Source organism: Bubalus kerabau, chromosome 6 (genome assembly GCF_029407905.1).
Source record: "Bubalus kerabau isolate K-KA32 ecotype Philippines breed swamp buffalo chromosome 6, PCC_UOA_SB_1v2, whole genome shotgun sequence".
NCBI classification, from domain to species: Eukaryota; Metazoa; Chordata; class Mammalia; order Artiodactyla; family Bovidae; genus Bubalus; species Bubalus kerabau.
In genome coordinates, this window is record NC_073629.1 from 57,145,314 (window position 1) to 57,217,402 (window position 72,089).

Genomic DNA, 72,089 nt, shown 5'->3' on the forward strand with positions numbered 1-72,089 from the left:
ATATATCTGTTATTAACAAATTCCTATTTAACAGATGGGCAAAATGAGGTAGTGAGATTAAATGATTAGCCTATGGCTAATATTTGATTGAAAAGACAAATTTAATTATAGGTTCCATTTGATTTCCCTTCATGACTAGAATTAAACTCTAAGTGTTTCCTGCCTCCCGGTTTGGTGCTTATTTCACATGACAGTGTGCAATACATGCTTTATTACACGCTTTAAAATAAAAGGGGAGGGCTAGCAGGCGTGAGTATGTTCATCCTGTCCTAAAAATCACAGAGCACAGAATCCTAGGTAAATATTCCATCATCATTTTCAAAGCATTCCCCTTAAGACAACAGTGAGTACTCTCTCTCCAGAGGTTGGTGCAGAAACCTAAGCTAAAAGATACATAGATACACAAGATACCCAAGGATACTTAAGGAAGCAAAAAGAAAACCCAGAATTACAGAGCCTTAGAATAAAATTGGAAGGCACACAGTTGTATATGTCTTTAGGAATACGGGGAAACCAAAGAATCTTTTCTAGGGGGAGTTACGGGTTTGGGGGGGAATTGGTAAGGGTAGTTTTATATTAACAGAATGTTTAGCAGCAACCCTGAGCAAGTTGGTAGTGTTTTGGAAAATATTTTTTTTTTTAACTTAGTCACCCAATTCTCACCAGGCCCAACCAACCAACTGCCTAACCCCGTTTTGTTTTGAAAAATAATGTCACAAATCTGTCCAGAGCTGGATAAAATGCACAGTAATGAGTTCATTAGCATGCCATCTGCATACAAAACAAGGAGTTTCCAGGGGCAGAATCCTTTGGTGGGCCTGTTAGAAATCAAATTCTGGGCTAAAAAAAAAATAAAGCACAATTTAGGCAGAAAAATATTACAGCTACACCTTCACTTGGCCCACTGCAAAGACAGTCTGGCTTCTGAGCGCGCCAAAGTCAGCCAGAATCTTTTTCCCCCACTTCTTTTTAATTTTAAAACATGTTTTACTACTTAGAGGGTAAAAAACAATTGCTTACAGCATGAGGCAACGGATGGAGTTTTGTGAATTACACTCATCCCCAGGAAGAAAGACCTAGTTAAAAGCCTCAGTGTCAGAAATCCACTTAGGATTGCCTGTCCTTTGAAAATCAAGCCTGTTTATCCGCCTGATTCACTCAGTAACAAATCAGAAAACTCAAACCTGTCCCCTCCATCTCTTCCGGCCCCCTGCTGCTCCCACTCCACTCTCAGAGAAGGGAAGGATTAGGTTTCCAGAGGCTGTAGCTTTAACAAACCAGAAACAGTGTTTCTTGCCCCAGTGGTACCCCAAATTTCATCAAGAACATTGGAATCTGCCTTTCTTCTGTTGCAATTTTCATTTCACCTCAGCTCTCCCTGACACACCTGTGAAAGTGTCACCAAATGTTGCATCATATCAACTTTTAAAAACTGCCAACGCTGCTAATGTCTGAAACCTCCTGATGTCACAGCCTTGCATGGGCCTGCAGCCCACAAAAGCGTGGCTGGAGTTTCAGGATGCACAGTGACAGCATCTTGTGTGGCTGAGGGCAGAGCCTCCTGAGGACAGTGGTGAAATCAGACAAAGAAAGCCACATCCACGGGGTATCTGGAGAAGGCATTTGAGAAGCCCCTACAGTCTTCTTCCCAATCTGCAGTGAGAGACTCCATCCAGCCCATTAATCCTCTCTCAAAGAGCAATTTATTTAGGTAATTGTTCCTTCCATCCTCCCTACTCCCTCTCTCTCATGAGAGAAATTTCTCCAGAGCCTAGATCTAGAGAGAAAATATTTTATCTATTATAAATTCCATAAACATCTATTCCCACCCCTGCCTGAAAAAAAAAAAAGCTGATAAACACCATTCAGGCTCCTGCTTATGCCAGTAACGCAGCACTGACCAAAAAACTTGAATGTCAGAATGGTTTTCAGTCAAGCTATAGACAGTAGTATAACTAAGCAGTTGAGCACATGGGTCCTGCAGCTTCGCTCACTACTTAGTGCAAATCCTGCCTACCCTTCGGTGATGTGACCAGACTTCACTTACTGATTTTATGAGCTGAGGTCATAATATACACATAACACACAGTATCTCATTCTTTACACTTGATACTCTGTAGTTTTTAATCTATAGTGCATTCATCGATGCATATTTTTTCAGGTCCTTATAATTTAAAGAGGATGGATGTATATCCATCCATATCCAATGAGAAGAGTAATTTAGTCTTCAGACTGGAAAAAACACATATCGGGTAACTGAAGTCTCATTTTGCACACAGCAGAATAAAAGATTAAAAGATCACCTGCAAAGAGTCATTGGGCTGAGATATTCCATGCAATACCGTAGACATTATGGGCTTTGAGAACAGGCACTTTGGCTCCAAAATCCACTACAATCAAGAATCCAGGCCAAAAATAAGCCCTTTTTGCCTAACCTTTATATCAACATCAAAATTATGTTTTATTAAATTGAGTAGAAACTGTTCTTAACTATTTTTCCTTTACCAATAAGCACAGCTTGGATTTAATGGTGTGTTACAGCAATTTATTTACAAATCTTGATATCTTTTTGGATTCTAGCAATTAATGGGGAAATAGGAAGTACAGCCAACAAAATTTTCAAAATCAGCTCAGAATCATATTTGGATGTGATTAAAGGTATAATATGTTCCATTGGAATACTTCAATGCTCTATCTTAAAAGAATAAATACAAATATTAGTTCTTTCCTGGTATGTCTGCTTTTCACATCATGCTAGAACATGTAAAAATTTCCTGTAAAAACTATTGTATTACCTTTTATACTTATATATGTATATGTTACTTTTACATAATTGGATTCATTGGTCTTTTATTTGCCACAAATATGAACTACAGGCCCAAGCCACAGCTCATTCAGACATTTTAAACATACCATTTACTACTTCTTTGTATGGGATATAGTTAGTTATCCATTTTGCCTTCTGGACTAATAGGATTCCTGAAGTCTCCCTCTTTTTCCTCAGCAACAACTTGTAGTCATAGTTGTCATCAATTATACTTTATTATTCACCATGAAGTTGTTGAGCTTTGTCAAAATTCAAGAGAAATTTCTTTTAGAGAGAGGCTAAGATATGCAGGTAATCTAAATGAGCTGGCAATTCCAAGTTGGATAAAGATAAAATGCAATACTTTAGCTTTAGAAGGGAAGAAAAAAAAAATTGTTACAGCCCATAGGATAAAGCATATCATTGTTGCTGTCTCACAATTTGTAAGGCACCTCTACCAAAACGCCAGGGCACTAGCAGTTCAGGCACTTTGAACATTAATAACAGTGCCCAGCAATGTTGGGAACCTGAGGAAAAGGAATGGTAAGTAATACTGATCCTGCCTTTATCGGAAATTGTGATTATTTTGTTCATCATGGATGTTTTTGCATTAACTTTATTTTTAAAAGTATTGCATTAAAGCATTGTCTTGATTACTTAAAAGTTGCACCCAGAGAAAGCACCCATTCCCCTAACTGTAGAACTGGTCCTGCTTTCATTAGTCACCTCCCTCAAACTTCAGGACCGCCTCTGTATAACTGAGCTAGTAATCAAGATGATTAATGAAAGGACCGAAGTAACATGTGTAAATGGCAACCCACTCCAGTATTCTTGCCTGGAGAATCCCAAGGACAGAGGAACCTGGTGGGCTACAGTCCACGGGGTTGCAGAGAGTCGGACACGACTGAGCGACTTAACTTTCAACAAGTGTAAGAACTTGCTAATAGTAAATGTTAACATATAAATACATTTACAAAGCACTGCATAACTCCAAGATAAAGTCATTATATTAAACATTAAAGATGTAAGGGTGATGGACAGTGTAAGTACCGTAACTGAGGACAGAAATTAATCAGAGGCCTTAGAAGGATATGAAGACTTGAAAGACACACCCATCTCTAACTAACCATATTTAAATAAAGAAAAAGACATACATTCATAGCCCAAGCAAGCAATTTCCTTTCCAGTTTTCATAATTAATCTTCTCATAATTAATCCTCATTTGTAAATTCAGTTCGTCTTCAGATTTACCCTTTTCAGTTCCTAAAAACATTCAATTCTCCGACAATGAAAAATTAATTTAGAAAGAAACACTTTTAATGTTTTCCTCTCCCTTAAAAAATTACAGCTCAAACAACACAGGTAAAGTCCTACAAATAGATGCACTGCATGTGAAAACTGTTTTAAGTGGAGATCATAAACCTTTTGGTTCAAGGTAGAACTTTCTAGGCTGAAGAAAGGCACAATGCCCCCTGTTCTCATAGCTAATGATGCTTTCCAAGCTGGTTAGAATGCACCACTAGTTGAGTTTTAAAACACCGCCTCTGAAAGCCTTTCCTCTCTCAGGATCTTACATCAAGGTTTTGCATTTTCCGTAAAACTTTTGCTCTTCACCTTCCTCATTCAACAAATCCTGAAATTTACAAGAATTCAGTTTAGAGCCTCTCTTTCCCCTGCAGGTTTTAATCCGGGGATGGTGATGCAAACAAACAGGAAAAGTTTTCCAGTTCTGTTTCAAACGGGAGAGGGACAATTAAAATAGGTATATAGGAAGCTCCACTCAGGCTTGTCCCTTCTAACAGAGAGTCATTAAAGAACTTTCTAGTGTCATTCAAAGAACTTATAACAGAATCAGTTGATTTTCATCCTCTGCTTTATTAGCTGTGATTTAGGAGCGAGAACGGCCCTGTTGACAGAGCTGTAACGTGTCAGGACCTGTAGTACATTATTGGCTTCAGGCTTCCGAGTTACAGTCCATTCTCGACAGAATCAATCTGAACTTGAAAACCTTCCCTCTCGGAAACATGTACATATCTACTAGCAGAAAGCGCTTCTTGTACAACTGAAAATAGTATTCACTTGAGATAAGTTGCAAGTTCACCTTCCCCAAATCAGCACTGACACGCCACAGCTCTCAGTGTGTTCACAAAGTGAGCAGAGGGCTGCAGAAGTCACTAAATAATTAAATATCCAACATGGGTGCATGTGTGACACTGGGATCTGCTAGTCAGATCCCAGACTTTGCAAGTGGGAATCGCTGGCTGTTTAACATGCATTCAGAGCCTTGCCAATCTAAAATGGCTGCTCTGTAATACTTTAATTGCAGTTTCATGGAAACAAATTGCTATTTAACTGCAATAAGCATTTCTGTGACTTGGCTGAACTGACAATAGGTGAGTCTGTGACAAAGTGACAAGTAACATCAACTTGCAGATGATCTGTGTTCCAGCAGCCTCTGCAACCAAGGCACAGGACGCAAACGCCCAGGGTGGAATTCCTGGGTGGAAGAGGCTTTGGACATCTTCTCAATTTACAATTATCGAGGCTACCTGGAAACCCTTCACTATAGTGTTTTGATAGACAGATCTTGGATTCACTGTTATTTAATTTATTGGCCCTAAGAAATATTTTATATAAATAGTAGTGCACATTAGAACCTTATTATATTGACATGCAAGCCATTTAAGAGCTTCATTTTAGGTTATTAGTTTTCAAATATCAGTGCTAATCAGGGCAAAAGAATTTAAATAAATATTAAGAGGATGACAATTTCACAAGCTTCATTTCAGTGACAGTTTTCTCATTTCATATTTTATAAGACACTACAGTCTGTGTTAAACTATTTCCTAATAAGTCATGAAGAGGTGGAAATAGTTTCTTGTGTCAAACAATTTGGTTTGGAAAAGCTTCCTTCAGGCTGTTCTGCCTTTCGGGCTGTGTAAATCTAACTAGACAGGTAAAAAAAAAAATTAAACTCTTTCAGAGGACAATCTTTTTACAAAATTGTTTCATTAGCAAGATTGACAATTTGCATGATTGAGACATTTATATGTATCATAAACTTTTTTTTTAATCAGGAGTTCAGCTGGGCTAAGTCACATTTGCTTTTATTTTTAATTGCACTGGCTTGTTAAGGACTAGGGCCATCTTGCTCTATGACGTGGCTAATATTAAATAAGTCCTTTCAAAATAACAGAGTACATCTCACTAACATCAAATGCAGCGATCAAAGGTGAACAAGCAAGTGGGTTTTCTTTTTTTCCCCAGCAATGTCAGGGTTGGGAGAGGAATACGATCACTGCTCACATCTGAATAAACCTGAGTGTTTTCAGTAGCTTTCTATCCACGGAGCATCCCCATTAGAGACCAGTTTTATTGTTTGAAATGCCTCTGGTTTCAAGGAAGTGTTTTACCTAAAGCAAGACTACTACTTAAATATGTTCTGTTGTATATTCATAGCTCCATTAGTCCTTCTCCAATTTAGCACATCAAAGAGAAGGCTCCATCACTTGCATGTGGATTATACTAACATGAGTGACATTTGTAATCTTATAGGTCTGCAACTTAAGAAATGCTTTTAGAAGCTCGTTATTAAATACGCAGCAGTGCTTGAGGAACCAGCCATATAATAGTTCATTTAAAGTCTTTAATGACCTTAGCCCTCCACATCACTGAATGCCACAGCTGTATTACTGACTAGAAGTTATTAACTATCTCCTTTGAATTTCTACATTATATGGGACACGAGTGCTCATGCCAAAAAGAATTAGGGAAGATGCTTGCATTCTCATGAACACATTTCTCCTTTTCTATCCTGAAGCGTTCACAGTCCCTTAAAGTTATCTTAAAGAAAAAAAAAGCAGCAAAACTAGTTCCTAGAAATTCCCCAAGGATCCAACTCTAACAGGTATTGTTTATGTAACTTTTTTTCTGCATGTTCTTTTTTATAAAGTTCTAATAAACTATTCACTTTAACTTTGCCTTTAAATTCTCTCACAGGAGGTTTATAGGAGGTCTTTAGCTAGAAAACATTTTTTCCTCTTGGCCTGGAATCTCTGAGAGCAGGAGGTCCCAAAGGGAAGCTGACAGCCAGCTGAGATGTGGTCAGCCTGACCTCTACAGAACCGATTCCTATTCTCAGAGACAAGGTAGGTCTGTATGGAAGCTTTTCTTTGGAATGAGAAAATAAAACTTAAAAGTATCAATGCGAACACACCTGGCTTTATTAACCTGTGAGAGAAGTTGCAGTTGGGTTCTGCTCACATCCAACAACCTTGCAGAGCAGCCTTTCAGATTGCTCCTCCTTCCAGCACCCGCCCCAAGTCCACTGAATCCTTGGCCTAGACATTTTTCTGCAGGACAAATCTGCGGGCAATGCAGGCGCATGTTGGGAGATTCTGCTGCCTAGAACTGGCGACCAAATATCTCAAGAGTACTACTAAATGAAATCCAAATCCTCCCCTCCAAACATATGGAAAGGCAGAGTCAGTACAGGAGTGTAAGAACAAAACAAAATAAACAAATCATACAGCAGACTGCATGAGGCTAAAAGCTCAGCAGAAAATGGCGGCTTCACCCATCAAAGACGACCCTAAGAGAGCTCAGGGTTCCTAAGCACTAATGGAACTTCAAAATCTGTACAGGTATGCTTTAGAACTGCTATTTCCTTCAAAAGCTATAAACTTGGTAAGAGAACAAGACGGTTATGCCACATTCTTTACCATGCTTTCCATCAATACCCAAGGCTTTCCTATTGAGAAAAAAGAATAAATGAAATAGTTGAAGAATCAAATAAATGGATATGTATAAACACAAAAAATTCACTGTGATATAAAAGTGTAATGACGTGCTGTTAACAGAATATTCTGAACTTATAAAAAGGACTCCTTTAGAAACATGGCTTTGTACCCCTGCCAAAAATGGCACAGTTAAAGAATCTGAAGAATACCTTATTGGCTCAGAGCTAAATAAAACATACGCACCACCTCCTTTGACCCCCTAAGATTTTTTAAAGTGAACTTGGTATAGAACAAAAACACTAAAATTTTCCAAAACACAGAAAAGAAAAAGCAGTTTTTGAACCCAAACTCCATTGAATATTTTTTCTTTTAAGTTTTTATTATTTAAATACACCATACTAGAGCAAATGTCTCTGAAAATATCACAAATAAAAGATTTTTTCTTCATTCAGCAAATTAGAAGTAGGGGGGAATTTCTACACAGTAGCTGCTATGAGCCTGATTTTTTTTCCAATTTTTTTCTTTTTTCATTCTTTTTTTTGTCTTTGCCATGGGAGTAGCAACATTAGGACAAAAACACTTACATGCATACATACAATGTATTTTACAGAGATACAATAAAAGTGTTTGTGATAGAATATCACAAAAGCCACATCTCTTTCCTTTATCTCATGTTCAGTTTTGATTGAAACACATTTCCTTACAACACTTAAATATACAAAGAGCAAACAGAATGTTGTTAAGGTAAAACACAGGGTACAAACTCTGGCCAGTGCCCTGCTAATTGTTAATGAGGGTAGAAAGCAGATTTGAATGCTTCTTTTAATTAGCTTCATTAGTCATTTCCCTCCTCCCAAGCTCCCTCCCCCCCCAAAGATGTCCTCCGGTGGATCTTTTTTCATTTTCTCTACAGTCTCCCATTAGCCCAGGTTCATGGAGTCCTTAATGTTCATATTCAGTCATTTTAATACACCCATAAATGCGGGAAGAGCAATCAAGACTAAAGAAGGTGCAATGGCATGGAGCTGGCACTGGTGCTAGCTACAAAGGTGACTTGTCTACTGAAGACACATGGGATCCACCTGTGATGAACAAGATCTGAGATGAAGGCACGCATTCTGCATTACTCTGACCTTTTAGCAGACCTGCAAGAAATAAAAACGGGCATCTTAGCTAAAATGCTAAATTTGAGCGATATTAAACTCAAACACGACTGCTTTTGTCTTCCCTACATTCACTAATCTTCTTTTATTGGATTACTTTCCAACTGTGACTTGATAGAGGCTTTCTATGCTACTTACCCCAGCAGTGAAGAACTAAAGCATAACATTTTCTGCACTTTTACTAGTGGAGAAAATGAGACAATAAATGGACTACTGGAAAGTTTCTGATGTAAAGTTCTACAGTGAGTTACTGAACTCTGTAAAAGCAAGTTTCTTTTTGAAAAGAATGAATTATAACATCTTGCCTTGTACTTGGATCTTAAAGGCAAGTCCCTTCTCTCCAAGAAGTTTTGTGTTAATATTTACAACTGTGTAACCTTTTGCAAGTTACTTAAGTGTCTAGGTCTCCGTTTCCTCATCCTTCAAGTGGGGATAATAAGACTGTAGTAAGGATTATGTAATATATGGGAGTACATTCAGCAGTGCCTGGCACTTAATAAAAGCTAAACGAATATTGTCAATTATCATTATTCTTTTAAATCCCCATGTGATGTTTATTCACCATATCCTTCTCCACCTATAGGTATGTGTGTATATGCACGTGTGTACACACACACACACACACACACACACACACATTCAGATGCTACTCTTCCCTTAGTATTTCCTATCTGCTATGCCACTTACTATTACATAAATATTGTAAATATATGAATCAAACTTTTATAATGTGTTCATGACGTCCTCAATTATAGAAGTAGTTCCATGGAAGTCTAACTTTAATGTTTCAGTTAGAAATGATACTCCACACGGTCGTCAAATACAATCTGTTTGCAATTACTGCAATGAAATAATATATATTAGGTTTTTATGGTTTTTAAATGACATTTTGAGCTTCCCAGGAAGTTCTCGTTTCACCCTTTCCCTAACTTAGTAAAAGCCTGAAGTCTATTAGGAGCTGCAACCCCCTACTTCCAAGCTAATTAAAGTGGTAGAGGCTTAATTCCCCAGAGTAGAGGCTCAGTGTGAGAAAGGTAATTTGTCTGTCCAGAACAAAGATGCGGCAGCAGCCAGCAAGCATATTTAATAAATGAGCATCAAATGTCCTCTACGATGGACACACACACAACACCAATTATATAACTACTACGGGTGAATTGTGAAGTGGTATGCAAACTAGAACTCTCACTAAATTTTCTTCCAACCAAGGAGATGTGATCTCTTATTTTACTGAAAAACACAGATTATTCTAGATGGAACAATCACTCCCGAGTGCAGGAAAGAATTCCAGAGCAGGCAAAATTTATCACAAACAAAACAAACAAAAAAAATTGCCACTGCCACAATTCTTGATTCTATGTACATAGCTCTCTACAAGACATTATTCTCCAGAGGGCAGCCAAGTCTCCTTTAGACAAAACAGGCTGTAAGATTTTGTAGATCCTGGAACACTAGTGGTCTGAGATTTTAGTCAAAAGACTCTATGACTTAAAAGCTCAAAATCATTTTTTCTCAGAATATACAAAAGCCAATGATGCAGAACAACAACTAAACTATACATCCCAGACACTGGGAACAAATTTCAGGAGGATAAAAGTTGAAAGGGGACAGATGACGGGGACCTATACTTTCCATACAATTAGCTGCCTTTAAAGAAGGGATGTACAAATAATCAACTCATTACTTTTCAGCCAGAGGATGCCTGGGTATATTTATTATGCATCATGCACTAAAAACGTAATTGGTTCTGCGAACAGAAGGAAAATGGCCAAAATTAATGTCCAATTTTCCCTACCAAAAATATGGAGAACTAGAGAGAAGAAAATAATAAAATGGAGCTATTTGTCATTTCTCCCCATCCCTTCTCCTCCAGAAAAGAAGTGCCAGAGGGTTTGGGAAAAATCATTTTAAAGCCTTCTCTAAGTCCAAAAAGTAGTTTATGTTCCACCAGGCAGTGTTTTCATTATCTCTTCCCCCGTGCCCTCTTGTTAATGTCTCTCTGGACCATGTTCAGCTTATCCCAAACCTTTATTTACAAAAATTGCCTTGTGAATTGACCCGGCTCATGGTGAGCCTAACACCAAGGGCAAAAATGTGAGACATTTAGGCCAATGGGGATATGTTCTTAATTAATATCAACCCCAAAACACAGCTTCTCACCAGTGTTTCATAAGAACACATCCTTAAGTTATCTTTCCTTATGCCTTTTAAGAGCTGTTAATTTTTGAAGGCCACCTGTCTCCTTTTGGCTTCCAACATTAAGAAAATACACACCGACAGTCTCTTATTCATTGCCTAATATATCTTGTATTCCAAAATCAATGTCCTACCTCTCCCACCCTGCAAAAGGTATGGACTTATACGAAAGGCACAATACATGCCATGCTGTAAACACGTAAACCAGATTTTCTTTCCAATTTTCCTCCCTAACACCTCCCAACTTAGGTCCTCCTATGCTCAGTAAGATGGTACTGTGAGACCATGCTTATACTTATTGCACGTCTGTGCACTTAGTCCCAGGCTAACAACGCTGTGTCCTGTATTCAGCGCTGTTCAGTCCGGCAACATTCTCCACCTTGTCTCTATATCCTTCAATTTTCACCATGCACGTTGGTAGCTCTATAATTTTTTATGCCTTGCTAAATCAGGGCAGGAAATGGTGTAACACCAGCAACAAACTTAAGATGTAATTGTAGAAAACTACGATTTTACATCAGAGGTGGTAGGTTTTATTCTTGTACTTCTTTTTTGGCAGGGGGGCTACCAAGTATAACTACCAATGGCTTTGCCTCCAAACTGAAATGATAACTCAAGATATTTGTTACCCATTATTGTCCTCAACTGTGCCCTATAGATTCACTTAATTACAGCTGAAAACATAAAAATCTGTAAGTATTTATATGTATTGGCACTTCTTAAAGAAGCTTGAAATGGCTCATTGATGGTGACTGATTAATTTGCAATAAAAAATTAGACTTCCATTCTTACAATAGTATTCTATGTAGCTTCCCATATTAGTAAACTAAATAAGGAAAACTACACATACTTTGATGTAATTAACCTTTACCTAATAATGCAATGGAAAATACATTTAAAATCACTCCATAAACCTGAATAAGAGAAAATGATAAAAATAAGTATTAAAAGATGGCAGTATAATTTTAAATAGTTTTCAAATATTAGTCATTTTCCCTATACACAATATTAAGAAAATGCATTACGGAAGACAAAGAAGCCTAATATTTTTTCCTGAGATTTTTGAAGCTTGCTAAATTCCTATTTGCAGATAAATGTTGTTTTTTGTGATCCCCACAACAGACATTAATGAAGTTCCTATTGTAAATCCATAAAGAATTACCAAGTGAAGTGTGCACTTTTTGTTTCAATGCAATAACTCAGTGCTGTGTGATTGCCTGGGTTAATGATGAAAAAGTCAAACATACTATCAGAGCTGATGGAAAAATCTATCACCAATCTGAAATTAAAATTCATCTGTGGTCAATAAGATTTAATATCCATGCAAGTGGCGCTGTAAAGAGTAAATGAATCAATGTCATCAATACATAATCAGTATGAAATACGATGTGAATAAAATTATGCGCACAAGTCATACATTTCACTCTTTTCTGGGCCAGTGTGGAATGAACAGTCTCTTAACTGAAGGTTGACAGTAATTGTTACAAATTAGGCACAGCAGTTATCAAAATGCACTCACTTGCATAGCTATAGGACTTATTAAGGAGATTAAAATAGATCTAAAACTATCCAGTACTGGAGGTGCTGGACAACTGTTGAACACCCGATTTTCCCTCTGAAGTGCCCTCTAATACTACATGATTCATACATCTGTATAATTTCCTCATTTCTAACTCTGGTCCCAAAACTCTCCAGCTGCGGATAAGAATCAAAACACATAATCTTTAATAATGGGAGCTATCTATGGCCCAAAGTGATCAGCAAGAGGTAGAACTTTAAAAAAAAAAAAGTTGTAACTTATTTAAATCTTATAGGACTGTGAATCAACAAAAATGCTCTCCCTTGGAATTCCAGAATGGTTCATAAAACCGCTCCTCTAAAATTCAAAGCGCTGTAAACTGGGTGTGGAAGGCAGGTATCCGAATTGCTATCATTAATGAAGAAATCATTCTTTCACAACAAAGACATTTATTCCCTCTTCTTACCATAAATGTTCTAATCTTCCCCCCACAATAACCTAGTCAGCTGGTATTTCTGAATTTCAAAATTGTCTAGCGTGATAAAGAAGTGGTTATAGGGAAGTTTTACATTTTGCCTGACTGCATGAGATAACACGTTCAACATTGGCAAAGCTACAGTTGTAACTAAATCAGGATTTTTTTAACCCCAGAAGATTCACAATTTAATCAATCAACTCTTCTATTCCTGAACATGTATGTATGAGTAGCCTACATTTCTTTAAAAGGACATGCAAAAACACAACCACCTAGGAAACTCCCTCACTAGATGGACTTAGGTTGAACCTTCCAACTTGCTCTAATAGAGCTTATTAGTAACTGCGAGGTATTCACCTTCTGGTCTGGCAGTAGTGGATTGCTCTGAAGTGAATTCAAATGGCCATTGATGAGAGCTGTAGGTCTATCATGTTCACAAAATAAACTGCCATTGATGTAGTGAAACCGATCTCCCGGGACCAGGCGATTCCGGCAGGTAGAGCATGTAAAACACTGCAAGGGAAAAGCAAACCCACTGAAAACAAGTACAAATTAAGTCTTTTGTGGTCACAAGTTTGTAAACTGTTTTTAAGCAGGTTATCTGTCAAGTACAGGGAGCCACTTATGGCTTGGTGTTTTCCTTCCTTCGACATGATTCTAGAAAATAAGAAGCCCAGATGCAAGAAACTAGAGCAAGCTAAAGGGGGAAAGAGACCAATAGGTGTGTGCTTCCCACGGTGTGGGGGGCGGGGGCGGGTATGTAATCATCACTGCCACACTACAATTTCAATGGATTCCTTCTGTGTTTGCGGCTTGAGACAACAGGGTTCCCACTAAAGAGACATGCTTTGTCTCCATGCGGGAAAGGTATGGTTCTTTTAAAAGCACAAAGGAGGAGCAGATGCTACCTTCAGATGATACACATTGCCTTGGGCCCTCATGACGAGTTCACTCGCAGGAATAGACTGTCCACAAGCGCTGCAAGCACCGCTATTCCCAAATAACCTGAAACAAAGATGATGGGGACACCAATGAATAATCCCAAACCAAAGAAAAAGAAAGAAATCCCCCAGCCTCTGGCCCTCCCTTTGGAAAGTATTTGACAGAGGCGGAATTTTTAGGCTCAGGCTTCAAATTTTATAAGTGATTTACATCATCCAGGAAAAAATCCTTTTGGGGGTCACAGGTAACTTCTGCCTACCGCAGAGGAAGAGGATGCCCCAGGTTTAATGAAAATATTGACTTACCCTTCTAGCAAATACAAAACAATTCTGTTCTACACACATTTTATCAGATTACTGAGTTCATCATAAAAAAAAAAAGATACAATTCATGACTGGAGTTTAAATGCACTGTGTCCTTGAACTTATATGAAGAACTCTTTTGTACTTTAATCATATCTTGAGATATGAGTCATCAAAAGGGTTAAGAGGATTTGATTGTATATCTAAGAAGACATCATGCTCAGTGTATTGAAACTCCCGTAAACCTCCATCAGTGCAGACTTTCCATTAGAAACTCTCTGCTATCCAGGTTGATATATAATGTGTATGGGTTAACCTTTTCAATCATGGTGTCAACACTTAAGATTTGCCTCTGCTCATCTCTTTCATCCTAACCTTCTCTCTCTCTTGATAATGAAACGCTTGCTCCAACTTCCCTCTATCTGCTCCTGAGTCCACAATTTAGATTACTTCATCTCTGCTAGCAACAAACTGAATGAAATTTCGATTTGAGCAGAAAGTAATTTACCGGGATCTGGACCCATTTGTCATCATATCTCTCTGGGTGTTTGCTGTATCACTGCAGTTTTCCTATGCAATCAAATGAGACCACAACATCTGCCATGGGGGGGAGGAGGGGGAGAAGGAGAAGGCTGCAGAGGAGGGGAAAGCTCCAGGAAGTGTGGTGTACTGAAGAAAGATATATACATAATTCCTTATATTCTTCCACAGGCACAAAAAATATTTTAATGAACACCGAACTTTGGCTTTTATGGAATCTGTAGATTCAAGCTGGGGAGCTTTATTTGCTTTTGGGCTTTCCTCTTTAATATCCACAAATATTTATTAAACAGACCAAAATGATTTCACATTGAAAGGTGCTGTCGGAACAAGCAAGCAGGGCCAGAGAGGCACTTTTCAACAATGAAAAAACAAAGTAATGGGACTTACAAATTAACATATCGGTGTCGTCATAAATATTAATATTTGCATTTTTTCCTTGTTCAAATAAAGTCATAAAATGCAGTTTGTGTCAAACCAGGAGACACACTCCTATAGAACACCCCGTAATCTGAATGATTGCAGCATGCCTCTATATAAAAATAATTGCTTTGAGTTTTCAGAATCTGGTCTTGCAGAAGAGGCTTGTCATGTTCAAACTACTAATTTGCTGTCGCCACTTTATTGAAAATAGCCTGTAAGTTGTTATTAAATGTATCGACTGAACGACAGGGAGAGTAGTAAAACTGCCCCTTAAGATGGCTTTTAATAGGAAGCCCGAGAAACAAATTTTGCAGTAGCATCGATTTGAAGAGTTCAATCAAAACTCCATTTCAAAACTAATTAGTCTGAGATCCACGACACATTGACACATTCTTGCAGAATCAGAGCAGTTAGAGAGAAAGCTGAAATAATACACTGTCAGGACCTCTAGCCGCACGACCACACCGTGTGGGAGCAAGGGGGCCACTGGCCTGCCATCTCCTGACGCTGGACCACTTTAGGAGCACTGACGAGGACCTCCCAGAGTCTCACTCACAGCATCCTGCAAGTGTGGGTTGTCACTGCTGCCGCAGGGGGGCTTCTCAGAAGGGTAGAGTTAGTGTGACCAGAGAATTAGCACTGCCACTGGGAAGGAGTTTATGATCAACAGCAGGACTATTTCAAAACCCAAAAGGGGTACCAATTCAGACACTTCGAGTGAGAATAAAGTTAAAAACCTGTCGATGTAGCCAAAAACACGCTGAGGATAAAAAGGGGGTAGTGTAGATAATAGGGTTAGGGAACAGAATTCTATTGGGAGCCAAGGACCAAATATTCTCTTAGAGTAACCCAGAAGGATTTTAATGGATAAGAGTCTATAATTATGGCTGTCACTACCAACAGGTACACAATGACACTCCATCTTAAAAACACCCTTTCACAGTACCGATCTGATTACCCAACCTAAGTGTTCATTTATTTAACAATTCACCCTGAGTAAAGTCAGTTGTATGTCTTCAACATCTAAGTGTGTTTTAATAATCAGGGCAGTTGTGTGTAATCCAAAAGCTTTTCATACATCTTATTTTCTCCAGTGCCACTTTCCTAACCTTCAGGGAACAATCAGCCACAAAAAGCACGGGATTCCTAAAGTGTCAGAAAGTACAAAGTTTGAAAATGACCACGATCTACTCAGGATTGATGTGCTATTGAACAATATTACTAATGGAGTTCAAGATCTTTCCATGCCTACAGCTTTAAGGCTGCCTCAGAGCAGAACACTTAAATGTCTATACACATTTTAATCCCTTTTTTACCAAAGAGGAAGGCTACCATTAGAATTCCACCCTTTTTCTGAAAAGTTGTGGTTTTTTTTTTTTTAAACATTTCTGCTCGCTGGAGAGTTAATTATCTAACCAGGGGGACTGTCCAGGACAGTGTTTGATTTAAAAGGCTCGAGGCTTTAGGTGCTCAATTAAGTAGCTATCGGTCTCAGACTGGACTATAATGGGCTCTTTTCTCTTTAACTCAAGCAACAGGGAGATATACCCCAGGTCAGGCTAATTAAAGCCAGGGGAGTCTTTAATTGTGATGACAGAATCGGTTTCAGTTTCCTTTCTTTGGGTCCTCAGTCCAAGAAGGTCGTTAATATTTCAGCATTTGGGCAATGCAATCAATCACAAACATCAAGAGGTTCCTTATATAGGGAAAAGAGAGAAACCCCACCAAACCTCCACACTTTAAAGGTGCTTTGCTCCTAGGAAAAACACCTTGAAGTGCCAGTACTGTTTGCCAGCTCCAGCTCTCCTTGCTGACAGAAAAGAGATGGAGAGCAAGTTGTATTTTTAGTTCAGTAATAATACTTAGCATCTTTCCCTAACTTCAGTGACCAATAGGTGGGCCTATTTTCCACTGCATTATTACTTCAAGCAAAATATATGCAATACTAGCGTTACCTGGCTGTTTTCTAAACTGCTTTCAGGCAAGGAGAGGTACGTTTCTAAGAGTGTGGCTGAAATGTATACATTTGTACCTGCAAGTAAATATCAGCAACCTATCTAGGAGAAAAATGCACATCCACAGCTACTGATCCAGATGCAATTGGTTTTCCAGCAGGTTCCTATATTTAATCTAAATTCTGCACCAGCTATATTAAATGTAACAAAGAAATGCAACCCAGAAATTATGCCTGGAGCCAAGTCCATTAAAGATACTTCAGAATAACTAGAGACCAAGCACCTTAAAAGCACCAGAAGCTATTGATACTTAAGAGGGGGGCTGTGAATAATCGAAACTGCTGCGTTAGAGAGGGGAGGGAAGGGGGAAAAAAAAAATCAGCCAAATTACGCTTGGTTAATTCAGAGTAACAGATCTGCCCCCAAGTGAATTGGAGGCCTTGAATTAATTCTGTTATGACAAATCAAGATAAACGTTCCCCCTAAATTGCATGCGATTTAATTAATTTTTGAGATCCTCGGATTTTTTTTTCCTAGCTAATAGTTCACATGCTCCTGTGCTGTCATTGTGCTTGAGTGGGCAGACTTCAAAGTGATATTAAATAACCAACTATTAGATTTACCTAGCACGTCCTATTGGAAAAGTGCCATTTAATTACCTAGCCTGTTCAATTAAAGGGACAGCATTCTCTGAATATAGCAGCTTGCTGTTGATTACCAGGGAAATGAACTCGCTGTCTGGCGGCGCCTCCGTTCCTAACGCTACCCCCTCCCCAAACACACCCTCCACCACCCACCAGCACCAGTCCCCCCGCCCCGGGCCCCCACCCACGGCCGCGCAGCGCTCACTGCGGCTGCGGGCGCCACGTGAACCTCCTGAGCAGAGCCCAGAGAAAGCGCGACCCACTCGTCCAGCTCCCGCCCTGCGCTCGCCCCCTCGCGGGCCCGAGGCACCGCGGCCAAGCGCCTCCACTGAGGCCTTGGGCGCCACCGGCCCCTAGCCTGGCCCCCGCCCGGTCGAGCGAGCGAGCGGACGAGACCCGGCACGCCGAGAACCGCCAACCGGGCTTCCGGCGCGTTTCCTCGCCTCACAGGACCTGTAGCCCCACCCGTCGATCTCCCCGAACTTCCTCCTCTCGCTGCACTTTCCGCGCCAGTCTTCGGGCCGGAGGTGGGGGTAGAGAAGGAGGACTCGAAGAAAGAGAATCAGAGTTTCTGAAGCTACTTGGTGGCGCTGGGATTGAGCTGGGGGTTCCAGAACTGGGGGGTAGTTGGGGAAGGGCGCTGGTAAGGTTCGCCTACTTTTGTAATTTTGTAAGGTGGCCGGGCCCGGCCGGCGTTGGCCCCTTTAAGATGCACCCTCCCCTTCCTCTCCCTTCACCCCCTCCTCGTCTTTCCCTCTCTCTCTTAGAGGCCAATTTTGTTAATTAAATGTTTTGTTTGCGACGCAGCTCTCATTCATTGCGGACACGTCATTCGGAGCAGATCTAAGCCAGAGACCAGATCTCATTAGATAAAGCCCATCAGAACTAAGAAAATGGAGGAGCCACTAATTAAAGCTTTTAATTGTGCGGATTCGCTGCAGCAAGGTTTTAGCTGAAATCTTGGGAGGGAGAAGAGGCAGAAGTTCAGTTCTGCCCAATCGACACTCGGTCGCCCAGGGGTAAGGGACTAGGGAAAAGCGGCACCCTCCTCCTCCAGCCCCCTCCCCTCCCCGGGCCTCTCCCAGCTCTCCCGAAGCTTTTTAGCCAGATCTTGGTTGTTTTCAAAAAAACACCACAAAAAACCACAACCTCAAAGTCAGACAGTTTAGAAGCCCCTTAATAAATCGCTCTGTGGTCCCAGCTGGGGCCATAGAGCCGAAGAGTCCCCTTCACCTGGTGGCCGGCGAGCGGATTAGTCCTGCTCCTCAGCGGCCGTCACTGCAGAATTGAAAGCGCCTTCAACAAGTGGACAGAGGGGAGGCTGGGGAGGGAGTAGCTGAGAGGGAAAGGAACACGCGCCTCCGCTCCTTCCCACCCTTTTGGCATCTTGGTGGGCAGAAGGAAGGAACACTGAAGGAAGTCTTAGGAGATCCCTTAAAAATGGGGAGTTGGGGGGGGGGGGCGGCGGGGGGAAGATGCTGCTGCTGAGCTCTAAGCAGTGTGAGGAAAAGATCAATTTGGTACTGAGCTAGAACACATCTCTCCAGGACAAATCTAAGGTTCTCAGGGTATCCTCTGGTTCACCAGCATTGGTTCCAGTTTTCAGTAATGAAAAAAGAAAGGAAAGGAGAATATGAACTCAATTAATTGATGTTTGGGGTTGGGCACACATCCTTCCTTTCTCCATTAAGCCACGAGAAAAACACCAAATGGGCATTGATATTTGTTCCCAAGAATAAGGAAAGAAATGGAAGTGATTCCCAGGAAGCCACTTGCCTAAACCTGTCCCGAGGGAATGCAAGTGGACCCATCTTCTTTTTAATTAGTCGTAATCAGAATGTTTTCTGAAGGCACATGGAAAGGAGATGAATCTGTACCATTCACTGCTTCTGAACAGCACTGTCAATTTTTCCCCTTTAAGCCACCCTCCTTACCACCGTTTTGCTCTCTATTTAATTACAATACTGTCAAAGCTCATGGCATTGCTTGGAAGGAGAATAAGAAAGCATTACACCCATGCTCCTGCTGGTTTTCCAACACTTCTAAAAAACCAGTTTATGAAATTAATGCTGCCCTCTTAATTTAAAAATAAAAGCCCTCTCCCTTCCTGTATCTATATACATATATTTTTAACTTGGCTGATTGAGGAGGCCAGTACTGCATTACTGGAAAACCAAATGTCACCTTATTCCATCATTTTACACTAATGATATCGCTGCGATAAACATAGCCATACTACTCAGCTCCGAATTGCACTGGGGTCTTTTGCAGTTTTAGACCCAGAGTGAGGGAATCACAATAGAGCTAAACTTAAAAAAAAAATACCTCATCTATTGATTAACCCACATAGAAGAAAGAGTAAAAATGTTCTAATCTCTATAAAGAAAAGGGTTTAGAGCAGAAATTTAAATAGAACGCAGTTTTTTAAAGTGAGCGGTATTCTAATATCAACTGTGTGGGCGTGGGTTTTTTTTTTTAATTACTGGATGTTGAAACAGAACACCTCCTAGAAGCATTCATGTGCATCAGTCTATCAAACCATTTACTCAAATTAAATGTGTAATCCTTCAAATGCCTCCTTTCAAATTAATGAGTTTAAGTAGCTTGAGTTCACCTGAAAAGATCCTGTAGGCACCTGACCTCCTGAATTCTTTCCATTAATTGCACTGAAACTTGTTGGAAAAGGCTGCTTACATGGGCATATGAATGTTCGTATACATTGCTTTAAAATGCAAGATTAGTATAATTCTATAGCCTCTTTTCCTAAATCTCTTTTGGGGATCAAGGGCAGTGATACAAATAACAACAAAAAACCCAAAATCTGAACATTCCTCAATTGAAAGCACTGCAAAATTTTACATCACAAACCACAGGCTAACACTGGAGTATTTCGAGCCTCCAAGTAACAGTACAAAAAGAGAAACATTACCATTAAGTTTTTTTTTTTTCTTGTTTGGGTTCCTTTGCTACAAGAAATATGACAGTCTTTAAACTGATAGGTAACTAGCAGTTTTCACAAGGGGCACAAAGAATGAGTCAGTTTTCTACTCAAGAAAGTTTAAGGTGCTTATGTAAATATCATAATCAGCCATCACCATCCGCAAATCATTTCTCACTAACCACACAAAATTTTAAGTCAATCTTTTGTCTCCGAGTTCCTGTGTGGGCCCCTACCTTGCTTTAAGAAAGCAGCTTAACTCCCACTAGAAATGTTTGTTCTTAGTGGAGGGTCCAACTGGGGCTGACCACTTGAAACTCTGGTCCTGAGAGTGCGCAACCTTGGCACACCTAGCGGCCCAGTCCCACCAGATGTGCAGTTTTCAGTTAGTGTGGCCTTCACGATTAATCTGCCATTAAAAATTGGAGGACTAACACATGCTTCTTTAACCCTTAAATTTCAACCAGCCAGGTTTTTGAGGTGTATTCTCAGAGGTGCCCTGTTTCTTTCCTTAAAATCCTTGGTAATCTTTGGCGTTGCTACTGCTCTGCCCGCCAATGTTGGGGAAAAGGCAGCCAAGTCTTACCTAATGTAGTCATTTCTGCAAAGGATCATGCCGCTCTTGGTGTAACAGGACGTGCCGATGTCGCCCAGCTGCGCCTGGCAGCAGGAGCACTTGAGGCACCGGCTATGCCAGTAGCTGTCCATGGCATACAGCAGAAAGCGGTCCGCAATCTTGCCCCCGCAGCCTGCGCACCGCTTCCAGGAGAGGGAGCCGGCCGTCACTGGGGGCGGCTGGGAGCTGCTGCCCGGATTCACCATGGTCTGCAGAGGGCGGGAAGCAGACAGGGAGAGAGAGACAAAACAGGGGCAATGCAAAAGTTAGTAATCTCCGCGCTAGAGAGCGAACCCGTTCCCCCCCCCGAGCTGCTGGAAGGAAGCAGCAGAGCAAGGGCGGGAAGGAGGAAGACGGAGAGAGGGAAGGAGGGAGTCTTGCCGGCAGCAGCCGCCTGTTTACTTTTCTCAAGCTTTGTTCTGGGGCCACGAGCTCCTCTCAACTTTCCAGCGCTCGCCGCCGCTGACAATTTCAGCTCGGGTACTGTCAAAACTCCGAGAGCCAGGCTCCGCGGCGCGCTCCACCCCTCGCGGCGCCTCCTCCCGGCCCCCGCCTCCGCCCACCGCCCCCTCCGCCCACCGCCCCCTCCTCCCTCCTTCGCAGCCCGCCTCCAGCAAATGAGGGTCAAACCCACCCACCGCCGCGCCCGGCCCCTCCCCAGGCCCCGCAGAGCCTAGAGCGCTCGCCGAGGGGAGTGGGGAGGCGGCGGCCCCCGCCGGAGCCACGTTCCCTCCCGAGCTCTGCCCCGGGAAGTGCAGCTGCAGTTCACAAGTTGGAAATAGTTCGGCTTTCTGAAAGGGAAGGAGGGGAGGAACCAGCAGAGGGGAGATGGAGACCATGATGGTGGGAGGGAAGGCGAGGAGACGGTGTGTGTGTTTGCGGGGGGGGGCCGGGGGTGTAAAGTTGCGAAACTGGTTTTTCGTATTTTAAACAGCACCTTTCACATGCCATTGTGGTGACCGCCATCTCCCATTATTGTTCCAAATCTCATTTCATTTTGAAGATCAATCAGTGTTTTCTCTGGGTTTTCAGGACACAGGCAAGAATAATAGATCATTGAACTTTAGGATGCCTGTTAACTTCCTATACAAACACTCTCCACTTTGGTCTCACTAATCTGCCCTTGATCAGCAATTTAAATGCTAAAGCTTTGTTCCTCCAAAGGGGCGGGGGGAGCCAGGGGTACGTTACAGATAATATGCGAGAAGGAACTGTTAAAGGATGCACAAGTTATCTCCGAGCCAGTCTTGCCGTCACCAAAAACTGCTTTTAAAAATCCCCCACTCTTTCTAATTAATGTCACGAGAGAAGCAACTGGGGTATAATATAGGAATCAATTTATAAAGCTTAGCCTAAACCGATTAATTTGTTGCCTCCAATCCTGGGTCCAATAAAGTCCTCGTGTTCCTCCAGTCACTTATTCTATAAAAAGATCAAGTTATTTACTGCCAATTAAGCAGCCTGTTTTGTCTTTGTCCTCTGTAAGCCGAGAGTGTGGGCTCCCCTCGAGGCTCCCGGCTATCTGCTCAAGACGTTCAGCTGATACCTCAGAAGGGAGAGGGCGAACTTTGCCTGTCCCCAGCCCAACTTGGCTACTGCAGGAGGGAAAAAAAAAAATAAATGAGGGGAAGGGAACGAAACAAGGACTCGGGTTCCTTAAATAGGCCGATTTTAAACACATTTCCTCCGAAAGAGTCCCGGAACGTGTGTCCAGTGACCGCACAATAAACCAGAATAAGAACTGCACCAATTAAGCTGTAACAAAACCCTGAGACTTTGGAAACAGGACCACTCTAAAACCCATTAGCATTGCATTTATCCGAATGCATCATACCTTTATGTAAATTGATTTATCTGATGCATTTACTCGAGGAATTGCTTTTTGTTACAATTTGCCCTAACCCAAATGAATCTGCATTTCCTGCCCTAGGTCTTTAAACAACCCCCCCCCCCCCCGTTTTAATCGCTCCAAATTCCTTTTTAAAAGAGGAGAGGGAGGGAGGAGATTCCAAGCTCTTCCCCGCCCCCATCTTTGGTGAGAGGTAAATATATATGTATTTTTTTTAAAGGAAACACTACACTGAGAAAAGCATCCAGTAACCCCATTAGCTAAAGCTCTTAAGGACAAGCAATACCTTAATGCTGATTAAATCTAAAAGAGATGAATCAAGAGGACTGACCAGAAACTGACTCCCCTGATAACTAAGGACGGGCCCTCATCAAGTTTCATTTAGAGTTGGGGAAAAAAAAAGAAAGAAAGCTTTTAAGTTAAATAGGCTTATACTCTAGTAATTACATAGCCAAGCAATTTAGGTCCTGGGATAGTCAGTGAAATAGAAAGCAGAACTGGCAGCTAGAGGCAAAATCTGCCCCCCTTTAACAACGTCTCTGGTGTTTTTTAATGGAGACCAAGGGAGGGACAAACGTAGGGCTGGCAATTTGTAGTACAAAAATGGATGCTTAATTCATGTCTTGATTTTAATTAGGTGATTCACCGGATTTCTTCTGGATTGGAACAAAAGACTTATAAGCCAAGAGGAATTTTTTAAAAGAACCAGCAATACCCAATCTTGCTCACTTAGATCCTTTCTGCCACTGTTTCAAAAATAGTGTGTGCGGGGGGGGGGGGGGAGGGTGGAGTGGAGGGTCGTGACTATTTCCCCCACACTACTTCTCAGACTTAAACCCTTATAGCACCTCCAGCCTTTCCCTTCGGAACTGAAAATATACCCACCTTCCCTCCAAGGTCTCCAACAGCCCCATCTCCAAGAAGAACCCTTTTGTAAGCAGGAACCGCTACAAAGCTGGCGGCCCGGGGCTGTCCTCCGTGCTAGCTCGCAGGCCGGCCTCGGTAGTTTCAGACTCGCGCATTATCTAAGCCGACGTATTGTTTACTTGCAATTTGGGACGGTCAAGGGAAGGAAGCCAAAGAAAACAGCCCCGGCCCAAATCGGCCCTCTCCTCTTTCTCCCCCCTCCCTGCCCGCGGCTCCCCAGCCGTCCCCTTACCTGCTTTTCCCCTATATTGCAATACTGCGAGAGGCGACGGCGGCGAAATGCGAGCGAAGCCGCTCGGCTTCCAAGGAAGGGGCGCCTCGGCTGGCGGAGCTGGAGGGAGGGGGGATGTTCTCGCAGAAGCAGGAAAGGGGAGGAGGGGGCTAAGGGCCGCTTTTTTTTTTTTTTTTTTTTTTTTAACGCGCAGCTCTGAGGCTAGGTTGGGGGGCCCCGCGTAAGTGGCGGGCGGCGGGGAGCAGAAGTGTCAGTCTCGGTCCTCGCCGTTCTCCTCCGCCTCCGGCTCCGCGCGAGCAGCTGCAGGAGCCCTCGGCCCGCGCAGCGCGGCGCAGCGGCAGCAACTGCTGCAATCGCTGCTGCAAGTTTGGCAATGTGGCTTCACTTTGTATATTCCCCCGCCCGGCGGCCCCCGCCCCGCCCGCGCTCCTCCTCCTCCACCTCCGCCTGCCTCCCTCCCGCGCGCCCGCCCGCTCGCTCGGGGCTGCTGGCGGCGGCAGCGGCTCGGCCGAGCTTCCTGCACCTCCAGCCGGGGAGCGGCCGCAGACACAACAGCCCCGGGAGCGGTGGCGGCGGCGGCCGGGGGGCGAGTGCTCCCGGGAGGCGAGGAGCTGTGGCCGGCGGGGCCCGGCGCGCCGGAGCCTGCGCCGCTGCCGGGGCTGCTGCTGCCCGGCTCGGAGGCGGCGGCGGCGGCGGCGGCGCTGGCCTCTAGCCGGCTCGCTCGCTCCCTCCGCGGCTCTTACACATGTGTTACTGACAGAGCAAAATCCCAACTACTCCCCGGCTCTGCCGCCGACGTCAGCGACCCTCAGCCACTGGGCGGCCGGATTGTTCAGGCGGAATAATAAAACCTGCCAATCCGGGCAAGGACAAAGGGATGACTGAAACGAGACTCCGGGGGCGGGGGAGAGAGCCAGGCGGAGGAGCGGGCCGAGGCTGGAGCGGGGAAGGGCCGGTATCAGGTGGGGAGAAGTCACCCGGGCGCGGCAAACCCCCCCGGGGCGGTCCCGCGCGGCCCGGGAGGGCGAGTCGAGGCACCGGGGACCCACTTGCCCTCCGTGCGCGCGAGGTATCCCCGGGACCCGCCCCACTAGTCCCTCGGGGACAGCCAGTCCCTCGCGCCGAGAAGAGCCCTTTAGGAAACTTACTTCACATCTGCCTTGAAAATGGGTCTCTGTTGGGGTAGGAAGGCTTTCAAGAGATCTCTGAGCTGTGGAGATCTGTGCTGTGTTTTTTGAGGTGTTTTTGTTTTTTAAATTCACCATGTTAGAGATTTATGAACCTTAGTGGAAGTTTAATTCACAAGGTAGAAACAGTCAGGAACTCAGTAGTTCCAAAACACTGCCTGCTTACTTCCTCTTCTTCCCATCAATCCATGTATAAACTAAGGGCCCATTAGGCATTTCATAGGTATTTATCAACGTTGGTAAAAAGATCACAGTCTACTTTCAAAGTTCAGGAAAACTTTAGGGAAAAAACCCTTGCCCCTTGTATCCACCCCACTGTAGAGAATGAGACGCCAAATTTCTCTTAGCCCTCAGAGTGATGGAAGTTATCGCAGTATTAGAAATCCCACAGCCTCTGGAGAGAAGAAAAGTTATTTCTAGTGTAAATCAAGTTTTGAGGAACGCTTTAAGGGTGGTAGTCTGAGTGTCTCATTCAGTTCAGCCTAGATGCTTAAATACCTAGTCCTTCAACTTTTATCTGCTCTGCTAAATAGGTTTAATAAATCTCCGATCTGAGGCTAATATTAGGTCTGATTATTATTAGTAAGTTCCAGAGAGATTTTTCTGGTGGAAATTATCATGAAAGTGCAAAGCCCTTCTGCTAAGTATCATTAAGTAAAACCAGTCTTGTGGGACAAGTTTTCATATTGTATTACATACAGCACTGCTAGATTGAGAAAAGGGACCTGCAGAAGAATCTAGCTACAGACAATGCAGATGTTCAACATCTATGGTTTTAGCGTCTGTTTGGGAGGACTTCTGTCTTTCAAACCATCAAAACTAAGTCTGCAAAAGAAACTATAGTCGTTGCCTACAACATCAAGCAGAGGACATTTTTAAATATCAGTTAGAACACGCCTCTCTTTATATGTCTAGCACCTTGAAATGAAATGGCTTGCTTGTATTGATTGGAACTTAAAATTTCATTTTTATGGTCAAATCACTTTGTGCATGTATGAAAAATATTTTTTTAATCTTTAAAACTATAATAATAATTAAAATGTTCTGGATAGAAAACAGCTGCAGATGGGTGTGATTAAAGAAGGCCAACTTAAAAAAATGTAATGTTCCTTGAAGGTTGGTAAAAAAAACTCAATTAAACCAAACGATGAAAGGAACCCAGTAAACAATAATACATTTTAATCCCCTAGTTCAGCTTCAATTTGTTAATAATTTATAATAATCAAAATGAGATGACACAAGATCTTAGTGGGCTGCAATTAAGTTCTGATTTGACCTGTGGAAGTAAATTTCCTGCTCTGGCCCTTCAGTTTCTCATCCACAAATGAAGGAATCAAGCCAAATCATCTTTATCTTTCCTCTTTTTAAAAAAACATTATTTTCTATAGAACATTTAATACATAGGTCTGGAAGGAATTGTGGTGCTTTATTTCCCAAAGTATGTACACTAAAATGAAATCTTTATTTTAAAATGAAATGTTAGAAAACTAATCAAACATTAGATATCACGAAGTTATTGTCCAAAGGATCATAGTTTCTATGGAAGGAAAGGAAGAGAAAAGGATGGATAAAACTTTGAATACAGATCTCTAGGCTTGGAGGGGCCTAGGAGATGGTGTTTTGGCTCTGATTGTGAATGGAGTGAAGACTTTACACATGTCCCTGCAGATTGGAGTTGGTGAGAGGATGTTACCAAAGACCTTTATTTCCTAATATTGTGGTTATAGAAATACAAAAGCGATGATGGCTAACAGTCTCTATTTAGAGGGGTAGGAAGTAAATACATTCCCTGTAATCAAAAACCAGGTGTACTTTAACCAGAGCGCCACCTCTGGGTAGTCTTTATTTCTGCATTCCTTGCATTTAGCAGTCCTTTCTCATCTGAATAGTATCAGTAGTAGGATTTTGGTCTGCAAGAGCCTGCTATTAATAGAATGGGGTAGCAATGTTAATCTTTTATTTTCACTGATGCTAAATTTACAAAAACTGTGTAAATACATGTTCATTACAGGTAAGGCAGTTCTTTATTCAAGTGTTCTTCAAACTGATATAGAACAGTGCTCAAAATAATCCTGCTACTGCTGCTGCTAAGTTGCTTCAGTCATGTCCAACTGTGTGCGACCCCATAGATGGCAGCCCACCAGGCCCCTCCGTCCATGGAATTTTCAAGCAAGAGTACTGTAGTATATAGTAAAATTGCCTGAATTCAAAATAATAATGTTATAGTATACCCAGCAGTTCAAGAAACCTCTTTTGATGTCATAGACTCATTTAGCTACTCACCATAAATGACAAATAAGAATACAGTGCTTTGGAAAAGAAAGAGAAACTCAAATTATTTCTTTTCTTACATTCTAATTAAATGTATTGATCTTAGATCAAGCCCACATTCTCCCCACTCACCCCAAAATGCTTTGTCCATACCTTCCCTTCTTGTCCTCTAAGTCTTCCAATCATAATCATTCTTCTGTTCTCCAGGTGATGGTTCTCTGAGAATATCCTGTAGACACCCAGAGGTTCCACACAGACCCACGTCACCATCTGTGCCCCCAGAAAGGCCAGATTATTTGATGCTGATACGGCAACTTCCACATCAAAATGCCCTAGCTCTTGCTCAAGAATAAACAAACATTTAAACCTTTTAAAGGCAATGTAAAATTGTTTTTGAAGGCAGTCTTTTTAGAAAGCCCCGCCTTTTTTTTAATCTGCCTACCTTTATTGCTCTCATCATAGAGATCCCTTGAAATCAAAAGATTCAGTCAAAGTGAATCTGAAAAGCTTGAGTCTGGGACGATTTCAAAGTATAAAAGGTGTGGCGAGAAGAAGAGGCAATGATAGTTACCGACAGATGTCATGAGGAAGACAGAAGACAAATGGCATGTAGGTGGCTGCCAGTTTTCATGGTGGTGGTGTTGGCTAGGGAGTGGGAAGGTATTGCACAGTAGTAGAGACAGAGAGACTGCAGCATTTCAGAATAGGGATTCCTCTACATTGTGACACAAATGAATTTATCTATGAAACAGAAATAGGCTCACAGACATAGAGAACAGTGCTGTGGTTGCCAAGAAAGAGAGGGTGGGGGGTTTGAAATTAGCAGATGCAAACTATTCCAGTTGAGCTACTTCAAATCCTGAAAGAGGATGCTGTGAAAGTCCTGCACTCAATATGCCAGCAGATTTGGAAAACTCAACAGTGGCCACAGGACTGGAAAAGGTCAGTTTTATTCCAATCCCAAAGAAAGGCAATGCCAAAGAATACTCAAAGTACCACACAATTGCACTCATCTCACATGCTAGCAAAGTAATGCTCAAAATTCTCCAAGCCAGGCTTCAACAGTATGTGAACCGTGAACTTCCAGATGTTCAAACTGGATTTTAGGAAAGGCAGAAGAACCAGAGATCAGATTGCCAACATCTGTTGGATCATCAAAAAAGCAAGAGAGTTCCAGAAAAACATCTATTTCTGCTTTATTGACTATGCCAAAGCCTTTGACTGTGTGGATCACAACAAACCGTGGAAAATTCTTCTGGAGATGGGAATACCAGACCACCTGACCCACTTCATGAAAAATCTGTATGCAGGTCAAGAAGAAACAGTTAGAACTGGACATGGAACAACAGACTGGTTCCAAATCAGGAAAGGAGTACATCAAGGCTGTATATTGTCACCCTGCTTATTTAACTTATATGCAGAGTACATCATGCAAAACGCCGGGATGGATGAAGCACAAGCTGGAACCAAGATTGCTGGGAGAAATATCAATAACCTCATACGCAGATGACACCACCTTTATGGCAGAAAGCAAAGAAGAACTAAGGAGCCTCTTAATGCAAGTGAAAGAGGAGATTGAAAAAGTTGGCTTAAAACTCAACATTAAGAAAACTAACATCATAGCATCTGGTCCCATCACTTCATGGCAAATAGATGGGGAAACAATGGAAATAGTGAGAGACTTTATTTTAGGGGCTCCAAAATCACTGGAGATGGTGATTACAGCCATGAAATTAAAAGATACTTGCTCCTTGGAAGACACACTATGACCAACCTCAGTTCAGTTCAGTTGCTCAATTGTGTCCGACTCTTTGCGACCCCATGGACTGCAGCACGCCAGGCTTCCCTGTCCCATCACCAACTCCCGGAGCTTACTCAAACTCATGTCCATCAAGTCAGTGATGCCATCCAAACATCTCATCCTCTGTTGTCCCCTTCTTCTCCTGCCTTCAACCAACCTAGACAGCATATTAAAAAGCAGAGACATTACTTTGCCAACAAAGGTCCACCTAGTCAAAGCTATGATTTTTCCAGTAGTCATGTATGGATGTGAGATTTGGACTATAAAGAAAGCTGAGCACCAAAGAATTGATGCTTTTGAACTGTGGTGTTGGAGAAGACTTGAGAGTCCCTTGGACTGCAAGGAGATCCAGCCTGTCAATCCTAATGGGAATCAGTCCTGAATATTAATTGGAAGGACTGATGCTGAAGCTGAAGTTCCAATATGTAGGCCACTTGACGCAAAGAACTGACTCATTGGAAAAGACCCTGATGCTGGGAAAGACTGAAGGTAGGAGGAGAAGGGGACGACAGAGGATGAGATGGCTGGATGGCATCACCAACTCAATGGGCCTGAGTTTGAATGAACTCCGGGAGTTGGTGATGGACAGGGAAGCCTGGCGTACAGCAGTCCATGGCGTCACAAAGAGTCAGACGTGACTGAGCGACTGAACTGAACTGAAATTATATTATGTATGGAATGGACAAACAAGAAGCTTCTATTGTATAGCATGGGGAACTATATTCAATAGTGTGTGACAAACCATTATGGAAATGACTATGAGAAAGAATGTGTATGTATATGTATAATTGAATCACTTTGCTATACTACAGAAGTTAACACAACATTGTGAATCAACTAAATGTCAATAAAATAACCTTTTTAAAGAGAATAGGGATTCATAATGAATTCATCTAAAAGACTATACTTCAAAGAATTATGTCTTGGTTTTAAATACTTTAAATTTACCGTTTTTTTGTATTTCTCAAAATCACTTAAAAATATCTCACTAAATGTTTCATGTGATAAAGTTGTTGCTGTTTTAAAGTCTTTTCTTTTTTAAGCAATCCATATGTCTCTAATTTGGTAAATATGCCACCAAATTTATATTAATCAGTATTTAGGAAGTTGTCATAACCTCTCTTTTATAGGGTAACTTAAAAGCATAGTGAAAAAGTTAATTTTATTGAAATAAAACAATTGGAAGATCACTGAGGAAAAGGAAACAACATGAATACTATTGTGACTAGAAATATAATTTATGATATAGATTTTGCTTTTAATTATTCTACTTGATTAGAACATTTAAAACTCCTTGAAACCATGGGAAAGATGGGGAAGGTGATGGGAAAAAAGAAGATACGACTGTGACACATTGTTTTGCCTGACATAACAAGGCCACTTGTATTATAGTGGCAAGAAATGACTCATTTTCTTCATACATGCTTATCAGGGTAGGAACAGGACTTACAAATCTCCCACTTCTGCCCTAGAACCACCATCAGCAAACCTTGAAGTATATTTCATAGTGGTGATATTACAAGAAAGATTATTGGCCTACTCCTGCTAGCTTTCGGGACTGAATTCTGTCAATAATATTCAACTACCAGTGATATTCTGCATATATCACTGCAAATTAATTATCAGACTATGTATGTGAGTATGTTATATGTCCATTAGGGTCTTCAATTGGTCTACTGCACCCACAGGCAGTGCTTATTAAAGTTGAGTTAGATCTTACTGCAGATAAATTTAATTTTGTAATAGTTACAAAAGAGGATATGTAGATGGCTGGGCGATTTGTATATATATGTGAGGTAATTATTACTAACAATATATATTTAAATTATAAATCCACTAGAAAATAGCAATTCTATTTAACATTACTGTTCCTCTCTAAGACGATGGAAATAAGCATTTATTGATAGAGAAACTAAAGCGTTAAAACATAATTCATTCCCCCTATGTTCCCATTAACTGTTCTTGGTACAAGAAAGGCTAGTAGTTCAGAAATTTCATATATACCAATCCACAACTTCCTTAGTTACTGTCACTTTTAATTATAGTATTGAAATAATTAAGCTTTCTCTCTATGTGGATTTGTAATAAAATGTAATATTTTAAAGTGTTATACTGGTCTCTATTTGCTCACTAAAAAAATTGATGAAAATATGATATTTATTCATCTAATTATAATGAATGACCCTGGTGGAAATAGGGGAGTTCAATCCATACCTGTCCGTAGACTTGAAAAACACATATTTCTACTCTATACAGTGCCATAAATTTTTTAGAATAAAAAGAACAACCAGGTATGGATTTTTTTTAAATAATAAAATTGGATAACTCAATTGACTAAAATGTGTTCCCTCCACGCAGAGGTACACATTATAACGTCATCATTTATATTTCTCAACATAAATCAAATTTCATAATAAAATTGTTTTTGATGAATCACCACTTCTAGCTTCAAAACATTCTGACAGAGAAAGCAAATTTGTCGATTTCTCTGTATGATAAGAAATCACTGAAAATATATTTAAGACTTTTAGTCTAAGATGATCTTTTGCGGGGGCGGGGAGAGTTTCTTTTAAAAGGAAAATATTCAAGCCTTTTAAAATTTGGGAAAACAACTCAAGAATAAAATAGTCTTTCTTTCCAGCATTTTTTCAGAGCCATCTGTTGTGCTCTCTGACAGTAAGGCCAGGAGAAGTCATTACAGAACAATACTCTGGAAACAGTTGGCTTCAAAGAAAGAATGAAAACTTAAACAACACTACCTTTGTACATGTTTGTTCTAATTAGTGGGTTAAAACATCCAAGCATTGTACCCAGATGTCGCTCTCTGTCCTGTTTTTATCGCTTTTCTCCACTGAGATAACATTTAGCACTGCATTGAAATTTCTACTTACTGTTTGTGTCCAGTAGTAAATCCTGGCACATTATTAGAATATCTGCCTGTTATCAGCTCAGTCAGGGAATGAATTATTGACTATAACTCATTGCTAGGAAGACTACGTATGACACTCCAGTGAAGTTTTGATAATTTCTAGAAGTCATGGTAATTTATGGAAGGGGGTTTTGATTGATCTCCCACTACCTATTTCGCACCTATCAGTAAATAGGACATATATTGATGGTCTACTTGAACTACATTAACAATATGAGGAATTCACAACTTAAGCATTTTTTTTTACTACAATTTCTACTAAAACAGTAACTCAGTTTCTATGAATATTCTTTTGTGTGGTTTACCCATGGAGTAGGGAAGCACGGATCTAGACTGTTGAATACGTAATATCACTATTGTAATAATTATTTAGAAATATCCCTCATTAGCAGTTGTATCAGCCTCTGCCTTTTGGAAAGAAACCTTGAGACTGTTGGAACAGATGAGAATGAAACAGAATATATACTGAAGGATTTTAAAGAATATCTTCAAGTGTTACAATACAGCTCATAGAATAAAGGATAATTTTTTAATTAACAGTAGGCAACTTATTATTTTTAAAAATATTTGTAATATGTTTTATGTAAAATTACAGATACCAATTAATATGATATGACTGTCCCCATAAAGTCTATTTGTCAGAACACTAATAATCACTAACAATCACAACTTTTCTTAATATTTATTTACTTGGCTGCACTGGGGCATGTGGGATCTTAGTTCCAGAACCAGAGATCAAATCTGTGTCCCCTGCATTGCAAGGTGACCACCAGGGAAGTCCCACAACTTTCTTTTAATATAGGTTTATTTTCATCCTGTTTTATTTTTGCTACATTCTCCAAATTCAGTTATTTCTCAGAGTAAACTCTACTAGACAAATGTTTCCTTTATTTCTTTCCTGAGTTTCCATCATTGCAATTTCATTATTGCTTTATTTACTACAATTGCTTCCTATAAAAATGACCAGTATTTTCAACTTCTACAATATACCATATAATACAGCAAACAATATAAATAATAATTAATGGCTATTTCCAAAGTGACATTGAAAGCATATCTAGATTTCTAGAAATTTCAACTTACACCAAATTGTATTTAGTAATCTGATACAAAAATAATGGTGTCTCTTTTGCCAGCACAGACAAGATTGGGGGTGGGTAACTTGACTGACTACTTGGCTTAAAGAAAATAATTCTTTCTTCATTTTATCTTAATTTAGTAGCTTCTAGCAGTCATCTAAACAATCTTAAAATTAAAAGATAATGTTAATGGGAGAGACTGTTGTCATAGGATAATGGTTTCCTGCTGCTAGATTAATGCAGTGGCAATAATACTAGAGCATTTATTGAAAATAAAGGGAAAGACAAAGCCAGAAGATTTATTTTTAAAGCAGGTGTCATGGATCCTATGACACTGTTGCATTATAATTACTTTGTTTCAATGTTGCCAAATGGTTGAGGGAAAAGGATCCCTTTTCCTGAAGGATATGGGGGTGACAGAATGATACTGGCTGGTACCCCCATGACTGGAGAGTGCATTCTTTCTAACTAGAGCAGCAGATTTGTTGTGATTCTTCTAATCAGATGGTCCCTTCTAAAGGCTGTGCCATTTAAAGAAACAAACACCAAAAATGCACAAATTAAGTGTCATTAACAACAACAGCAAAAAAAGTAGGCATCTACTTAACATTGTTATCAATCATTCTGGAAGTATTAATAGGCCTTCCCACATTGGTACCCCAAATACCTTGCTCTCCCATAAGCCATAGGGATGGCCTATACGACAAAAACTCTGTCCATGGATTTATCTTCTTTGAATACATATGATAACATTGGACTGAGTAACAGACTTCTCCAGGTGGCATCCTCACAGGTATGCTGTGCTAGTCAGAATTGAAAGATGGTCCCCAAGATTCCCAGCCCCTGGTATACACAGCCTGTATAATCCCATCTCCTTGAGTGAGGGTGGGCCTGACTTAATAAGGTGAGCCCTTTCAAAAGAAGGTCTAAAGGTCAGAGATGAAAGAAGTCAAAAAGATTCAAAGCTGAAAAAGACGTTCTCCCACTAGTCTGGAAGGAGCAAATTGCCATATGAGAGACATGATAGAGGGGGCACATGGTAGGGACCTAAGGGTCACCTCTAGGACCTGAGAAGGGTTCCTGGTCAACTAGCAGAGTCAGGGACCTCAGTCCTTGAGCTGTAAGCTCCTGAATGCTGCAACACCAGTGAACTTGAAAGAGTTCCTTGAGCCTCAGAGGAGATAGCAATCCTGGCTGACACCTTGATTTCAGCCTGGTAAGACTGAGCAGAGAGCCTGGATATGCCATGCCCATACTTCATACCTACAGAAACTCCAAGGTAATAAATGGATTCTGTTTTAAACAATTAGATTTATAGTAATTTGCTATGCAGCAATGGAAAACAAGTTCAAAAGATGTGTTGATGTTGTTCAGCCACTAAGTCACATCCAACTCTTTACAACCCCATGGACTGCAGCACACCAGACTTCTCTGTCCTCCACTACCTTCTGGAATTTGCTCAAATTCATGTCCAATGAGTTGGTGATACCATCCAACCACCTCATCCTCTGTTGTCCCCTTCTCCTCCTGCCCTCCATCTTTCCCAGCACCACAGTCTTTTCCAATGAGTCAGCTCTTTGCATCAGGTGGCCAAACTATTGGAGCTTCAGCTTCAGCATCAGTCCTTCCAATGAATATTCAGGGTTGATTTCCTTTAGGATTGACTGGTTTGATATTCTTGCAGTCCAAAGGACTCTCAAGAGTCTTCTCCAGCACCACAGTTCAAAAGCATCAATTCTTGGGCACTTAGCCTTCTTTATGGTCCAGCTCTCACATCCATATGTGACTACTGGAAAAATCATAGCTTTGACTGTACAAACCTTTGTAGGCAAAGTGATGTCTCTGATTTTAAATCTATTTTTAAACTGCTTTTAAACTGCTTTTAAAGTGATGTCTAGGTTTGTCATAGCTTTTCTTCCAAGAAACAAGAATCCTTTAATTTCATGGCTACAGTTACCTTCTACAGTGATTTTGGAGCTCAAGAAAATAAAATGTCACTGTTTCCACTTTTTCCCCGTCTATTTGTTCTGAAGTGATGGGACTGGACACCATGATCTTCGCTTTTTGAATGTTGAGTTTTAAGCCAGATTTTTCACTCTCCTCTTTTTCCCTCATCAAGAGGCTCTTTAGTTCCTCTTCTCTTTCTGCCTTTAGGATGGTGTCATCTGCATATGTGAGGTTGTTGATATTTCTCCCTACAGTCTTGATTCCAGCTTGTGCTTCATCCAGGCCAGCATTTCACATGATGAACTCTGTTTAGTCAAGGCTATGTTCTTTCCAATAGTCATGTATGGTGTGTGAGCTGGACCATAAAGAAGTCAGAGTGCCCAAGAATTGATGCTTTTGAACTGTGGTACTGGAGAAGTCTCTTGAGAGTCACTTGGACAACAAGAAGATCAAACCAGTCAATCCTAAAGGAAATCAACCCTGAATATTCACTGGAAGGACTGATGCTGAAGCTAAAGCTCCAATACTTTGGCCACCTGATGAAAACAGCCGACTCATTGAAAAAGACCCTGGTGCTGGGAAAGATTGAAGGCAGAAGGAGAAGAAGGAAACAGAGGATAAGATGGTTGGATGGCATCACCGATTCAATGAACATGAACTTGGGCAAACTCTGGGAGATGGTGAGAGACAGGGAAGCCTGGCATGCTGCAGTCCGTGGGGCTGCAAAGTGCCAGACACAACTTGGTGACTGAACAACAACTCTGCATAGAAGTTAAATAAGCAGGACGTAAGAAAAGGTAAAATAAGGTATTTTGTTGCCCCCTCTTTCCCTCTACTAAGAGTTACTCTATTTGTTCTTTCTGTCTAATCTCTCTCCCTATCAGACCCTGAGGCAAAAGACTGGATAGTCCTCACTACTTTCAGAGTGTGTATCAGTTAGGATATAGGCTTATAAGCAACACAGCCAATAACACTCATGCACAAGGGAGCATGTAGAAAGATATCATGGTGTCTTAGCATTAACAGACCTGAGAGTCAGGCAGGGGACAAAACAAGAACCAGAGGAGCTCCAAAGAGCTATGAAATAGGAATTTCAACAGTGATACCCTAGCAGGAACAGGGTGGTTACTATGGTGTTGCCTGGACAAATGACCTCCAACTATACCCGTTCTGCCTTAGGCCACCCACATAAGCTTCAGAATCCCTAAGGGAAGCTTCCTATTTACTGAGGTCTCGAAGGTCATATGCCTGCTTCCTTGAGGGGAGGAAGGAATGGTCTCAAACTTCCATAGTAAGGGTGAGCCCAGGAGGTTCTTCCCACCAAGAATCTTTAGAGTGGCAGAGAAGTAATACTCCAGGAGAAGAGACACTATACAGTAAAAAAAAAAAAAAAGTGACAAATGTCAGTCAAATTTTGGTGATCATAGGGTGAATACTAGAATCATGTACAAGGGAAAAGAGAGAACCTATCAGACAAGTACATCCAAACATGGCATTAAAAAGAAAGTGTGTCAGGCCACCAGGTATGTCATACTGAGCCTGAGGAAGGGAATTCAGCAGTACTTGGAAGGTCATCTGAGCAAATTCTAGACACAATAATCCAACTGACTTTCTACATGCCCCACACTTGGGCAGTCACTCTATGTAGAGCAACCAGAATGAGATGGATATTTACCTCTTTGTCCCTAAAATTCATAGGCTTCCCAGGTGACTCAGTGGGAAAGAATCTACGGACCAATGCTCAGGAGATGCAGTTTCAACCCCTGGGTCGGGAAGATCTCCTGGAGGAGAAAATGGCAACCCACTCCAGTATTCTTGCCTGGGAAATCCCATGGACAGAGGACCCTGGTGGGCTACAGTCCATGAGGTCACAAACACACCCTCATATCAATTTCTTACCTGTCATTGTATCAGAAGCACCATGCTTCTCACCTCTTAGGAAGACAAACGTCCATGATAATTTTGGAAGGAGGGATAAGGCGGTATTAGCTGCAAGTGTCACAGCCATGGTGAACAAATGTTCAGGAGGACACTAGGAGAGTCAGCCTGGTAGAGACAGGACACTGGAGGATCCTCATCTGTTGACTTATACGAACGCACTCTTGGTTTTCTTTGTTTTTAATTTTGTCTGTATGAAAATTGTTCTGTCTTCTATTCATGTGTTCGTTCAAAATACACTGACCAAGCACCTACTATGTGCCAAGCAGTATTCAGTGTTGTAGACACAGAGAGCATCAAAGAAAGCAAAGTAAATGCTGTCGTGGTATCTACAGATAATTGTATGTTAGATGGTAGTATTGATATCTGCTCTGAGGAAGAACCACTTAAGATGGTGACTGCAGCCATGAAATTAAAAGATACTTGCTCCTTGGAAGAAAAGCTATGACCAACCTAGACAGCATATTAAAAAGCAGAGACATTACTTTGCCAACAAAGGTCCGCCTACTCAAGGCTATGGTTTTTCCAATAGTCATGTATGGATGTGAGAGTTGGACTATAAAGAAAGCTGAGCACTGAAGGATTGATGCTTTTGAACTGTGGTGTTGGAGAAGACTCTTGAGAGTCCCTTGGACTGCAAGGAGATCCAACAAGTCCATCCTAAAGGAGATCAGTCCTGAGTGTTCACTGGAAGGACTGATGCTGAAACTGAAGTTCCAATACTTTGGCCACCAGATGTGAAGAACTGACTCATTGGAAAAGACACTGAAGCTTGGAAAGATTGAAGGCGGGAGGAGAAGGGGACAACAGAGGATAAGATGGTTGGATAGCATCACCAACTCGATGGACATGATTTTGAGTAGGCTCCGGGAGTTGGTGATGGACAGGGAAGCCTGGCGTACTGCAGTTCATGGGGTCGCAAAGAGTCGGGCACAACTGAGCGACTAAACTGAAGAATGACAGGCAGCCGTCAGGCCCAGGTGGAATGGGTCTGGTGATGAATCATAGTTTCAAGCAGGTGAGTCACAGGAGGTCTCAATGAGAATATTTGCACAGAGACCTATAGGAAGCAAAGGAGTCAGGACCCTGAGGGAAAGGGAGTCCCAGGGAGAAGCAACTGCAGTGTAAATGCCCTGAGGAGATGTGTGCTGGGTCTGGTTTGGAAGAAGCAGGATGAGGCCAGGTGGCCTGGCTGTAGTAGGAGATGAGATCAGAGTTTAGATTGGGGCAGACTGGAGCTGACTGGGACAGCTCTCAGACTTGGGCTCTTACCTGGACTGGGAAGGGATTAGAGAGTTTTGAGCAGAAAAGAGATATGAGCTGATTTACATTTTAGAAAGTATAAACTACAAAGGTTTTAGGTAATAACAAAGAAGTCACCAGATAAAAGGTTCTTGCAGTAATCATGCAAGGGCTGATGGTGGCTTGAACCACAGTGATAGGAGAGGTGAGCTGAGAAGGAACAGATTTAAGATATATTTTGAGTATCTGAGGCAGATAAGACCACAGTTTCTATTTCAAAATTTACATCGATGAGTTCATGTGCCTTTGACAGCTCTTTTGTGCTTTTATGATTCATGACAGCTATAAATTCCCTTCTGCTTCTGAAAAGTTGGGCAGGACAACCCTCCCCACCATCTCCCACCCCATATGATTGCCCTTCCCTCCTGCTGAGTTTATGTCAGAAATAGCCATAATCTTGTTTTCACACAAATTTCTATTTTAAATCAGAGGGAGAAATAATAAACACTGAACCTCTCAACCTGTGCCAGACCCTGAGCTAGGTTCTTTCCAGGTAACAAACCATTTAATCTTGTTAACAACCGGATACAAGGTATCATTGCCTCCATTTTAAAACTGAAGAAATGCAAATCATGAAAGTTAAGCGATTGCTCCAGATCATTGTCAAAGTTGAGGATCAAAACCTGGAATTCCGCAGAGCTTAACAAGTTGAAGGAAGCTTCCGCAGCCCACTTGCATCTGCTAATAAATTAATATTTAGTTTTTAAACTGGTGGTTCTCAGCCAGAAATGATTTTGCCCCCTTGTAGACATTTGGCAACATCTGGAGACACTTTGAGTTGTCACAACTGGGAAGTGGGATTGCTATTGGCATGAGTTGGTGGCGGCCAGGGATACTGCTAAACATCCTACAAACCACAAGAAAAGACCCCTATAACAAAGGCTCATTCTGCCCAAAATGTCAATTGTGCCAATGAGGTTGAGAAACCCAGTGCTAAACCACTGCTAAATAATTAGACTGTCAGAGTACAAGTAACATCAGTTGTAAAACTGTTATTAATAATTTTTTCATTAAGATACTTAAAAATGAGGTTTCTGTAGTCAGAACAATTTCAGTGTTCATTGGGGTAAACTTTACAGTTATCCAGGGAAGTTTTACCCAGTATGTTCTACTGGCACAATGTTCAGTGCATGGAAGTTTTTGCGCTTATAAGAAAAAAATGCTAGATACCTGAAGTAAAAGGTTTAGGGGCTCCAAAGTACAAAAGCAAAACTGCAAAAATTAAAATTAAGAAATGTCCATGTAAATGTCTACAAAGGAAACTGATTAACTTGAAACTTGTAATTTAATTCACTTCTTATATGTTGTTCAGTTGCGAAGTTGTGTCTGACTTTTTGCAAGTCAGACTACAGCACACCAGGCTTCCCTGTCCTTCACTAGGCACAATCAAACTGTATTTATTGTGAGATGTATTTTATGTTTTTCAGGTAGATATTCTAAAAGTAAGGTTTTGTAGGCTCTGCAGAAGTACAATAATACCTCTGAAGCCACCCTTCTAGGGATTACTATCAGGAAAAGAGGCAAGGCTGCCCCTGAGTGAAGTGAAGTGCTGAGTCATGCCAAGATTCAAAGAAACACATTTCAGGCAGCAGAACACCATGGGAATGGGAATAAGCTTTTTTGTTGTGCAGTTGCTCAGTCACATCCGACTCTTTGTGACCCCACGGAATGCAGCACGCCAGGCTGCCCTGTCCTTCACTATCTCCCGGAGTTTGCTCAAACTCGTGTCCTTTGAGTTGGTGATGCCATCCAACCATCTCATCCTCTGTCATCCCCTTCTCCTCCTGCCTTCAATCTTTCCCAGCATCAGGGTCTTTTCTAGTGAGTCAGCTCTTCACATCAGGTAGCCAAAGTATTGGAGCTTCAGCTACAGCATCAGTCCTTCCAGTGAAAATTCAGGATTGATTTACTTTAGGATTGACTAGTTTGATCTCCTTGCTGTTCAAGAGATTCTCAAGAGTCTTCTCTAGCACCACAGTTTAAAAGCATCATTTCTTCAGTGCTCAGCCTTCTTTATGGTCCAGTTCTCACATCCATACATGACTACTAGAAAAACCATAGCTTTGACTATACAGACCTTTGTCAGCAAAGTGACGTCTCTGCTTTTTAATGTGCCATCAAGGTTTGTCATAGCTGTTCTTCCAAGGAGCAAGCATCTTCTAATTTCATGGCTGAATGCTCCATGTAAACAGATGTTGCTAAAATGGAGTAATCGGGACAGACTGTTTAACAGTTAATGTTGGAGGGAAAGACAGAGCCATTAATTTTTTTTCTTTTTTTTTAAAAGCTTACTATTGTTTTAAACAGTTTTGAAAAGTTACATTGCATATACAGACATTACAAAATAGTGCAGAGCCATTAAATTTTAATCTGAGCACAATGGGCAGCCATTGGAGAGTGTCAAGCAAGGTAATGTCATAATCAGATTTTTTTACCTTTAATGTTTAAAATTTTATTTATTTATTTATTTATTTTACTTTTTGGCTGCACCAAAAGGCATCTGGGATCCTTATTCCCTGATGAGGGATCAAACCAGTCTGCCCCCTGCAGTGGAAACACAGAGTCTTAACCACTGGACTGCCAGGGAAGTCCCAGATGTTTTTGTTTTTTTTTTTTTAACTGGGGAAGAATTGATGAAAGAGATGTGTGGCAGAACTAGCTTCAAGCTTACCCCTTCATTCTCTCCTTCTTCTTAGAAATAGAACCCCAATTCAAGCTGCCTGTGTTGTTGCCTGGAATAAAAGACTGTATTTTCCAAACTTCCCTTGTAGCTCCTGTGTCTAAGTTGTAGCCAATAAATAATATGTAAGGGAAAGTTAGGAAATGGTAACCCACTCCAGCATTCTTGCCTGAAAAACCCCATGGACGGGGGAGCCTGGAGGGCTACAATTCATGGGTCACAGTGAGTTGGACACAACTAAGTGTCTGAGCACAAGGGGAAACAGAGATAGGACTGCTAGCAAAGTGCTTAAAGAGCTGATTCATCTGAGAAGGACCCATTTTTTACCCTCCATATTTCTCCTTCCTTAGACCTTAAGTGTGGACCTAATGGCTTAAGCTTCACCATGAGATGACCTTGAGGATGAAATGGTATACCAGGATGAAGCCTCATACTGAGATGATGGAGCAGAGACATAAAAGCCCTGGTAAAAGATGGGTCTCTGGTGACACTGTGAAGTTGCCAAACCAACATTGGAATAGTTACTTCCAAACTTATATTAGAGAGAAATAGAGTTGGAACCAGTTCTAACTGACATAGGAGGCAAAAGTGGAAGTCAAAGAATAGTAAAGAGATGACTGCAGAGAAAGAAGAAGTTGATGTGGTGAATGGGGGGAGTGATGAAAAATATAAGATTTCAGATATACTTTGGAGGTAGTGTTGAGAACATACATCATATGCTCAGCCTAGACCAATCATGATTAAATCTCTGAGCTGGAAGAAAGAAACACTTTCCTTGGAGTCAGCATATCTCAGTTCCGAAAAAAATCAGGAATTGATTAGCAGAGGAGTGGGTGAAGGGAAATAGCTGTTAGTGGAGTAATAAACAGTGTCTGCCATAATACTTCTTATTTTTACATACAAATTCCAAAGCTGATCACAGTTACAGCTGATACTACATTTGGCACATGCAGTAACATGAACTGGTGCTCTTCTTGCTGCTGCCATTGATCTGCAAGGAGTTGATTGTTAAGCATTTATGTATTTTTAATTGCAAAATAATCACTCCCATCTTCAAGAAGTTCAACACGACAAAGACTTCTAAAACTAAATAAAGATGCTGCCAAGTGAAAAAACAATCAACTGCATGGGGCTTTTTCCCTCTATAATACTAAAGCCACCTGCTTGTCAACCTCAGAAGAGTAAACACAGTTTGATCACATGTGTAAAAGCTAAAAAGTTATTACTGACCAACTTTTGAGGAAATGTGATGCTAGGGATTTAAAAACATACACAAGGGAATTCTCCATGTGAACCTTAAAATTCTGGGACCCTCAGCTTCTGCTTCTCCATCCTCATGTTTAAGGTCTCTCACTTATCTTTATAAAGTTCCTTAAACATTCTATTGTCATTTGGCTCCAAGAAGAAAGTGTAGTAGTGTTAGTCGCTCAGTCGTGTCCGACCCTTCGCAATCCCATGGACTATAGCTTGCCAGGTTCCTCTGTCCATGGGATTTTCCAGGCAGGAATACTGGAGTGGGTTTCCATTTCCTTCTAAAAGAAGAAAGTGAATTATAGAAACAAGCTTCTCTTACTTCTTCTCATTTTGCTGCCATATATGGCAATCAGTTCAGTTTAGTCGCTCAGTCGTGTCCGACTCTTCACGACCCCATGAATCGCAGCACACCAAGCCTCCTTGTCCATCACCAACTCCCGGAGTTTACCCAAACTCATGTGCATCAAGTCGGTGATGCCATCCAGCCATCTCATCCTCTGTCGTCCCCTTTTCCTCCTGCCCTCAACCCCTCCCAGCATCAGAGTCTTTTCCAACGAGTCAACTCTTCACATGAGGTGGCCAAAGTATTGGAGTTTCAGCCTCAGCATCAGTCCTGCCAATGAACACCCAGGACTGATCTCCTTTAGAAGGGACTGGTTGGATCTCCTTGCAGTCCAAGGGACTCTCAAGAGTCTTCTCCAACACCACAGTTCAAAAGCATCAATTCTTCAGTGCTCAGCTTTCTTCACAGTCCAACTCACATCCATACATGACCACTGGAAAAACCATAGCCTTGACTAGACAGACCTTTGTTGGCAAAGTAATGTCTTTGCTTTTTAATATGCTATCTAGATTGGTCATACCTTTCCTTCCAAGGAGTAAGCATCTTTTAATTTCATGGCTGCAATCACCAACTGCAGTGATTTTGGAGCCCCAAAGCATAAAGTCTGACACTGTTTCCACTGTTTCCCCATCTATTTCCCATGAAGTGATGGGACCAGATGCCATGATCTTAGTTTTCTGAATGTTGAGCTTTAAGCCAACTTTTTGACTCTCCACTTTCACTTTCCTCAAGAGGCTTTTTAGGTCCTCTTCACTTTCTGCCATAAGGGTGGTGTCATCTGCATATCTGAGGTTATTGATATTTCTCCCGGCAATCTTGACTTCAGCTTGTGCTTCTTCCAGCCAGTGCTTATAAAATGAGTGGGTGGTTGTTGGCAAGCAGGTTGTTGTTGTTTACTTGCTAAATCGTGTCCAATTCTTTGAGATCCCATGAACTGTAGCCCATCAGGCTCCTCTGTCCATGGGATTTCCCAGGCAAGAACACTGGAGTGAGTTGTTATTTCCTTCCCAGGGGATCTTCCCGATCCAGGGATCGAACCTGTGTCTCCTGTGTTGGCAGGCTGATTCTTTACCACTGAGCCACCAGGGACACCCAGTGGGAAGCAGGAGTTCTGCCTTATTCACAAAAATTGTGACCTTGTGGGAGTAGACCGAGCCATATACTCATAATAACAAATTATACACATAATATATCTATCTTAGAGATGCTACTTAGCATCTAGACACTAAAAGCTGCTGGAGCCAAATCAATAAGGAAATAATGACGGAGCGCCCACTATGTGAGATCCAAGCATCTCCTACTGTGCACAGCACTGAATAGGTTCTTCATAAGCAATAACTCAATTAATACAAAAGACTACAAAACATAGAGGTGTCTTGCCCTTGGGGTCTTTATAATCTACTCTGAGGAGAAGGAATTAAGGGATAAGAAATACCTGAAAGTAGACAGAGAATTTCAGTATGCCATTTGTATAAGCTGAAAAATAAAGAAACAAGGAGACCCACCAGATGGCAGTGAATAAAATGAAAATCCCTCAAATTCCAACGTGAGAAGAGATTTTAGGGAACTGCTGGTACCATCCCCACATTTCAGAGTGAAGTCAGTGAGATGCACAGAAATCCAGGATGCAATAGACCCCAAATTACTGGCAGAGACTACTCTGGTCCCCAGGTAGCATGCCCCCTGTCCATCTACATCCCTTTCGGAGGCCAGAACATGCTGTTCTTTATTGACTTTTGAAAGTCACTGAGAGTGGTGACCTTGGAATAATAATCTCTTTAACTGGGAGACAGATGCTGCTATTTACCTTACCAACAAATCATTCACCATCATCCCCTTTCTCCTCTTTAGTGAAATTTTCACTTTTGTTCAAACATCCAAGAACCAGGTGCTTTACAGGAGCCTGGGATCCTCCACAACCTCGGAGATAAATCATGGTTGGTCTAAGCCTAAGGCAGTCCTTACTAGTGATTGGTTAGGAGTGGGCATGTGTTCCTGTTCTGGCCAATCAGATGTGAGAGGAGGTTAGCTATGGGTATTTCTAGGAAAACTTTCCTAGCTCTCTATTTAACAAGTGGTGGAAGAAATAAAGGCCTTTAGATTTTGTTAGGTAAGAATAAGATTCATGGACTTCAGTCACTTGTGACCATGAAAAGAGACACCAACACAGTGAGGCAGAGTGAATGGAAAGATAGTAAGAACCTGTGTTGAATGATAGTGGTGGTTGCCTGAGTTAAACCAGAAACGTCTGATCTCAATTTTTTTTTGTTGTGTGAGGAAAAAAGTACCCCTGTTTGGTTTTCTGATCACTGCAGCCAAAAGCACCCTAATTATTATAAGAGTGGGAACCAATCTTCAGAATTTCCATTAATCCTGAAGAAGTTTATTTTGTTTTCCGAAAACAACAACAAAGAGGGCTGTCTTTAGGATGGTGGTTCTGCAATTAGGCTTCTGCTGTCACAAAGCCTTTCTGGCATTCCACCACATACTATCTCTTAACACTCTTGTTTCCACACTATTATTTTTCATGTGGGATTTTGGACTGAGCCAAACCTTGCCTATACCATTAGGATTTAACATGCCTCAGGACTATTGGGTTTCTCCTATTTCTTACTGCCTGTTTCAGAAGGCTGGGGATACTGTGAAAAGAATTTAGACATTGAAAGAGGAAACAAATTCTCAATATCAGTCTTAAGGGTACTAATATCTATTTCCCACCAGATGGATGGGATTTCAGGGTCTGGTAACTTTGTGATGTATACATTTGAAATTTATAAAATGTTCCCTTTGTTTCATCTGTTTGAATGAGGGCAGTAATGATATTCCTTCACTGTATATAGTTATTAAGAGTCCTTTGCTTATGTTAAGGGGGCTTATGGAAGGTTTCAGCCAAACACAAAACCACTTATTAGGACAAATAGAGCTTTTAAAAGAATACTATACTCTCATGAATAAACTAGTTTCTGATTGGCTAGAGTTGCAGTTTAGCTTTTATCAGTAATTAACGGCAAGCCATGGAGCAAACTCGTTAGTTGACACCAATTACAATTGGTAATGAGTCCAAGAAAAAAGTTATTTATTTCTAAACTTTTGAAGCATAATTGTTGTGTAAATCAGATAGCGAGCAAATCTTTTCCATACGTGTAGGTTGGTAATTGAGAAATAAAATGGTTACCAAATGTACTCTTTGTCCAGTTTTGTTCTGCAGTCGATCTCTCTCGGGACTCTTTAAAGTGTAAGGAAAAGGTGATGTCAACAGCAACGTACTCTGGGCAAACGGAGCCAGGATTAATTAATAGAGATGAAAGGGAAACACTAGGCCTTTCTTAACCATTGCCTTGCAGTCCTTGCAGTTAGATACTTGCTGCTCCACAGATGACCAATCACTGCACTGAGGATGAGGACAGGGGCTGGAGACTGCCTCTGTTCCAAAGCAAAATAAAATAGGAGAATGGAGAATGAGATTTGTCTCCATCTCATTTCCAGCATGTAGTCTTTAAACTGAGAAACTCTCAAGAGCTTTTCCCTTTGAAGTTTAATATGTAGAGTTTTACATCAATATAACATTTTAAATGTGTTAAACAAATTAGTCTCTGGTTACAAAAGTTTTGAGACATTTGCAAGTTGCTGTTTAACTAAATTTAATATGTGCCGGCAAAGTTGATGGTGCAGTTGTTCATTTAGAAGAATGCACATTTGGAATGATTAATAAATAAACCAGCCTCCCATTGCTTCAACCTCTGTGTTTATTTGAAGGCAATCTACTTTAAAAAGACATTAATATTCTTCAAATTATTATTAGAATAATTGCTTTTACTCCTCTCAGAACACACATTTTTTCTCATTTCCCTTCAGCATAGACAGCTTTTCACTCAGATATAAACTTCCCATTATTATTCCCCACCCCCCAAAAATGAAGAATAGGAATTATACACTTTTCACTAAGGAATAATTAATTTGTCTCAAGTATTAGAACAGAGAATTGTAGAGTGACTTTGAATGGTAGTCTCTGAGGAGTAGCATTGTTTGTTCTCTCCAGTCTTTAATGAGCTTTAGTAAATGGCCAGGAAAAATTACCTTCTTTCTGTAATATGAGAGAGGCGAAGAATGAAGGAAGCTATAGAATCCCTAAGAGAAAAGGGAACACACACACACACACACACACACACACACACACACCTCCTTCACAATAGTATTCAAGTTGGTGTGGAGGACACAGTTCTCCTTTAGACTTATTTGAGGACAAGAGATCTGGTTACTAAGTGCATTAAAACAGAAGCATGTCCCTAATTTGTATTGATTATTTTTATCGCTACCACTGTTGAATCTGCTGAGGAAACCATCATCCTGTAATTCCATGGGGTTGGATATTTGTTACACCTACCATGTTAAATTTCTTTTCCCTTTAATGACTGGAAGAGAATTAGAACTGGAGCCTTAACAGAAATTAGTGGTAAAGGACCTGCCCCTCCCGCATAGATCACTCAACCCCTTGAAAAGAGCCCTCAGATTGTAATGTTCCTACCCTGAAGGAGACGCCCCCAGCCGAATGACTTTTGCAAAGAGCCGAATCGTTTTCCCCATGTTGCCAGAGAGTCCTGGGCTTGTGCATGGAGCTGCTTGGCCTTGTCTTTGAGAAATGGATCTTTTCAGTCCTAAAGTTTCTCACATCAACGGGAGATATTGCGCATTTAGAGGAGGTCTAGAAAGTGGATTACCCAAAGCCAAAGAGAGTTAAGTTCTTTCTTCCATCCCCTCTGTCTTGCACTAGGGCTTCTAGGGACCATGAGGTAGCATCCCCCCTTTTCTTTGCCTGAGTTCTGAACCAACTGAGAAATAACACACAGGGACAAGGCAGAAAAAGGTCCGAATATCACTCTCAGATTGATGAAGCCAGTATGTGCACATGTGGCTTTTATCTGTGGGCAAGTAAGCGGGTAAATAGCACGACTAACCTCACTTTCCAGTGTGTGTCCAGAAATGCCAGGCTGTGCAACCCCACTGAATGCAGGGCAGGGAGCGGGACAAAGACTGACGTGGGGGGCTTGCTCCTAAGAGCACGTGGCAGGCATGTCAGAGCTCTCCTTCCTCTTTCTTCCTCTTAACATCTCACATTCCCCTTGTCCAGCACTGAAAGGTAGAGGTGGGGCTCCTTCCAGCCCTGTCCTTCCCTGAGCTCGCTGGATCGTATTTGTTTTCCCTTCTTCACCAATAGTTCCAGAGCTTAAGCTTTTTCTAGCAGGACCCTAACTGTCATGTTGACAAGATGGTTCCCACTAAAGCTGAAATGCCTGATAGAAGCTTAATATATTACATGCTGTCAACGAGGGAGAGAAAAATGACCACGGGTTTTGGAGCCAAAGAAACCTGTGTGAATTTCAGTTGTACTTTTTGCTAATTTTGCATCCTTGAGCAATTCCCTTAACCTCTTGGCCCCTCAAGGTCCTCCTCTATAAAATGGGGGCATGCCAAAAGACTCTGCAGGTCACAGTGTGGACACAAGTTTGTCCACTTTGGTACTGGCACATTTAAAGTGTTGTAGGAGAAGGCAGTGGCACCCCACTCCAGTACTCTTGCCTGGGAAATCCTATGGACGGAGGAGCCTGGTGGGCTGCAGTCCATGGGGTCACTAAGAGTCGGAAACGACTGAGCGACTTCACTTTCACTTTTCACTTTCATGCACTGGAGAAGGAACTGGCAACCCACTCCAGTGTTCTTGCCTGGAGAATCCCAGAGACGGGAGCCTGGTGGGCTGCCATCTATGGGGTCGCACAGAGTTGGACACGACTGAAGTGACTTAGCAGCAGCAGCAGCAGTACTCCAGTACTATACACTTTAGCAGTGGTGGGAACAAACACTGCTTCTCCTCAGAGACTACCATACTTAACCTTCAGTAAATGTGCCCATCCTTCTGCTTATATTCAGATGTAAGGAGGTAGTACCATAGTAACAATAGTCTCTGGTTATATAATGCTTAGAGTTTACAAGTGTTTTATTTAAAATATTGCAAGAAGCCTATAAAGCTTGCATAATTCTCATAAAACCTCTCCTAAGACAACAATTATCTGTTTTGCAGGTGAGGAAACTGAAACTCATAGAATACCAGTGACTTGCACAAGGTCATTTAGCTGGAAATGGATAGAATTCCAATGTGAATGAGAGTTCTCTCTCCAAATCCTATGTTCTCTCTATTTATCTGCGTAGTTATTAAGAGTCGGTTTTCTGACTGTGAAAAACTAGAGATGGGATCACTTAAATCAGAGGAGGCATACTGGCAGCCCAGGGACTGAATCCCACTACCAGATGTCTTTTGTTTAGCTGACAGTTTCTTAAAAATTTGAATTTTTTTAAATTCATATTCATATATTCATAAATTCAAATAAATAAATTAAATTAAAAATTTAAAATTGAATTTTTTGCTAACATTTAAAAACCAAGTTATTACTTGTAAATATCTGGCTTTACATTTTCTCTTACAAACCACAAGGACTGTAACCTACAGACCAGTAAGGCGCCCCACCTACTGATTCCAGGTGACCTTGAGAAAGAGACTTCTTTGTCCACCTGTGTGTAAAATGAGTATAGTGACAAAACCTACCTCAGAGGGTGGTAGAGAATTAAATAAAACATTTAAAATGTTTAGAACAGTCCCTGGCAGGCAGGTAGATCCCAATCAACTTTAGAGTTGATTTTTCTTCTATTTCCTACTGTCTGTCAGCAAAATGGAGGCTGGGGATTTTCTTGGAAACCTGCAAACTGCTCTTCTATTTGAAGAAGTACAAGATGGAAGTGTTGTTTTAGTCTGACATACAAAGCCAAAGTTGGTTCTTACGCAGAAAGTACAGCTTAACCCGGCATTAATGCCTGAGCCATTCCAGCTGAGGTTCTGAAGAAAAGATTCGTCATGTCTCACATTTATGATATTTAAAGCAAACAAGGGGAAAAGCTAACTCTTGAGCTGGCATTTTATGTAGCTTTACTAGAAGCAAGGAACAAAGAAAGAAATGAAGGGAAGGTGGAAGAACTTTGCACGATTTTGTTTAACCTAAAGAAAGAAGGAAGGGAGGAAGGAAAGAAGGGAGAGGAGAGAAGGGGAGGGGACGGGGGGGTGGGGGGAGGAGAAGAAAAGAGAAAAGGCAAAGGACAGGCAGAGACAGTTGTCCTGAATATCAGGGAAGGTGACTTCTCATGCTGCCAGAACACTTTAAATGTGCCAGTGTCCTCTGGTAGCAACTTCTATTTTGCTTTGTTTTGTTTTCAGAAACTTCAAAGTTTCTCCAGGCTTCATCCTCAATTAAAACAAATGTCAGTAACATGCTTGAAGAAAATTTGTTTAGAGATGTGTATACGGTTGAAAATTGCACATTACACATGCCCCATGCATGATTTTCCACTAAATTTTTAACGATGAGCGGAGGTACATGGTTCCAGATAGACGAGTGAATCTGAATGTATATATCTGGTGCTTTGCACGCTGACATAAACACAGCTGCTTTTATACATTTGAGAACATTTGTGTTTATTTGAATGTGTGATGGGGAGGTCATCAAAATGAACGCACTCATTGTGTTTATTTGAATCTCACATCGCTCATAAGAATACATGCCGTGTTTGAACATGCAGTCAAACACCAGCTTCTCTAAAAGGCAAATCAAACCCCAAAAGGCAATTCAGTGTAAAACCCCATTAATGCCGCATTAGAGTTGAAATTCCATTCACATGAAAGCAGGAGAATTTGCAGTTAAAGGTTTTCAACAGCAAACTGAGTTCTACTTGCTGGCGAGGAAGATAAAAAGTATTTTCATTACTTTATCACAGTACATATAATTTGCATTTAGTAATACCAAAAAAGGAAGTAAGGAAGGGAAGAAGGGAGGAAGGGAGTAAGAAAGAAAAGAGACGAAACCCTAGCACTGAAGAATCAGAAATGTTGCAGATCACTAAGTACCAATATGCTATTATAACATCATTACATAGAACACAGAAGCCTTGTTGCTTTGTATTTGGGGGCTGGCTGGGTGAGTGAACTTAGGGTCCTCTCTCAGCAGGACTTGAGGTTGAGGACTTGGGTGATGGTGATGGTGATGCTTTGAATGCACACTTTAGTCTCTCCTTGTAAACACAAGGATGTTCTACTGCCCTTAAAAAAAGAAAAAAAAAAGGCAGATAGCTACAGATGTGGTCCATGAACAGAGGCACACTTGCTTCAGACCTTAAACAGAGGAGATTGTCAAACACCACCATTCATGACACAGTGTTTGGCACACTTCCAGAGGAAGAACAGCATTAAAATTCAGCCCTGATACTTTGAAGCAATGCAGCCTGTAACCTGTGCCCTACACTCAACTGTTAACTCTAGTTACAGGTAAAGCCCCCTCTGTCATGGCACGCTAGCTTTTTAAATCCTTCATCCTCCATATGCCACAATTTAGAGTATTCAGCTTGTCATAAACCGAGGCATCTGCCATCAGAATCGTCAGTTTTAACTTCACATGGCTCGTTACCTGTGGTCTTCTTTGGAAAAAAAAAATATGAAAAGCAAATAAATAAACAGAAGGGAGGAAAGGGGCGCGCAAAGCAGCAAGATGAGGTTCCTCTGGAAATTAAATAGCAGATGCAGGCGATTGAACAACAACAAGAAAAAGTGTGTGTTTCTGTTTGGCTTATGAGAGCTGACAAGATTACAGCCGATGGTGGTTTGGCTGGGGAGTAGGAATTTTATTGTACAGTATTAATTAAAGCCGGAGAGAGTGGGGTACCCGGAGGAGGAGGTGAGCTCGTGTTTCCGCAGAGCCACAGAACACTAGGGTTTGGCCACCAGGCAAGACTTCAAATATGGGAAAAACTTTCAAAATAAAAGACATTTAAAAAAAATCCTTAAAGGCCCATGTTGTTGTCACAACAGAACATGCTTAGACTAACATAATGTCTCTGCTGATTCTCCTTAGAACAATTACAAAATTCCAAACGGCTTAACTTTTTAAATTAGATAAGATCAGATTGATTGAGACCAGCAGCAACATTTCTTTCTCTTTTCCATGGTCACTGACTATAGCTGTGTCTTTATTTTTCTAGCAGGATGCACTTTTGTCTACCTAAAATATTATTACTACCTCACGGTTTGTTACACCATTACTTTTAACACTTTCTGAGAAATGTTTCAGAAATGACAGATGAAAGAGAGGAGAGGAGTTGTTTTAAATCAAGCAATTTTCTGAGTTTTATGTGGAAAACAAGAAAGACTATCTCAAACCTCCCCTTTGATGAGGCCCCAAATATGCAAAGGGCTCAAACCCCATATAGACAAAAGGATTTTTTTCCTGACTTTGGAATGATATCTTGTTACACTAATCTCTTGACAGCTATCATAAGACCCTTCATTTACAATCTTCAGAACTAAAGAACTAGACTCTGCCATTTTAAACCTCAGTATCTCCCAATTAGAAACACCTAAAAGTTTGCCTCTCAGGAAGAGTCATGGACCAAGACAAGAGAAAACAAAACCTGCTTACGTGAAAAGGGAAGTTTAAAAACTGTATATTTGATATGATCTCATTTTCATTTTGAAAAATTTGGCATCACTGTGTGTGGTTATCAGAAAAGACATACACCAAAGTGTTAATGGGGGATTCTTCTTTTCCTTAGCTATATTTAGTACTTTATAACATGAAGAATATTTTTAAAATACTTTTAAATTGTGGAGATTTTCAAAGTCAGTGACACAATACTATTCAGTTCTACTTCTGAAAATAATTCAACCAAGGATACAGTTCACTGATCCTAAAGGTTCTTTAACAGCATATAGAATAAATCTCTTTGAGATCCATACCGTTTTAATTCCTATTTCACAGACAGGACAAATGAGACTCTCAGTGGGGACCCCCTCAGGGTCTCATGATAGTAAATGAAGGAGGCTGTGTTTGAGCCAGGTCCTCTGTCTGCAGACATCACGTCCTCTCCTCTAGAGCAGGACAGACCTGACATTCTATCATTTGTTTAAGCTGCATTCGTCTTTCCAACAGCCCAGCAAGGAAGATGTTACTACTAGCCTTCATGTTAAGCACAAGGAAACAGAAGCTCAGAGAGAGGGATTGACCAAGGTCTTGTGGCTGGAATTTGGCCAACTGGACTTGTCCAGAGCTCTGATTTGGGGGACAGAGTTCATCCTTATGCCCAAATGAGGTGACACATGCAACTTACCCAGAATGTCTCCCATTTGGCCACTGACTGGAGGATCAAGACAATATGGAACTAGCCTCTACCCTACACCTATACTCTTGAATGGGAATGCCTAGATGAGAATTCTGCTTTCACCAGTTATGAACAGGGTGAACTTGGGCAAGCAATTTATACATTCTCTGCCTCAGTTTCTGCATTTGTAAAATGGGAATAATAATAGGTCTGTGATCCAGGGTTCTTTTGAGGATTAAATGGGTTCAGTTCAGTTCAGTTCAGTCGCTCAGTCGTGTCTGACTCTTCGAGACTCCATGAATCGCAGCACCCCAGGCCTCCCTGTCCATCACCATCTCCCGGAGTTCGCTCAGACTCACATCCATCGAGTCAGTGATGCCATCCAGCAATCTCATCCTCTGTCATCCCCTTCTCCTCCTGCCCCCAACCCCTCCCAGCATCAGAGTCTTTTCCAGTGAGTCAACTCTTCGCATGAGGTGGCCAAAGTACTGGAGTTTCAGCTTCAGCATCATTCCCTCCAAAGAAATCCCAGGGCTGATCTCCTTCAGAATGGACTGGTTGGATCTCCTTGCAGTCCAAGGGACTCTCAAGAGTCTTCTCCAACACCACAGTTCAAAAGCATCAATTCTTCAGCACTCAGCCTTCTTCACAGTCCAACTTTCACATCCATACATGACCACAGGAAAAAACCACAGCCTTGACTAGATGGACCTTTGTTGGCAAAGTAATGTCTCTGCTTTTAAATATGCTATGTAGGTTGGACATAACTTTCCTTCCAAGGAGTAAGCGTCTTTTAATTTCATCACTGCAGTCACCATCTGCAGTGATTTTGGAGCCCAGAAAAATAAAGTCTGACACTGTTTCCACTGTTTCCCCACCTATTTCCCATGAAGTGATGGGACCAAATGCCATGATCTTCATTTTCTGAATGTTGAGCTTTAAGCCAACTTTTTCACTCTCCACTTTCACTTTCATCAAGAGGCTTTTTAGTTCCTCTTCACTTTCTGCCATAAGGGTGGTGTCATCTGCATGTCTGAGGTGACTGATTTTTCTCTCAGCAATCTTGACTTCAGCTTGTGTTTCTTCCAGCCCAGCGTTTCTCATGGTGTACTCTGCATATAAGTTAAACAAGCAGGGTGATAATATACAGTCTTGACATACTCCTTTTCCTATTTGGAACCAGTCTGTTGTTCCATGTCCAGTTCTAACTGTTGCTTCCTGACCTGCATACAGGTTTCTCAAGAGGCAGGTCAGGTGGTCTGGTATTCCCATCTCTTTCAGAATTTTCCACAGTTTATTGTGGTCCACAGAGTCAAAGGCTTTGGCATAGTCAATAAAGCAGAAATAGATGTTTTTCTGGAACTCTCTTGCTTTTTCCATGATCCAGCGGATGTTGGCAATTTGATCTCTGGTTCCTCTGCCTTTTCTAAAACCAGCTTGAACATCAGGAAGTTCACGGTTCACGTACTGCTGAAGCCTGGCTTGGAGAATTTTGAGCATTACTTTACTAGCATGTGAGATGAGTACAAGTGTGCAGTAGTTTGAGCATTCTTTGGCATTGCCTTTCTTTGGGATTGGAATGAAAACTGACCTTTTCCAGTCCTGTGGCCACTGCTGAGTTTTCCAAATTTGCTGGCATATTGAGTGCAGCACTTTCACAGCATCATCTTTCAGGATTTGAAAGAGCTCAACTGGAATTCCATCACCTCCACTAGCTTTATTTGTAGTGATGCTTTCTAAGGCCCACTTGACTTCACATTCCAGGATGTCTAGCTCTAGATGAGTGGGTTAATATACATTAAACACTTAAAATAGTTCCTGACCCCTGGTAAATATTGCATGATGTGAGTATTATAAGAAGGCAACCTGTGTCACTCACCTTACATAAAAATACAAACGTTATTAAATTATTGCTTTTTACTGTGGTCAATCAAAGGTTCTGAAGTTGAGGTTCACCCTCTGTTAGAGAGACTACGTTATTAAACAGATGTTAAAAACAGAGTCATTGGAGACAGTCCGCTGAGTTAATTAGAAGGATTCAAAGAGAATTTTAAAGGGAATAATTTTCTCACTAAATGAAGCAATCTACCTTGATTCCTGTATCCAGGAACTGCCCCAACTCTCCCTAAATATACCCTCCCAACCTTAAGACACACTGATAAACTGTCCTGGGTAATATGAAAGCTGGACTAACAGAACAATGTGTGGCCTGTCCAAGAATGGGGATACAAAGTCCGCTAGCCAAATATAGGATACTGGGTCTCATCCTTCTGGTTTCAAAAGGTTAAAAAATTCAGGAGTTTGGCTAAAATCATGTGCTCCCCAGCAGTGTGGCAACCCTCTCTCTCTCTCACTTTCTCCCTCTCCTTAAATGCTCTCTCTGCTTCGCACAGGGCTTCCAGGCCCAGGGCTAATGCCCAAGACAGGGTGAGCTGGCTCCCTGCCCCACGCTGGGAACAAGCTCACTTTGTCTCTCCGGTCCCCCTGGTTTTGCCCCCTGTGCAATGGATCAACCTGGTAGCATTCAAATAGTAGTTTCCCAAGCAGGACCCCGGGTGCTGAGGGGGGAAGGGGAAGACCCCTGGCCCTCTATAGTCGGGGGGCAGACTCCTAGCCCTCTATAGTCTGGGGGCAGGTAGGAGGGCCCAGTCTTCCATGTGGTCCAGGCCAGCATTCCAGATTCCTCAGACTGCTTTAGAGGCCATAATGCTGGCTCCTAATAAAGTATAAGTTCCCATTCCATTTGCTCTTTTCCCTCAGTCTCCCTCTCTCCTTGGAGTGAGACTGAATGGCCGACCAGGAAGAATTCCTGGGTCCTTGAATTTAACATCATATTATACCATCCCACTTTCATCCCAACTTTAGACTATAACATACTGGCACTTTCTGGAGGCCGTGGCTAGCCCAAAGACTTGTTTCTGACTATGGGCACACCCGGCCGGCCATGGGATGCTGGAGGAGACCCTGGTGGCAGCCATGATCTGGGGGGGTTGCTGTGTTACAGAGTATGAGGTTGGTGGAAGGCTTCCTGAGGAAGCACTTCTGGTAGATTTTCTGTGTCTGTCACCCACCCTGTGACACAACTGGGAGGTTAATGAAAGCTGGGACAGGGCACAGTCTGGAAGATGAACCCTGGGCCCAGGCATGGGCCCCGCTGGTATCTGTCAGCGTTAGAGTTGCCTCTTTGAATGTCTGTGTCAGCGATGGGAAACCCAGTTCCTTTTTTTTTTTTTAAGTTTACAGAATTTTCTTTTCTATTCAAAATGAATATAGCTTTATTGAGTTCCATGGAAACAACAGCTTTACAATCCAGATTATGTGCTAAGAATGTCAATAAAAGTATTGGCAGCGCGTTTAGTGCACACATCTGCGTGTGTTTGAGGACGATGTGTCTCTGTTGATATAAAACATGTTCATACCTTCCCATTGTCCTTGGGCTGAGCCCTGAGCCCGTGTCCTGTCTTCCTCTCCAGCCTCTTCTCCACTCTGCTCCTCTCCCCTAGATCAGCGTCAGGACTGAATCCGAGATCAGTTCATTCCCTTTGGAGCAGCAGCCAGGGGCCCCCTCTCCATTTCCTGGTGTGCACAGGGCCAGGTTCTCCAACTTAGGCCTCCTATCCCGAGGTGGACACTCCCCCTTTGCTTGACTGGGCAGGCAAGGGAGTCCTACAGCCCGAAGAGGCCCAGCTGTGGCTGGTTTTCTAGAAGAATGTGCAGCCAGGGTGACATACCTTCTGAGGGCCTTTCTACCACCCTGTCAGTGGTGATTCAGGAAAGGGCCCCACTCTGTGTGTTCCCTCAAGTCTCTTTGATCCCTCAGGGCAGCAGTGAGCCCCAGGCACTGGAAAGACAGGATGGCTGAGCTGCTTGAGAGAAGCCTTTGCACCCGGGGGATCAGCTGGCCGCTCACACCCGGCGCTGTGCCCTGGGGTGTCCTCTTTCACTCCCAGGCCGGCAGGAAGGCAAGAGCTGTCACCTGACAGACTGCCCGAGTTTACAATCCCAGAAACCTCTCTCCAAGATAAGACACCCCAAACCCTCCCTCCCAGGAAGTGCAGCCCAGTCAGCGACCCCAGGTTGCCATCTAGGTTCTATTAAAAAAAAACAGGCAGGTCCTGGCCCAAAGTCTGTCCCCCACCCCCACCCCCACCCCTACAACCTTTTTTTTATCCAACCTGGACTTGGGTACCATGAGAAACTCATCTCTGAAAGTCTGAAAATCTAATTTGTGTTCCTCTTGTTAAATGATGGTAACTTAGAACCACTGAATCGGAACTCATTAATGGGGCAGCATTAAGGAGTCGCTGCCGCATTCGAAATCCATTTCTAGGGGGAGTCTAAGGACTCTCTCATGGGGTCATTGAAGTCACTACCTTTAGAAAACAAAGTCTTCTATATAACACCTCCAGGTTCCTGCCTGCTTTCTTTCAGGTGTTTAACAGAGGATTATATAAGCTCCAATAACTCAATTAATTAAGAGTAAAATGAAGATGGTAATTCATATTTCTTTGGTCAGTAAAAGTTTTAACATTCTCCTAACCCTTTTCAATCTCTTTGTGAATGCTAATAGAAAAATCCTTTGAAAATGGTATTTTGTTAGCAGGGGATATGCCGACCACTCTACAGTGTCTTCCCACAGATCACTGCTCACATCATTCAGATGTTGAAAATTTTAAATGAAATCAATACCAGCCTATTCATGTCAACAGCACTATCCCCCTCCATGTAAAACTATATAGAGAAACTGCAACCCAAGCGACTTACCCAGCTCTCTTTTCATTACAAGTCGTCAATTAAATTATTTCTACAATATTATGTCTGTCCACAGAATGTTATGCAATATTCGGGCACATTACTTCAGTATGAAGAATCCTAGGAAATAAATGAGGGTGGGCAGGAGAGCTTAAGAGATCTAGTAAATTGGGAAGGCATTTACAATAAGTCCAGTCATAATTACACCCAACGTGATGCTTTTATTATCTCTTAAGAAACAGCAACATCTTCATCCTTGTGTTTCCAAATCATTCCCTACTCTAGGAGGGAACATTCCTGGAGAGGTTTCTTGTGAAAGTAGACAACGAAGATTTGGAGGAACTTTGGAGCTGGAGCTTGAGGATCAAGACTGTCTCTTTATTTATTTAGTTTATTTACTTGCTTTTAGTTGCACTGGGTCTTCATTGCTGCACACAGCCTTTCTCTAGCTGCAGCGACCAGAGGTGTGGGCGTCTCACTGTAGTGGCTTCTCTCGTTGTGGAGCACGGCCTCTATGTGCACAGGCTTCAGGAGTTGCAGCAGGCGGGCTCAGTAGTTGCAAGTCACAGGCTCTAGAACACAGAAAACTCAGCAGTGGCCACAGGACTGGAAAAGGTCAGTTTTCATTCCAATCCCAAAGAAAGGCAATGCCAAAGAATGCTCAAACTACCACACAATTGCACTCATCTCACATGCTAGTAAAGTAATGCTCAAAATTCTCCAAGCCAGGCTTCAGCAGTACATGAACCATGAACTTTCAGATGTTCAAGCTGGTTTTAGAAAAGGCAGAGGAACCAGAGATCAAATTGCCAACATCTGCTGGATCATCAAAAAAGCAAGAGAGTTCCAGAAAAACATCTATTTCTGCTTTATTGACTGTGCCAAAGCCTTTGACTGTGTGGATCATAATAAACTGTGGAAAATTCTGAAAGAGATGGGAATACCAGACCACCTGACCTGCCTCTTGAGAAACCTGTATGCAGGTCTGGAAGCAACAGTTAGAACTGGACATGGAACAACAGACTGGTTCCAAATAGGAAAAGGAGTACGTCAAGGCTGTATATTGTCACCCTGTTTATTTAACTTCTATGCAGAGTACATCATGAGAAACGCTGGGCTGGATGAAGCACAAGCTGGAATCAAGATTGCTGGGAGAAATATCAATAACCTCAGACATGCAGATGACACCACCCTTATGGCAGAAAGTGAAGAAGAACTAAAGAGCCTCTTGATGAAAGTGAAAGAGGAGAGTGAAAAAGTTGGCTTAAAGCTCAACATTCAGAAAACGAAGATCATGGCATCTGGTCCCATCACTTCATGGCAAATAGATGTCAACCTAGACAGCATATTAAAAAGCAGAGACATTACTTTGCCAACAAAAGTCCATCTCGTCAAAGCTATGGTTTTTCCAGTAGTCACGTATGGATGTGAGAGCTGAACTATAAAGAAATCTGAGTGCCGAAGAATTGATGCTTTTGAACTGTGGTGTTGGAGAAGACTCTTGAGAGTCCCTTGGACTGCAAGGAGATCCATCCCGTCCATCCTAAAGGAGATTAGTCCTGGGTGTTCATTGGAAGGACTGATGCTGAAGCTGAAACTCCAATACTTTGGCCTCCTGGTGTGAAGAGCTGACTCATTTGAGAAAACCCTGATGCTGGGAAAGATTGAGGGCAGGAGGAGAAGGGGATGACCAAGGATGAGATGGTTGGATGGCATCACCGACTCGATGGACATGGGTTTGGGTGAACTCCAGGAGTTGGTGATGGACAGGGAGGCCTGGGGTGCTGCAGTCCATGGGATAGCAGTCAGTCAGACACGACTGAGCAACTGAACTGAACTGAAATGAGAGCACAGGTTCAGTAGCTCAGGCCTAGCTACTCTAAGGAATGTGGAATCCTCCCAGACTAGGGATCGAACTCTGCATTGGCAGGCAGATTCTCTTCCACTGGGCCACCAGGGAAGTCCCAAGACTATCTCTTTTATTGTGGACCAAGTGGATGGGCCTGCCTTTAGAGAAACTGGCTGTGTTTTACTGTTTCTCTGGATTCAGGAACAGCAGCAGGATTGAGAAGCAGAGTTCACTCCCAACCAAGTGCTCTGTCTTCCTTGATGACATTCCCAGGAGACCCTGTGGTTCCTAAGCAGAGAGAACCAGCATGCTGTGATGAACCTCGGCCCTGAGGTTGGGATCCAGCCAGGATGCAGCGCAGTAGGAGGATGAATGAATGCAATCGATAATTTCAGTCACTGCTTGTCCCTGACAGGAACCAGGGAGGGCAGAGGAGCAGGGTGGGCAAAAAAATCTGCAAGTCCAGCGCAGCGGGGCAGGAGCTCCACCCAACATGGGAAGAAAACAAGGAAGACACAGGTCAGAAAGAGGCATCTAAATACCTAGAGACTGTCCTCACTCGAGAGAGTCAACTGCAAACAATCTACCATCCTAGGATCTTCTCCTTCTGCAGGGTGTGGAATTGTCAGCCTTTGGTCTGAGGATGGTGATGGGTATGGGTTGGAAGATGCCCCACACTTCCTCACAGAGCCTGTGACTCTTGGGAGCCTGTGCTCCCAAGCCTCTGACTTTAAGGCACAATGCCTTAAAGTTGGAAGCCCAATTCAGGTACCTCCTCTCCTGTGTGGACACAGCTATATGGGGGCTAAGTTATACGATCTCTTTAGGTATTTTTCTTCCCCTTTTAGAGGCAGGGCTGAATAAGATAACCACTTTGGATGGGATCCTCCCAGAACTGACATTGGAGGGTTCTTTGGGCCACAGTCAGAGCCTGCCTGCTCTTGACCTCTGCTCTTCTGACTGGTCTGGCACTTTGATGGTGAAACTCAGGCACAGATGTTGAGAGTAGCAAAGGCTGCCTCCCTCCACAGGACTGGCTGTCTTTACTGAGTGCGTACCCTGCTGCATCTCCTTTAATCCTTCTGGGAACCTCAGGGAGTGTTACCGTTTATGTCCCCATTTTATAGACAAGGAAAGGGCAGTACAGAGGAGTTAAAGACCTGTTCAGGTCACCAAGCTAGTCCCCAGCAAAGCCAGATCAAAATCTGGGTCTCCATGGCCCTACAGTCAGAGCTTTTAGTAGTCGGAGTACACTGCCTCTCTCCCTCTCTGTCCTTTAATGGAAGTTACACGAGGATTGAATTTCTTCTTTTGCAGGGTAGCCATCAACAACTAGCTGGAAATCCAGCAAGGGCCTTCCCCACATTTTCTCCAAGGTCAATCAGGAAGAAGAGGGTTTTTGGGGTCCCTCTCATCACTACCCATCTTCTTCTTATGCTTCATCTAGGACTCTCAGCTTCACCCAAATCATTCGCATCCCAGCCTTCCTGGCTAACACAATCCCCTCCCTACACCCCACTCACATCTGCACCCCAGTCAAAGATGCTACTTCCAGGTTCCAGTCCTTCTTGGTCTGTTCTCTGCTATAAAGCTGCCACACAAGGCATGCCAAGGGGTGCGGGGAATAATGCATAGCACCATGGACGGTGTGTCTTATGCCACTATCAGCTTAGAACATTCTGCAAGACAATGGTTTTAATCTACAATTATAGGTCAGAATTTCCGGGCCTGGGAAGGACATTTGAGGGAGACTTGGGAGAGAAGCAGGTGTGGTACACCTGCCACCATTCCAGTCAATAACGGAGGACTACTCCATCACCCATGGGACTCACAGGACCCAGCCTGGAGATGCCAGGGCCTTCTAATCAATGCAAGACTATGGAGGAAGGAGGGCTTCCTTCAGGAAAGCTGCTGGTGGTTTGAGAAGTGGAGGGTAGAGCATAGGAACAGACGAAGCAGGAGGTGGCCTGATTTCTTTCTAGTGCCCATGGTGGGAGTGACCCCCAGCCTTCCTGAAAGAGATACTTGGCACATGTAGCATGTAGTGATTGTAGCCCACGTTTCTGCCACATTGTTTTTCAACTGAATTCACCAAAAATTTTGAAAGTATTTGTATGCACAAGGTCCCAGTGTTGCATCTGGAGACATGGAGATGAATAAGACACAGTCGCTGACCCTGAGAACCTCGAAGTCTAGTGGGAAAGCCAGACACACACAGAAGTTGCCACAATACTAAGCAAGCAGTGATTACTGCTAAATAGAGACAGAGGGCTGTGGGGTTAGGAGGCCAGCTGATTACACTGCGTGCGCAGAGTTTGCAAAGGAGAGGACCTGAGCTGAGCTCAGGGAATAAGAAATGCAAAAGCCTTGTCTCTCTTTGAACACTTAATGCATATCAATTTTGACAGGCATCACCCAGAAATTCACCACACGGCTGTGGAGGGGGACTGACCTCCAACACCCAGGAGGAAGCTGGGCCTCACGGGATGAGAGCAGCTCAGCTGAGGAGCAGCACGAGCAGGAGGCAAACCCAAGCATGTGAGTCTCAGAGCAGAGAGAGCCTCACAGGTCAAGAGAAAGGGGTGGCCAAGGGCCGGGGCTGGAAAGCGTGTAGTGGATTTGGAGAGGGGAAGGGAAGCAGGTTGGCTAAGGTTGAGGTCCCCTGGGAGGGGTTTGGGGTGGGATCGGGAGGTGGGAGACGTGGAGAGGGCAAGACGGTGTCACCTGGGGGCCACAGCAGGTTCTCTACAGTCCCCTGCCTGGGCTTATGCTCTGTTTCTGCCACCTACAAGCTATGGAACTGCAAGTAAGTTGCTTAGCTTTTCTGTGCCTCGGTTTCATCGTTTATTAAAGGGGGATAAGGGCACCCCCTCATAGACTTGCTGTGAGAATAAATGAGCCAACACATGTATTATCACAGAACAGTGCTGGGGGCTTATGAATGCTCTATGCCCTTCTCCTCCTCCTCTTCCCCAGCTCCTCCTTCTTATTGAAAGAGGCAGTGCATAGACTTTAGTTTAGAGCATGCATTTTGGAGCCAGGTGGCCTAGTTCAAGCCATGGCTCTGCCGCTCAGTGGCTGTGTGACCTCGGTCAATTTACATCACATTCCTGTGCCTCAGTTTACTCATCTATAAAACGGCAAACAGGGCCTGTCTTACAGGGCTGTCACCAGTGCTCAAGGAGACTCTGTTTCCCAAAACAGGAAGTCTGGCTCCATATACAAAGCTATTTCCTAAGTCATATTCTCACTCTACTGTTGCTGGTTATGGGGCTAAAAAGTTTCTTTACAATCAGTTGTACAAGTGTCCTCCTGGGAAATTCAATAAAAAAAGTTCAGCAAAGGAACTGTAAATTCTTAATTGTAGGGGGTTAATAGGGCTTTATTATGGTAAATTTACCTCACACATGATTTAATAGGTCAAAACTACAGTTTGTAATTAAAAACCTAAGAAATCATGCACGCTGAGGTTTATAACACACAAATTTTAGCCTGAGACGACTAACTCAGGAAACCATAAAAGACAAAGCAGTGTATATAAATCACGGAAGGGGGTGAGGTTTCAGGAGACAGGTAGATCTATTTGGGGACTTTTTTCAGGCCCCTCAGTATAGGTTCTCAAGTCCTTGACACTTGAACTGTTAACCAGCTCCAAACACAAAATCAGCACACAGACCACAGGCCCCACTGCTGTTGACGCCCGGCCTCAGCTTTCGTCTCCCGCTGTCCCGCTGAGAGTCACTCAAGCAAAGTTTTCAGAACGGAAGCCAACCCTCCATGCTTTCGTTTGAACCTGCAGACCTGCCATGAATGTGATGGATCCTTTCCAGTTAAGTGGGAAGGAAAAACCATGGTGAAGTTCTGGAAGTTTCTCAAGGTTAACAGCATAGTTCTATCAGAGGACAGCATTGTTTAGTGGTTAGGTGGACAGACAGACTCCACTGAAGGCTGACCCACCACTCAGTGGGACCTGGAGCAGATGCTCTCAGCTAGCATGCACAAGTTTCCTCTTCTATAAAATGAAAGCAATGATAGTCTCGACCTCTTAGGGTTGTTTTGAGGACTGCGTAACACTGTAAGGGGCTTTCCTGGTGACTCAGATGGCAAGGAATCTGTCTGCAATGCAGGGGGACCTGGGTTCGATCCCCAGGTTGGGAAGATCCCCTGGAGAAAGGAATGGCTACCTACTCCAGTATTCTCGCCTGGAGAATTCCAGGGACAGAGGAGCCTGGCAGGCAATGTCTGCTGCTGCTACTAAGTCACTTCAGTCGTGTCCGACTCTGTGCAACCCCATAGATGGCAGCCCACCAGGCTCCCCCGTCCCTGGGATCCTCCAGGCAAGAGTACTGGAGTGGCTTGCCATTGCCTTCTCTGAGGCAATGTCTATCGGGTCACAAAGAGTCAGATACAACTGAGTGACTAACACTTTCCCTTTTTAACACTGTATAGTACTGTGCCTGCGGAGAAGGCAATGGCACCCCACTCCACTACTCTTGCCTGGAAAATCCCATGGGCAGAGGAGCCTGGTAGGCTGCAGTCCATGGGGTCACTAAGAGTCGGAAACGACTGAGCGACTTCACTTTCACTTTTCACTTTCATGCATTGGAGAAGGAAATGGCAACCCACTCCAGTGTTCTTGCCTGGAGAATCCCAGGGATGGCAGAGCCTGGTGGGCTGCCGTCTATAGGGTCGCACAAAATCAGACACGACTGACGCGACTTAGCAGCAGCAGCAGTACCTTGCCTGGCACACAGTAGGCACTTAGTATTTATTATTATTATCACTCTACTTAGGCCAAACGGTTGGGAAGAAGGAGGTATGGAGAAGGGGAAACATTAAAACCTGTATCATTTTGCCTTATCCTGAATCAAGAGGTGTTTCCTTTTCTGAAAAGAGATGCCTTCCTGAGTTAGAAAGCAATAATTACAAAATTCAACACATTTTCTAATAGATTTTGCTCTTTGGCAGGAAGGTTTAAATTTCACTTAATATCATGCCTGACATTTCCCTTCAAAGGGAAGGAAAATTGGAAAAAGTTGGTGCCGAAGTTATTTTTGGAAAGAAAAACCAAACAAAGAGTTAATTTATTTGAAAGCTTTGGTTGTAAAACACCTACAAGTTGAAGTTCTGTTTGTTTTAATTTTAAGTCACATTTAGAAGCAGATATTTATATGTGTATGTGTATTTACATTTTACATATGTGTACATATCTGGTTTGATGTCATAGAGTTTACAGTTCTTTATTCTTATGTGAACAAGAGAACACCCCTCACAATATAACCGCCTTGGTTATATTCTAGGACATGAAAGGGCCCCCCAGGTGGCGCAAGTGGTAAAGAACCAGCCTGCCAATGGAGACATAAGAAACACGGGTTCAATCCCTGGGTTGGGAAGATCTCCTGGAGGAGGGCATGGCAAGCCACTCCAGTATTCCTGCCTGGAGAAGCCCATGGACAGACAGAGCCTGGCAGGCTCTGTCCATGGGGTTGCGAAGAGCTGGACACAACTGAAGCTACTTGGCATGTGCTAGGACGTGAAGCCCCCGTGCAGCCCTGGGAAAGCCTTCTCTACTGTGGCGGGGGGGCGGGACGCTGAGGGTAAATAGGTCTCCATTTGTTTGACAAGGCTTCCAGCTTGGGTGTCGCTTACTGGAGCATTGCTATCCCTCCTTCCCAAACCCCACCCCTGCTCCCCACTTCCTTCTGGCCCCTAGAAGAAGAGGCGGAAGCCAGGCCCCTCACAGTGACCTTTCATCCACGGCCCTCATCTCCTGAGCTGGGCTCCTGCCTGCCCTCAGGACGGTAGCTGTTCTGCTGCCTCTGTTTCCTGTGGGAAGGTATCTAGGGGTGTCCTCCTTTCTCTTCTGCTTCCTGGTTGGTGAGGAGCAGAATGTCCAGGTCTTGGTTGGGAAGATAGCTCTTCTCTGTGTTGCCAGCAGCACATGTTGTAACAGTTAGTAGTATCTTCCACTTCAAATTCAAACAGATGGGGTGTGTGTGTGTGTGTGTGTGTGTGTGTGTGTGTGTTAACCTCCTGGCCAATCTGTAAGTAGTTATGTGAGACTGGCCAAATGGGCTCTAATCATGGCCCAGGTTTTGGGGTCTCCCACTCAGGACTTAAGAAAATCAGATTCACTAATAAGTCAGGAGACTCAGAAGGCTAAAACTTAGAAGAAGAAAAAAAAGAATTTGAAGCTGAATGGGCTTCCTGCAGCAAGCAGTGTCCTTGCTAAATAAATGCGAGCACTCCTTTTTCCTCATGAAGGGTGGGAAAACGTTTACAAGAAAAGAGTGAGAGGAGAGTCATTGTCCTTAGATCCTTCCATGAGGAATTCTGTGCGCAGTGAAAGCTTCTATTTAAAATTCAGGCCCGAGCCCTGTACAGGTGTTTCTCTCAGAACTGACAGTCTCTGGTGGCTCCAATTCCCCAACCCCCACCCCCACCCCTGCCCGAAAACATGCTCCCCTCCTGGCCTTGAACCTTCTCTGGGGCTTGGATTGGAATCTGGCTACTCTTTGGCATTGCCTAATTACATTGGTCAAGGCCTGTGTTCTTGACAAAGAAAACATTCCTCTAACTCAACCTGAGTAATCCTTAATGAGTCCTTGTATCTTGTGATAAATTTCATAATTATTCAGCCCCTACCACTAACACCGAAATTCATCAGTCAAAGCAAATTAGCCGAGATTCATTAGAATAAGACATCTAGTAGGCACATGTACTTTATTAGCCTCTTACACCAATAGTTTTAATTAGGTACATATTTCACAGCTCTCGAGCTACTCCAGTGAAGGGCTGCCTTTATCTCTTTTATTTACAGTAACAAGCTATCAAACAAACACCACCATAATTAAACTTGGATATAAAAAAACTTGGTTTATTAATGGCAGCCTATTCGAGCCTTGGATTTCTGAAACCTGTACAAAACAGATATTTTTATTAATTAAATAAATACTATTCAATTAAACTGAAAAGATGCAGCGGTGCAAGAGGGGCCTTGAGCTCGAGTCAAGAGTGAAATTCTCTTCTTCCTTCCCTGCTGATGGTTTCCTCTAGCTCACCTTCAGCAGGGGAAAAAAATCTCTTCATCAGATATTTTAGTGATGAGAAAAGTGATTAAAATCCAGAACATTTTTAAATTATTAATAAGAAATTTAAATGATGTTATAAAAAAGGGAAATACAGGAGAAAATGTTACACATTCATAGAATTTTGGCTCATGCATAATAAACAGTTGAAAACATTTTACTTATAATACCACTCAAATTAAAGAGGCAAGAAGCCATGCCACACGCTTTTATATGCGGTGTCAATAAATGACAAATGGCGCCATCTGCTGGTCTTCTAGTTAAACACTTTATATTCAGAGCCCGGTTGTCAGAGCCATCAGTTCTGAAAGGGAAAAGTCGCCAAGTCCTGCCCGACTCTTTGCGACTCCATGGACTATACAGTCCATGGAATTCTCCAGGCCAGAATACTGGAGTGGGTAGCCGTTCCCTTCTCCGAGGGATCTTCCCAACCCACGGATCGAACCCAGGTCTCCCTCATCAGTTCTGAGGTTATCAAAAATAAAGGAAGGCTAAAACTCCCTGCCTACAGATACTTCCCATATGGATAGACAAGGTATAACCCTATGAGAGAGGCCAAGTTAGAGCTTAATTCTGAAAGTTTCATACAGAGGCTACAGGCAAGACAACAGGAGAAACTGCTAACCTTTCTGGTCTCTTAAGAGTCAGCGTGAGTTGCACTCTAACTGAGGTGAACACAAAAGAATCACAGCGAGATCCTCAAAAGGCACAGAGCGCGAAGAAAAACGGCAAAGTGCACTCTCAGTTAAGGGACTAATTACGCCTACTGCCTGGGAACCCTGTGTTCCTGGATCACTATACGGGGGAGAAGCACGGAATTGTGGAAAGGGACAAGTGAGCTCTCTGGCTGACTCTGACTCCATCTCCATCCATCCTCAAGTCCTGCTCTGGAATATTTGTTTCTTTGTTTCCATTTCCACCTCGCTCTTAGTTGTTTCTGGCTCTGTGCATAAATATGAAATTTCCTCTTCAGACCTCCCAGGGGCTGGTGTGAAACCAATAGAATAACATCATTTTAATATAAATGAGATGGATCGATTAACTAAACTAGTTTATACAAACCATTGAACAAAAATATATGTGGGACAACCTTTGAATAACTTCTTTTAAAATGCAAACTCTCAAAAAGAGAAGACCTACCCATAATCCCAATTTCTGCAACAAGTCTCCCTCTCTTTAAGCTTGACGAACTAAATCAGTCCTTCGGAGGCCATCAATATTTGCAAAATGAAAATCTACATTTCCAGACACCACAGTCACGAGGACCTTTCTCCCTGGCTACATTTTGGAGCAAAATGTGAAATCAGATCATTTTTAAGGCTCTTTTATTGTTGTTATAATATTGCTCATAATAACAGCAGAGAAAATAATTTACATTTTTATAGGAAATCATTTAAAAGGTTATTGTGAATAAAAGTGTTATTAACAAAATTTGAGTAACTTTGTGTTGCTGCTGTCCTTTCTGTGAGGTAGAACTCAGAAAGTTTCTTCCAATGGGACTGCTTAAGAAGAGATTACCCCTGGTTCAGACTCTTGAGAGTCCCTTGGACTGCAAGGAGATCCAGCCAGTCCATTCTGAAGGAGATCAGCCCTGGGATTTCTTTGGAAGGAATGATGCTAAAGCTGAAACTCCAGTACTTTGGCCACCTCATGTGAAGAGTTGACTCATTGGAAAAGACTCTGATGCTGGGAGGGATTGGGGGCAGGAGGAGAAGGGGACGACAGAGGATGAGATTGCTGGATGGCATCACTGACTCGATGGACGTGAGTCTGAGTGAACTCCGGGAGTTGGTGATGGACAGGGAGGCCTGGCGTGCTGCAATTCATGGGGTCGCAAAGAGTCGGACACGACTGAGCGACTGATCTGATCTGATCTGACCCCTGGTTCAGGCTGCCAGTTTATAAGCAGATTACTCACAGTGTAGGGCTGATTGTGTGGGTGTAGGTGTGAATGAATTTCTCCAAGTCCATCTTCTTTGGGGCTTAAACGCCTGGGAAAATAGGAAGCAGCATGGAAAAACTTCCTGCTTGGGAGAATCAGCTACCCTGGAAATGTTCCTTACTGTGAGTGAACAGTTCATTTTAATTCCATGAGTTCCTTGCCAGGGTTCTGTCTTCCTTAGTGGCCCTATACCTTAGATAGGAGTCCGTATCTATAGCCTCTGTTTTGTGGCCCTGGCCCTCTCTTCTTTTCTCAGCTCACCCTTTGGAGTCACAGATCTTTCACAGCCCTGGGGACTCCAAAGAACTAGTGTCTTTTCTCTTCAATAAACAAGATCCCTGCATCCCTTGCTGGTACAGAATTTTAGCTTGGGGTCATGAAAAGGTTCTGAAGATGGTTAGTGATGGTTGTACAACAATGTGCTGTCCTTAATGCCACTGAATTGCATGCTTATAAAGGATTAAAATGGTGAATTTTATATAAATTTTATCTCAGTTAAGAAACAAATACTCTTTCAGTAGCTGCCCATTGCTTTCTGGATCAAGTCTGAGTTTTTAAGTGTGCTATAAAAGATTCTTTGGACCTTTCAACCCCAACCTATTTCTTCAACTTGTGCTGCCCTCTCTATGTCACTCTGGAAGGACACTGTCCCACAGAAATTCCTATAGTGAAGGAAATGTTCTGTACCTGTGCTGTCCATGTGGTAGCCATCAGCTACTATCTGTGGCTACTAGGCACTTGAAATGCGGTTAGCATATCTAATGGACTGTATTTTACATTTAATTTAGTTTTAAATAGCCATGTATTAGTGGCTACTCTATTGGATGGCACAGTTCAAAAACACAGAGTTCCATCAGGTTATTTCATAGCTCTGTGCCTTTGCTCATTCTCTTCCTTCATCTCAATGGCCTTTCTTCCCTTTCATTCTCAAACCCTGAGCTAAACATAAATGCCTCCAGGAAGGTGGGGTTGGAAGAACTCCCAGGCACTTGGTATCATGATACCGCTTCTCACGCAAGGATTCTTTTATGCATTCATCCAGTCTTTTTCACAACTCCTTGTTTGGCACTAGAGATGCAAAGAAAAATCCAGTTCTTGATATAAAGCTCACAATCAGTATCTCTTCCAACAACCCTTCCTACCCTATTCTGCCCATTAAGCACGTCATTCGATCACCCCCACTGATCTCAGCCTTGCAATCCCTCAGTGCCTAACTTCACTCTTCCTCCCACCAGCTCTTCTTTCTTCAATTCTTGATCTACAGAGAAAAAAAAGAATCAACTTTATCTCCTACACCTGGCACATGGACAAATCTAAGAGGCTGTAAAAGTCACTACAGAGAAGGAGACTGCATATAGAGGAAAGGCCCCTGAACCAGGGATGTCCTATATCTGCCCTCAACACCTTTAGGCTACCTCTCTATTAAAAATTGGTCATACACATCCCCAAAAGTCTCCCCTAAATGAGGGGTTTCAGTCTCTTTGAGAATAAAGAGCAGAGGAACGTTGGCCATCCCATCTCAGGGCACAGCCAGTCAGGCCTTTTGGGACAGAAGATGAGAGCTTTCAATTCTGGGGGCCTCAGAATCACCTAGGACAATTTTCTAAAAACAAGGATTGTTGGGCCCTGCTGAGACCTACTAAACTGCCATCTTTGGGAGTGAGATCTAGGTATTTGTATTTGAGGACTCTCCACAGGTGATTGTGTCATGACAAAAGCCTGAGAAACCTCAGCCTAGAGTGTAAGGAAATACAAACCTGCGCCAGGGAACAAAGAAAGCATGAGGGTGCTGAGAAGGTATCACCACGAGTGCCTGGCAACAGCATCCCTTGTAGAAAACTCTGAAACCAATGGTTATCAGCAGGTTAAGTCTGGATAACCACCTGTATTAGTCTGCTAGGGCTACCCTAACAAGATACCACAGGCTGGGTAATTTAAACATCAAAAATCCACTTTGTTGGCAGTTCTGAAAGCTTGAAGTCAGAGATCAAGTTGTCAGCAAGGTTGGTTTCTTCTAAGGTATTTCTTCTTGGCTTATAAATGGCCATCTTCTCCTATGTCTTCACATGGTCTTCTCTCTGTACATATCTGTGACCTAATTTCCTCTTCATATAAGCATACCAGACATATTGAATTAGGGCCTACCCTGATGATCTCATTTTAATTTAACTACCTCTTTTTATTTAATTAAAGTATAGTTGATTTACAATATTATATTAGTTTCAGGTGTACAACATAGTGATTCAATATTTTTATAGATTATATTCAATTTAAGTTATTATAAAATAATGGCTCTATTTCTCTGTGCTATGCAATATATCCTTGCTGCTTATTTATTTTATACATAGTAGTTTGTATCTCTTAATCCCATACCCCTATCTTGCCCCTCTCCACTTTCCTCTTCCCATTGGTAACCACTAATTTAACTACCTCTTTAAAGATCCAATCTGCAAAAACACATTCTGCATATTGGGGGTTAGGACTTCAACATATAAATTTTGGAAAGGACACAATTCAGCCCATAGCAATCCTAGAAATTCAGTCCATAGAAATCCTACATGCAAAAGCTTTTCCTGAGTTGGAAAAATCTGACTCTTTATCTTGTCAACATTTGTTGTGAGTGTCCCACATCAGGCAGAAGAAAATGACCCATAATAGCATATGTGTGTGTGTTAAATTGCTTCTGCCTTCTCTGATAGCTCAGTTGGTAAAGAATCCGCCTGCAATGCAGGAGATCCCGGTTTGATTCTTGGGTTGGGAAGATCCACTGAAGAATGGATAGGCTACCTACTCCAGTATTCTAGGGCTTCCCTTGTGGCCCAGCTGGTAAAGAATCCACCTGCAATGTGGGAGACCTAGGTTCGATCCCTGGCTTGGGAAGATCCCCTGGAGAAGGGAAAGGCTACCGACCCCAATATTCTGGCCTGGAGAATTCCATGGACTATATATTCATGGGGTCACAAAGAGCTGAACACAACTGAGCGATGTCATTTCAGTTGTGTCTGACTCTTTGCTACCCTATGGACCGTAGCCCACCAGGCCCCTCTGTCCATGGGATTCTCCAGGCAAGAATACTGGAGTAGGTTGCCATGCCCTCCTCCAGGGGATCTTTCTGACCCAGGGATCGAACCCATGTCTCTTATGTCTCCTGCATTAGCAAGTGGGTTCTTTACCACTAGCATCACCACCTGGGAAGCCCATAATAGCCTATATATGATTTGAAACAGAAATTGTCATTATGAGAATATTTATAGTTTTTCTGCTTCTTCC

General features: G+C 42.3%; 1 protein-coding gene and 1 long non-coding RNA gene across 4 annotated transcripts; one reads left to right on the forward strand and one right to left on the reverse strand.

The window, feature by feature from the left end:
• Positions 1 to 8,385: 8,385 nt before the first annotated feature.
• On the reverse strand, positions 8,386 to 24,726 carry LMO4 (LIM domain only 4). 3 transcript variants are annotated; one of them, XM_055585266.1, is made up of 6 exons: positions 24,267 to 24,726; positions 23,993 to 24,132; positions 21,229 to 21,467; positions 13,807 to 13,903; positions 13,256 to 13,411; positions 8,386 to 8,690 (listed from the first exon to the last, which is right to left on the reverse strand). In XM_055585266.1, the coding sequence occupies exons 3-6, from the start codon at positions 21,462 to 21,464 to the stop codon at positions 8,682 to 8,684; spliced, it is 498 nt and encodes a 165-aa protein (XP_055441241.1). In that variant the 5' UTR covers positions 21,465 to 21,467; positions 23,993 to 24,132; positions 24,267 to 24,726; the 3' UTR covers positions 8,386 to 8,681. The 3 variants fall into 3 exon arrangements, with proteins under 3 accessions (XP_055441241.1, XP_055441239.1, XP_055441240.1); XM_055585264.1 differs by lacking the exon at positions 23,993 to 24,132; XM_055585265.1 differs by lacking the exons at positions 23,993 to 24,132; positions 24,267 to 24,726 and adding an exon at positions 21,661 to 21,813.
• Positions 24,727 to 25,139: 413 nt separating this feature from the next.
• LOC129656162 (uncharacterized) lies at positions 25,140 to 28,099 on the forward strand. The gene is made up of 2 exons (XR_008716243.1): positions 25,140 to 25,228; positions 27,932 to 28,099. It is a non-coding gene; the product is annotated as an uncharacterized LOC129656162 (long non-coding RNA).
• Positions 28,100 to 72,089: the final 43,990 nt, after the last annotated feature.

What these genes read in the sequence shown, in the direction of transcription:
- LMO4 (XM_055585264.1), bottom strand. Translation starts at nt 21,464, where the DNA reads ATGGTGAATCCGGGCAGCAGCTCCCAGCCGCCCCCAGTGACGGCCGGC. An exon ending in TGCAGAAATGACTACATTAG is followed by an intron (nt 13,904 to 21,228) that starts GTAAGACTTGGC and finishes TCTTTGTTTCAG; the next exon opens with GTTATTTGGGAATAGCGGTG. An exon ending in GCAATGTGTATCATCTGAAG is followed by an intron (nt 13,412 to 13,806) that starts GTAGCATCTGCT and finishes TTTCCCTTGCAG; the next exon opens with TGTTTTACATGCTCTACCTG.